Genomic DNA, 72089 nt, shown 5'->3' with positions numbered 1-72089 from the left:
CAAGAAGAAAAATTGGACGAGTATCTGGACGATGCTTGGAGTCTCATCTCGGACGAAGACGTGTTGCACCAGTGGTATAAAGACTTGCGTGAACATTCTTGTCCACCATTAACCACTCAAGAGATCGATCGCATCGAAGCTCTCCTGAATCAAAGTGAGGAGACCGAACGAAGAAATGGTTATTTGTCAGACATTTTCAAGCAAAAAGTCAGGATCGAATTGATGACTTATTATTACCTGTGAAGAAGAAAAAAAAAACAAAACATGGATACCTGGGAACTTTATTACCTTTTGAACCACAGTTCGTATACGTCTTCTTGGAATCCTGTCGTCTGTGCTAAAGATGAACTCCCTCATCGCAAACCTCAAGACCATCTAGCTTACGTGATCAACACGGATGACAGTCATCTCCCAGGAACCCACTTGGTAGCCGTTTACTTTCCTCAAGAAGGATGTGTGGAATATTTCGATTCGTACGGATTGCCCCCTTTGGAAGACGATATCATTGACTTTATGAGAAGAAATGCTCAAACCACCCGATTCAATAATGTGAAATTACAAGGCACAGATTCCTTGGTGTGTGGACAATATTGTGTGTATTTTCTGCATCATCGCAGCCTGGGCTATTCCTTAGAACATTTAGTGACTCATTTTGATCCTCGTTCTTCTTCAAGAAACGATGTGAAAGTAGATCGATGGTTTTGTGACCATTATGTTTATCTTTTGTCTCAAGCTAGGAAACGTAGTGTCCATCAATGGCCTAATGACTTCCAACAATAGAAATCACAATTTCATTCACAACGTTGCCAACCCTGTCCAAAATAAAATTGAAAAAAATGTTTGTGATTTGAAAAAAATGTTTGATGTTATATTGTTGGATTATTGTTAAAAATGTTAGAGTTGTTGCTTAGTGTTAAGTGATTTTGAATAAAAAATGATGTGTTTTGAAAAAAATGCCTTTGTCTTTTGTTTGGCTATAAGAATGTTGATTCATGCTCTTTGATTTCTTACTATCCCTCTCATGACACTCATTGAACGTTCCGGCTCGAAAACCGTGGAGGGATGTTTTCCTTCACGTCCGCGCTTTGACTTTAAGAACCGGGGGAGTTTCCAGTCTAACCATCCATTGTCGACTCATCCTCCTACGAAGATGTGCTCCAAACTAGCTAAGCTAAACGAAGCCTACGTGAATTTGCATAGGGTCAGACACAGTCTGATACCGAAGCCAGAAGAGATAGAGAATGTGAGAATGTTAAAAGTCACTGAAGACCTAATAGAAGAGCTCTTCAGAGAAGAAGTGAACAGGGAGAAAGAAGAATGGACAGAGAAGTACAGACTTCAGAGACAGCAGCAACAGCAACAACAACAACAACAACAACAACAGCAGCAGCAGGAACCTGAACCTGACAGAGGCTTTGTCGATTGTCGAATCGACACCAAAGAGTTCTTCTTCTCTTTCCGAAGAAGCAGACATATCGTCAGAAAGTCTATCCTCAGAGGACGACACATTCTTAGAAACTAAAAAATTGCCATAGCAAACAAAAAAAAAAAAAAACAGCCCTTTTCAGGGCTACCCAATACTCTAGAAAAGAAATAACAATCGATTTGCCAATGTGTGTAGGTAGAGTAGTGTGAATATAAACACTGACTCTTTTGTGATGTGAGTGTATGTGTTTGTGTATAGGATTGTGTGTTTGTAAGTGCTCACGTACGTTTGTGTGAATAGTAGATTAAAATCATGTTTTTTTTTATGTTTGACGTGTGGGAAGAGATGATTTGGGGTTTGATTGCTTTGCGTATGTGGATAGTATATTGAAGTGATTAATGAAAATTTTTAGAATAGTAATGGGTAGTATAAAAAAGTGAGTGAGTGTTTCTTTTAGGTCCGCGCGTTGTTTGGTCATGATCTAGGTAAGATCAATTTTGTTTTAGGGGGATGTTTTCCATCACGTCCGCGCTTCAGTATAAATTGAAACTCGCTGGGCAGTCTAGCTACCCTGTTCATTCGTTGACAAGACAATGAATATCAGAATTGTGAAACTGCTAGAACTCCAGATGCACCTGGAATATGCCAGGCGCATACTAAATGAACTGGCCGCGGAGGCCATTGTCGAAGAGGCAAGGATGAAAGAGGAGGAGGAAAAAAGAAGAGGAGGAAAAGGAGAGAGGAAATTTCAGAAACCCAGAGACAGAAAATTGGGATTCTGAAGTCACTTATCTCGCCTCTGCACTCCCAAGAAGAAAGGTAAAAGGAGACTGGGGAAGAAGATGTGTGTGTGGTGCCAGGCCTGGAAGGTGCCATCATTAGATAGGTGCATCTGGAGTTAAAAAACAAACAGCCCTTTTCAGGGCTACCCAATACTCTAGAAAAGAAATAACAATCGATTTGCCAATGTGTGTATGTAGAGTAGTGTGAATATAAACACTATTTTTTCCTGTTGTGAGGGTATGTGTTTGTGTTTGTGTTTGTAAGCGCTCACGTAGGTTTGTGTGAATAGTAGATTATGGGTTTGTTTATTGTTTCTTAGCGTATGTGGAGAGTATAGTTAGGGTTTTGTAACAGCTCACGTAGGATTGTGTGGATAGTAGATTGTGGATTTTGTTTTAATGATTTGCGTGTGTAAATAGTAGATTTGGGGTTTGTTTATTGCTGGTTCACGTATGTGGATAGTAGATCATATGAAATGAGAAAAGTAGGGGATGTTTTCCATCACGTCCGCGCTTTCACTATAAGAACCCACAACGTTCAAACCATTCTACAGAGAAGATGGCTTCAAACCACCTCGATAAAATGCAAACATTGCAAGACGTCCTGGACAATTTGGGCAAGATGGAACAAATGCTAGTGAGGCTAAATGAAGATCACTATTCTTATAGCCCCCATCGAGTGAAGATGGAGATTAACAACTTAAGAAAAGTAAAGGAAATGATAAGTGCTGTGATGAAAGAAATAAAGGAGGAGAAGGAGGATGAAGAGGAAAGGATAAGGATAAGAACATGGAATGAAAAAATTGATAAAGAAGAAAATGAGAAGAGGAAGAAAGAAGAGGAGGAGAAGAAGAAAGAAGAGAAAAAAAGGAAGAAAAGAAGAGAAAGAGTGTAGGAGAGAAAATAAGAAGTTGGTGGAGAAATAGAAAAAATTAGAAGCAGAAGAAACCCAAAGGCCCTTTTCAGGGCCACTCATAGGTCTCGAAAAGAGATTGACTTTCGATTGCCTACCCTTTTTCTATTTTTTATTTTTTAATTTTTTTTTAAAAAAAAAATCCCATGTTAAATTCCCCTTGTCCCTAGACAAGCCCAAACTCTATTCCCATGTTCAATTCCCTTGTCCCTAGACAAGCCCAAACTCTATTCCCATGTTCAATTCCCTTGTCCCTAGACAAGCCCAAACTCTATTCCCCATGTTCAATTCCCATTGTTCCTAGACAAGCCCAAACTCTATTCCCCATGTTCAATTCCCATTGTCCCTAGAGTGACCCAGGGTTTTTCTCCATGTTAAATTTCCATTGTCCCTAGAGTGGCCCGGGGGGTGGTGGTCTGTAATGCTAATTCCCATTGTCCCTAGGGTGGCCCCCTTAACTACTGTCGCCCTCTTCCCGTCGCTGTTGTATCAACATCAAATTGAACTGTGAGACCATCTTGTTGTAATTATTCAATCTCAGAAATAATCTTTTCAATATTTTCTTGGTTCATTATACAATAAATACATTTATTTAATAGTGTTGTGGCGAAAAATAGACAGTATTTATGCCGTTCCATGGGATCCTTTCATAGTGTTTTATGCTAATGTTCTTGGGGCACACTACAATGAGGCTTTTCTATTTTTGGCTTCTAATTGCTCATTACCCTTACTGTCTATTGTTACTATGAGTAGTGGAGGAGGAGGGGGTTTTCCTCCTTATGATAGTAGACATACATTCCCGAACTCCTAGATTTCGAAACGAAATTCTAGAAGTTCAGCAGATTTTCCAAGTAATTCTTTCCGCGAGCTCCATAGTCAGCAGGATATGTACGGATCATTTACATTATTTTGCACGCCCCCCCCCCCCTTCCGGGGCAAATGCAGTCTGATGCAAAGTCAAGCACCCTGCAGGGCTCAAAGTGTGTGTGTGTGGGGGGGGAGCGAATTATCAATGATCAGTACATATTCCTGATGACGTTAGACCCGGCGGGAACCCCACGTATATTAGATTTGTTACAAACGCCGAAAATTACGTCCGCAGCGTGGTGGATTCCAATCGGAACGAACTTTCTCAAGGCGATCATCGAGCAAACGCGTGGACCGTATTACTATCGCTACTCGCAAGAAATATACTGTTGGAAGATGTATATAACAGATGACAGAATATTTATAATTATGTTATATTCTGCAATATAACAAAATTTTAACCTGTGTTATAATTAAAATTATGTCATCGCAAGATACAGGGAATTATAATTTGATCAGTATAAGTGCACCTCTGAAGTCATGCGATCAGTTATAAATAAGTGAACCTGTGAGTCTATGTGATCAGTTATAAGCACGCCCGGCCATTTTTCAGATACAGATAGACACTATTTATAATTCCTCACACATAGAGAATTTATGATTTCTCACAGACAGTTAGACAGACAGTAGAAGTTATATCCTCACACGTAGAGAATTTCTCACTCGGATAATTCATAATTATATCAGTATTAGCGCAAGCAGACTCTGTATTATACATGGAGATATGTAACAGGCCGTTTTAATGTAAGTACTATAAGCCTGCCCAGCCAATAATGTTGTTATTTATTGATTTAAAACAGGTGGCCTGTTTAAATAGCGTGTTACGGTGTTATACATGCAGTTAGTCGGTCTCTGTAAACCAGGTAAAATTTGCATGATAGGTCATTGACACAGAGATTATGTTGGTAACTGAAAGCAAAGCATGTTACCGAAACCCGTTATTCATCAAGAAAACTCCATTATTTATTTGTAGTATGGAGTCAACCAAATATTTTATCTAGACAAATTTGATATCGTGTTGCCGGATCGTGTAAGCTGAGTGTAATAAATTCATGTAAGGGATTTTGAGCATATGAATAAAAAGGTTTTACATTTATTTATGCCCATGTTGCCGGGGCCCCAAGGTCTGATGAATATTTTGCAATGTATATTTGTCAACACCGTTAAAGATAACCCACAAATTACAGTTATCTCGAATCACTTTGGGTGTCTGAGTGTACTGCTGTGTAACGTAAATGACATCTATATTTTGTTTGCCTACCTCGTGAAAATATTCTGGCTGGGTTGGTGTACAAGAAGATTATTAATATGAACATCAAGATGGTGCATCATAGATGTCAGTGATAAATTCAATACGAGTATTATCATCATGCAAGACGGTCAAGGATACAGTTGGGCTGAGAGCAACGACGACGAAAAGAACAGGCCAGCACTTACAGGTAAGAGTGTAAAATGAGGCTTAAAACTATAAGTTTGTGGCGTCGGATCGCTCTGCGATCCATGCTGGTGATATAGACGTGACACTTAAAAAATTACCAGGAACGCCATGGGCTAAGTACTCAGAGTAAAAATCATTCAGTATATAATTATTATGGTCATGGAGCCCGACTTGATATTAGGTTTGACAACACAAAAAAAAAAAAAAACAACCAAAACCAGGCAAATTTTCAGTAAATGCGATTGATCAAGCGTGCCATACTCATAACATCGAGTATAAAACTAAAGATCTGCACCAGTGACATATCGGGGATGTCAAGTTGATCCACAATCTGAAATCTATCAAAACTATACGAGAATCACTTGCTAACTGGTTGATACGATCGACCATGAGTGGTAAGTTAGCCGTTGGTGCAATTAATTAATTTTCAAATTACTAATAATAATAGAATCGATTTATTATAGTTCAAGAGGACACTAAATGGATACAGCAGCGAAGTTCATCAGGCAGATATATTGTTTTTACCACATAACGTCATTGGCACATCACGTAAAGGGCGCTCGTAGCAATACGCGTTGATGGTCATCAAAGTTGCAAGTAGATACAAAGAAGCTGAAACGCTATCAGCTAAAAGAGCAACTGAAGCCGTTGCCGCGTTTAAACGAATTTATTCACGTAGTTGCCTGTGATCGCCACAGGTGCTGCAAATTGATCATAGCAAAGAATTTCCCGGTGTAGTAACATCGCTGGTGCAACATGATAACATTAAAATCAGACGAGGACACGTCGTGTTACATCGTGATCAGGAAATCTTTGATCGATTTAATCGAATATTTGCTGAGCGACTGTTTGGACATCAGTGCACCCAAGAATTACTGAGGAAGGGCAGATCTCATGAATGATTCGTGAGACTAACTTGTGTGATAGCCGAGTAGTTAAACAACGAAGTCACGCGTAAAATTGCTATGAAACCCATCGATGAAACCGTGAAGAAACATATCTCGCGCCGGCACGACACACATCTGAGTCACTCACAGAATCCAGTTTTGGGCAGCAACATAACAGTCAGGTATTTATATGAACCTGGTGAACGTGAGGGCGGTAAAGCAAGAGCAACCGATCCCGTCTGGAGTGAAACCACACAGACAATTTTCAGCGTGATAAAATTTACTGGCGAGCCTGAAATCTACAGACTAAATTAAACAGCTCCTCAACGTAGACTTATCCGTGAACAATTGCAAGTAATTCCTGAAAATACGCAATTATCACCATATTGGAATCGCAGTAGCAAAATACACCAGGGTGGAGGAGCCTGATAGAGGGAACTTGCTTCTCGACGTCTGTTATATTCAAGAAATGTTAGTATGACATTTTTGCGCATGTGGCTGCGACTACTATCGATTCAGTCCACAGTACATTGTAGTACGTCATTACAAAAATATTGTCACAATATTATTGTGTTACAGCAAGCACCATTGGTTATTTTGTCATTGTTTCAATGTCACGATAAATTCAAAATGAATATCAAACTGGCGCTGTTTTTCTTTTGTCTTCTCGCGCATAGCCAGCTAATGTTTTCTTGATGGTGCCGCGGGTGGGTTGCTCCAGTTGTTGGAGTGTCGCAGACAGTCCTGGAATTGTCTATGATAATTTGAAGCAGTTGAAATATTTTTGTAACTCTTGATATTGCCAAATATACCTAATTTGATCATTCGAGGCGATAATCGACAATTCAGATATTGGTATCTGAGATTGTTATCCTCTACGACGAATGAATTATTACTGCGTATACTAGAGCCCAGGACGATAGCTACGGCCTTGTCGATGCTAGAGCTTGCTGTACAACCTCTGCGGAAATTTAAACGATATCATTAAAAAAGGCGCTTTTGCTGTGTATCCGTTTCTGTGATCGTGACTGAAACATTCTGTCTACATGTATCCGCTGGACGATAAACAGTGGAAGCAGCAGCGTTGGAACTCTTTCCCGTTGAATCTTATATAGTCTACGTTGAAGTGAATCACTGACTTGTTTTTATCAGATCATTAGGGCGCCATAAGTTCCAAAACTTTAGCATGGGCGTTTCGGAAATTACACTGCGTATCATCTCACACTGAACCTTGTCGGTCTGAGGTCTAATTAACGGTTTCAGCTCATGTAATGATTCATCGCTGGATCAGTGGTCGTACAACATTTTTCCATTAGCGTAGACGTAATTTGTTAGCCTGGTGTGTGACGATTCTCTTGTAAACGGAGGAGGTTGTCCTAAATCTCCGCACATGATAATTGCCGTGATTTTCTTTCAGCCAGCCAGTCGAGAAACACTTTTAACGTGTATTTTGAAACCTTGCATATTTCGCCACAACTGATGATTTTAGAAATATATGTCTCACCCTTCCATGTGGTTGTCCACGCACCATGATGACATAGAAAACAACTGTGATCAGTGCATGACTTAACTCCTTGCAGTTTCATCTCTCTGGCAGTCCTGTAAGTTGGCGCTAGTGCAATATTACCTGAACTTCTAAATACGTCTATCACACGTATTGTTTTACCAGCACGACATGGACCATTAAGATAAATTGTTTCATGCCTTACGATTTGATCATTCACTGACGGACTCCGCAACGGTTGTGATAATTTATTGTTGCAGTAATAAACCGCAGTGGGTTTAACATCAGCTGATTCAGAACAATTACGTAGAATCTGTTGATGGACTAGCATCACTCTCGATAGATTGTTTCACAAGATCTACTTATACAAAGATAATCAGAAGCGACTGTAACAGCATTTTTTTTGTTGTTGAAAATCTGTCAATCTTTGATAACACGGTTATTAACGAATATGTAAGCATCGAAGATCACAAATGAGTAAGCTATGGCGAATCGCCATCGTAGTAACTAACAATTGTGCCAATATCTGTACCTTCGTGTAAATGTGTACTTCCACGTGACAATATTCTTTTTGACACTGTATCTGTTATCATAAAATCAAGTTCTGTCGGGTCCACAATAATTCTTTTACAGCTGCGTTTACTAATAGATGACGAACCAGATGTAAAATTTCCGATAATATTTCTACACATATCTTTATCATCGCGCGGTAGCCAAACTGTTTTCAGTGATTTTCATGATATTATCGTCGAAGTTACAGTCAGCGATGTAAGATCTTAGCTTCAAGAATGTATCGTAATAGCACTACTGGAGCCTAATCTCGTTGATGTGTTTACATATAAATCAATAAATTATAAAAAATGAAGACCAAACCAGATCGGTGTAACCGGATGAGTATTTGCTGAAAACTGAAATGATTATATCTCACAAATCCAGACAGATGGTAGTCAACAGGCAGCCAACCGTTTATTGCTATTCTGGTCATTTCGTGTGTTGGATGACCAAATAGATGAAAACTGCTGTTTGCATTCGCCGTATCCAAGAAAACTAGCAGGGTAATAAGCAACATTATCAACATAGATCTTGTCTGTGCTTTCATATGTTGTGTTCAAGGGACCGCCGTGTCCAAACTCGACACAAGATCGTGATGTATCGTCGATAAAATCTATTGGAATTGGATTCCATAATTGTTTTGTTCAGCTATATGAACCACATTAGATGATATTGCAAAATAGTTATTGAGAAATACATTTATGCTGGTGTCTAATCCTATTGATCTGTCGCAAATGTATTGTAACTCCATTCTTTCATCGCGCTTGGAAAGATTCTTTCCGATAAAGTTTATTCGACGATAACACAAACTGATCAAATGATGATTAACCGTCTAATCCGCCACTGTGAAATAGCCAGACCGAAACAGGGTCACGTTTATTAATACTGTTAATCTCCTCAAAAATATAACCGGTTTTTCTCGTGAAAGTTTTTTTTACTGTTTCAGTCCACACGTGACTGTTATGATATATAATCACTATTGGAACACCCTTACTACGATAATGACCTTAACTGTACAAAACATAATCGGTTATGTGCTACCACGATCGGAAATTTTAATCGCCTTTCTAATATGGCTGTTACTTATTTTAGCTCCGTTGATACGACACTCGCCCCATTCATTTTTTTTTTTACATATTCGTGACTCTAAGTCCATTTTCTCGTCTCGAGTTCATAAAATGTTCTCTGACACGCTGCGCCACACAATTTAACGTGCCTGTTCTCATGAGGCAAGATAACTAACATCAGGATCGTTTAAACGGTAGAGCCCATACACTATTGGGAACATTGGATAGGAACCAGTATAATACGGTCGATCAATACCAGTCAGCGAACCTTATTTTGATTTTTTATCACTGTGACGACGCTGTTATGTCGTCGTAATGCTTTAACAGGGTCTAGTTTATCATAAATAAATACCAAGTATCATTCACAAGATTTCGATCTAACAAAAAAGGGTCGGCGACCCCTCTTGCTGCTCGAGCGAATATTCGTTACGCTCGTATTGTCGTGTATTTATTTCCAGTATCTTGCCACGATGGATGGATGGAGGGAGGGAGGGAGGGAGGGATGATGATAATATTCTTTTAGCATCGTTAAACTCGTACACGATCTAAGGGTTTTCTAAGTCTCAGCCATGCACCGAATAAGGTCCGATGGTCTTTTCGCCTCTTCTGTTTCGGGCATGTTGAATCCATTTGTCTTCCTTGTCGCACAAGTAATGTAGACAACGTCTGCATTTCAGGAACGCCACAGGGTGTGTATTTGGACAGGTCAGCTTGCTGTAACAGGAGTTCTGCTTCTCTTCGTTGTTTGGCTCGGTCCGATTGTTGAAATGTAATCAAGGCTCTTTTCCATTCTAACCTCTAACGTTGGTGTACGTTCGTTCCACTACGATGGCACAGGCTAAACACATCTGGTCTTGCGGATTGTTAATTTGAGCAAGGCTACGCTTGATGGTACGAAGGTTGTCGACCAGTAACACATATTTGCGTTGTCCGGTCCTTTGGGGAATAGAAACGTGGGTCATGAACAATGTGACCTTTCCATCAGTGATGTGAAACTTGTCATTGGATTGTTGCACGTGTTGAATCTTGTCGACGACTTTGGAAAGTGACATCTCTGACGGATTGCTAAACTCTATCCAAGCTGGGGACTTCAAACTGTCACGATGAATGAAAAGTTTCAAACTATCGTCTTCTTTGGCTTGACATTGCTGTTTCAGTGTGATTAACAAAGAATCCCACACATCGCTGATGAACCCTTCTGCTTTCTCAAGCGGTACGTGGGATTTGAAATCTTTAAACTTCACTGTTTACGTGTAAGCCGCGGTTCTAAATTTTCTAGAGGACCACTTTTCCGTCACTCGAATGTGGTAAGTACTTTTCAGGGTTTACTAACAGTGGTGAACTATGGCTGGGTGTAGGATCTCTGGGTCTGGATTCTGGCTCACTCATATTATCTTCAAAATAACTGGCATGAATTTGTGCCAAAACTCCACCTAGTGTACGAGGCGACAAATCACGTTTCTGTCTCCTACTTTCTACTCCTTTCTCTATGACATGAGGCGATCGTTTCATCTTGACTGAAAAAGTCAAATGACTACATTTTAAACGCCATGGGTTCCTTTATATCATGTCAAACCAGTATATATACAAAGGTTTAGTATCTTCCCTTCCAGTATTCATTTCACTCTCAAACTGACCATAACAATGGAAGAGCCCACACAGATCGAACTTCTGATCAGAGCTTTGCGAGGTGTCATACGAAAGTTTTCTTCGGACAAACCGAGGAATAATCCCCGTCCTTTCGAGATAAAAGTCAAAATACTTGCAATATCTGTAAGAAGACATTGGTCTTCAGAGTTTCCAGACCGTCAAAAAAGCACAGCAGGTGTCAGAAGAGACAAAGTCAAAATACCTGTTATTATTGTCAAGAGAAAGGATATTGGTCTTCATAATGCCCTAAGAAACAACTGGAGCAAGAGGAAGAGAGAGGTTCCTTATAGGAAGAAGAAGAGGTACCCTCGCCAAAGAAAAAACCCAGACACATACAAAAAGAAAGAAAAGAAGGCGAGAAGAAAGTGAGGAAGAAGAGGAAAAAACACTTGTGAAAGTGAACAAATTCAAAAAAAAACAGAGACAGTGAACAAAAGACTCAGAAGAAGTCTATGAACTTTTTAAAGTGTTGTGTTGTGATATTGAATTGTGTGTGTATGTGATTTAGATTTTTAACGTAGCTTTAACAATTTTTCAGTCATATCGCTACGATGTCTGCAGTGTGACAGTTTATAGTGATGTCTAGCACTGGGGCAGCATGGCGCAGACATGTAGCATGATGTCCCAACTAGTCACATTATCCTGACATCAGGCCAACCAGTCCTAACAATAACCTTTTAATCCTGAAAGCCAAGTGAGACAGCTGTTAGTACCATTTTTGTAAGTCTTTGGTATGACTCAGACGGGGATCGATACCCACGACCTTCCACATCCACGGGGGACGCTCTAACTATTAGGCCACCGGATATTGAATTGTAAAAATAGTACCAAAATAGACCAGACAGAAAACGTAAGTGTCTCATGGTTTTGATTTTTTAGAGTAAGAACCTACACTCACGCACTCACGCGTACACACACAAACACGCGCGCATGCATCATGGGTAAAAATGGATTTTGAGTTTTAATTGCCAAACAAATGAAATAATATCTCTTTTTCGAGAGAAGTGGGTGGCCCTGCAAGGACCGTTGGGTTATTTTTTGTTTTATTACAAAAACTAAGGAACGTGACGTAATCAGTTTTAACCGCCTTAAGCCCTTGCCACGGCCAAGGCCTACTTCTGGGCTGGCTCCTGTCCATGATGATTTGGTATAAATCAATAGGGGTGGTATAGCAGTCCGTAGTAACAGGGTTGGTTTGCTTAGCTCGGTAAGGTCGTTTTCTCTTGGGTGGCGTTAAAGAAGTCTGATAAATTTGTTTCAGACTCCTTAACTCTGCCCAAATGTCTGAGTGCCCTCACCGTTTGATTTTCACTGTCCTCCTTCTCTCATAGACCTTGTTTCTTCTCTGCTGCTTATTCTTTTTGTCGTTTTCTTCTTCTTGCTGTTGCTGGTGAAGGAGAAAAGCTTGTTCTTCTTTCTGTTGTTGTAAAAATTTCTCCATTTCTTCTTTCTGTCTCTGTTTAATGTCCTTGACGTGTGGTAAAGAAGGAGACGGTGGCGAAGGTACAAGTACCGGAATAACTTCTTGCGAATAAGAAAGAAAATCTGCTAAATCCCAATTCAAATCGACTTCTTCTGAAAGTATGCCTGTGTTGACTTTGGTAGACGCTGATATGTCATAGCTTCACGTGCCCACGGCTTTTGCACCCCAATTAATCGTCTTAGTTTCCGTCATGTTTGATAACTCTGTCGCATGAGGGAATGTGACGTCACAGTCCGCTCTGTTCGGATCGGAAGGCAGACTCCACTCTGTGACTGAATTTTGTAACAAGTGTTAGGATTGGTGAATAAACTCAATCCGTATCGATCCACTCTTCCACTATAAATAACCCCGATCAGTTCATTCCCTTCACCTGTTCTCCTCACAAGATGTGGACAAAAGTAGGATCATCTACTGTCGTATCGTCAGTGCTGTACTGTACGGACTTATTCATGTACGTCAAATCATCATGAACAATTATCCGGATCACCGATACCAGAGTTAGGAAACAGAAGAATGTATGTGGAGAGACAAGGTTGTCTGAAGGGAGTCCTCGTCTAAGGACCAGACGTCAGGAGAGATTTGAGAACAAGAAGACCTATGCAATGCCATCCATGTTAATGAAATGATGTTAACATAAATCCTAAGACCCTTTTCAGGGCCACTCATTTGCCTCGAAAATATTTGCTTTTTTAACCCATAAATATTTTTAGTCAGTCATATAGTTTTTGTGTTTGTCTGTTGTCTGTTGTATGTGTTATCTCTGTCTCTGTCCCGCCAAAAAGTTCTAGGTTTCTACCGCTCTTTGGTCACGATTGAGGTCAGCCCCTTGTTACATTGTTATCAATCTTCAGTCATCTGACGTCACCTTACCTGTAATGTATTTTCCCATTGTCGCTTTACATCTTATTTGCTATACAGTCACAAGGGGGGTGGGGTCTATAATGATAATTCCCACTAACCTATAAATATTAACTCTATACAGTCCCAAGGGGGTCTGTATTGTATTTTCCCTTTGACGCTATATCGTCCCCCTTCACTACCCACATTTATTTACATAAGAACACCCATTAATTTTAAAAAATTAAATTGTATTATCGTTTTATGCTAGGTAAATGTATGACAGTGGGGATTTTGTGCAAAATCAAAGTAAAATTTTCAGAGTTCTGTCTACTGCAAATTACTTTCTATTTCCGATATTGTAGTTCAGTTTGTGGGAACCATTCTCACATGTCCCGCATCATGTAGCGTTAGCATCATTTCAGTTCATTTTGTGGGAATTTTTTCCGCGTTTTTTCCCACATCATACAAAATTATGTAACTACTCAGTAATTACACCGGGCTTCTCTCCAGTTTGCAATAGCCAATGAGATCACGAGCTATTCAGCAAGATTGATTGCCATGTCGGAAAGGTCTATAATTAATCAATAGACATTTTTCGTGTTTTAAACACCTATTGCGAATCTCTCTCTCTCTCTCTCTCTCTCTCTCTCTCTCTCACACACACACACACACACACACAACAATCACAAACACACAATCACACACACACACACACACACACACACAATCACACACAATTAACCTGATTAGAGTGACTGCTGCTAGGAGAGACCGCCTGTCATTTACGACCAAAGCTGTCTGAAATAGATTGATTTATTATGTACAGATTATACCGTACATTGATTTAATAAATACAGATTATACTGTGTCATAATTATTTTGTAAAAATATTTGTGTAAACACTACTATAAATTACCGTATAATAAAACCGGACATAAATATATCTGGCATTAGTTTAATTATAGTAACCACAATAGGTAAGGACTGCTCTGCGAGCGACGTACATATTGTAAGCCAAAATACCAAAATAAAATGTAGTTTAGTCTTTGGCTACTAGTTACCCTTGATCAACTTGCATTCTGATTCAAACATAGATCTACTCCTAACAATCCGTAATAAGAGATATCTCATAACAATCCGTTGTAAGGGATATCTCATAACAATCCGTTGTTAGGGATATCGCGATACTCTGATTAAAATCATCACGAATTTAATATCCCGTTTTATGTCCATTTAAATCAGATTGCTCTACATAAAACGTCATAGGATATAGACGAGAAAACAAATTCAACTACTTTTCTCAAACCGCTTTTGTATCGTTGAAGTCATGCAAATCACCATTAAAATTGAAAATTATTTCTTTAAAGGAACCTTCCAAGGAGGTAGGTAATAATTTCGTAGGTTCATATCATTTTTTCATCAGATATAAAAACTCGCACAACAGCGATAATGCCATAATCCTGTATGTGTGGGCCACTTTTAGTCCGTTCCAATATATATAGCTGGTTAGAACTTTAGAGATGACCCCTCAGTACGCTCAAAGTGCCAGAAGGCGTTATTGCATTATTATAAAGAAAAATTAATTTCGTTTGAGGTTCTTCTGTCATAATTTTTTATGTTTCAAATGGGTTTCAGGTTTGTACTCCCCTCTCTTCAGGCATTTGCCTGTTGGTCGGGTTTCCTTCTCTTACTTCTCCCAAGTCATTTTTTGAAAACGTTTGTGACCTTTTCCCGATGATCTATCAAGATTGGTTGTAAGTAAGGATGAAAACGAGTTTATATTTGTTTGTAGCTAATTTGTGTGGGGATTGTTCCAAATTGTTTCATAGTTATCTTTTCCTTATCATTGTGTGGTGTATGTATGAGTGCCGTCTCTTTCTCTTTCCTTCTCTTCCTTTTCTGCATCGGTTTTTGTCCTTTGTGTCATTTATATTTTTATGGTATTACATTCTCAATAGAAATATCACTGCATTCGTAGCAGGCATCCTATACTTATTCATCAAAATTTAGCTTGTAGTAATTCTGTATTGGAAATTCTATTACTTCCTTATTTCGTTTTGTTTTCTTCAATTCCTTTTCCTTTATTTTCTGTTTCGGCAAACTAGGTTTCATCTTGGGTTTTCTTGTTTTCTTCCGTTCTTTTCTCTCTTTCCCTGCTACCTAGGTTAGTAGTTCTTTTTCTGTCTAGGTCTCGTCCTAGCTTTTGTTTTGATCATTCTGCTTTTACCGTTTCCTGTACGTTCTGTTTCGGATAGATCACTAACTCTCTTACAGAGATTTAAAGGGTTTCTCTCTTTTTTGTTTTTCCTCTCTTTTCCTGCATCTGACAGTTGTTAGGTGCATGCCCTATGTTTCCAGTGTTTGCATTTTCTACCGCAAATGCATCCCTTGTTACACGTTCTTACTAGGACGTAGTGTAGAAAAAAAGCAGGTTTCAATCGCCTTATCTCCTCTTTTTCTATTTTTAATATTATCAGCCGTTCTGTATTTGATATCCTCTATGGATCCCCATTCTAGCGTTGACAACTTTGATCTTGAATTTCTGTTCAAATGGTTTTTCCGTAGCTGGCAGTGGGATCTCGTATGACAATCTCAGATATGTAGCTGTTCTGTCTTGTTCTTTATTTTTCTTCATTATTGGCGATGGTTCTGTGATGTTTAGTGATTATTCTCTTATCTACATGCGTCCATACGATATTACTGATTTTGTTCATCAAGAGTGAGGATTTCACAGATGGTTCTGTGTCTCTCATCTCCATCAAGGGTAAGGATTTCACAGATGGCGCTGTGCCTTTCAACCCCATCAAGGGTGAGGATTTCACAGATGGCGCTGTGCCTTTAAACCCCTTCAAGGGTGAGGATTTCACAGATGGCGCTGTGCCTTTCAACCCCATCAAGGATGAGGATTTCACAGATAACGCTGTGCCTTTCATCCCCATCAAGTGTGAGGATTTCACAAAAGGAACCCTGCCTTTCAACCCCATCAAGGGTGAGGATTTCACATATGTATCTGAACAAAATATTTTGCCATAAGGTATATAATACAACTGATAGACTAATTTAAATACCATGCAATTTGGCGGCAAATGACAGTACTGTGACCAGAATGAGAGAGGTACTACTAACACGAGAGAGGGAGAGCTTTTGTTTACCCCTAGCAGCGAGTTTTTTTGTATTGTTATTGCTTTTTGTTGTTTATTTTATTTAAGCATTACGTAAGAATGCATATTTTTTTATAATCTAGACTTTTAATTCATAGGTGCCAAGTAAAAAATGTGTATCGATAACTAGTACAATAATGATGTCGCAAAAAAAAAATCAATTTCATTTACTGTCACTTTCAAGTTTATTTGTACAGATAAAGTGTTAGATTGGTAAAACTACCCCCCTCATCGCCCACAGCGGCCATGAACGAATCAAACTGTCATGCATAAGTTGATTCATGCCTAATGCTTGCCACTTTGGCAACTTTGCAGACCAAAAGCATCTACAAATATTTAGCTTTCTGTACTTGACGTGGAATAATTTCGTCCATAGTTATAGAAGAAATGATGTTCTCTTTAAACAAACACATCTTTAAAATGTCACATTTTCTACCCTATATCTCTGACTGTGACAACTTATTATTCGTATATATGAACATACGATGGACAAGAAGCAGTACATAATGTGTTAACCTCAAATAGATGTATTTGACATTATGCCAGAAAATATCGCACATATGTAGGTCTACGTTGAGATTTGCGACGCTTTTTAAACTCTAAAAGTGATAAATGATATGCTAACTAAGCAATCAAAGTCGTAATTGATCTTCACATAAATTTACCTAACTCACGTCATTATAGCTCTATTACATTAACATTGCCGAGTCATAGGACCTGTAAAGGTGTATAAATGGTGCGTTCTTTTTACAGGTATATACTGTATCTGAGAACAGGTTGTAAAAAGCGTGTCTTGTTTGATTTATGTGAATATGTCTCGACATTCCACAACAACACTTCAAATAAAGATTGTTAATATCCGTGTCATTCGGGTACAGTCACCTTCTACTCGTCTTTCCCATCTGTCCATATCTATCATCCATAATCAGAACATATTTTTGTTTTCATGTTAAGCGATCAAGACGAATAGAGTTCACCTGACGCCGCTGTCATATTTATTGCATCTTGGTACTTGTCTTAATTTTTGCATATTAGTAATAAAAAGAATCATTGTCTTGAATGACAGAAATTAGATTTAAATAAACCCAAAACAACAAACGTACGTTTTGTTTAATTCTAGAAGATTGTGACCTCGATGATTATGTAGAAATTTTCAAAATATATAATGCTTATTTCCAAGATTTTATTTTGGCCAATGTCCCGTTATATTGTTAAAGATCATTATTTGCGAATGAGATATGTACGATATAAGAAACATACTATAATGTAAATAAGTATAGGATGAAAAATCGCACAGCAAAAATGTAAACAGCTACGTTAATGTTAGGTGTGACGCATGGTACCAGTCAAGTTGAACGACTATATTATAAGTGTTGAAAAGCACATCAGGACATGACTGATTATTTAGTGCCGGGCAACACGAGTTAAAAAATTTCCCAGAGACACAACACGACAACCTAGGATTGGTCAGGGCTGGAATCGAACCCGCAACTTAATTCACTGTGAATCTGATTCTGCTTTTCGTTGAGCCATCGCAGCTCCCTCGTGATAATTGTAGAGTTTAAATTTAATTTACACTGATTGTACAGCCAGATTTTACATTCTATATTAAGTATTTTCGCTAAGCAGATGGAGGCAAAATAGATAAAGAAACCCGGTAAAGTTCTTTGGATAGGCAGCAACCTTTGCTAGGGACGGCAGCGTAGATCGACCTCGGGATCACAGCTGAGGTGTAAAATGAGTGTAAAAGCTGTGCTAAGCAGATTTGCTGAACTTATTATGTAGTTCGAGGGTTAACAACAAGAAACGCGAAAGGTTTCAAAACACCTTTGCTTTGCTTTTCTATGTATTCTAAAGCAAACTTGACCTCAGCTGTATGTGTAAACGTTTGATCGTTAACACGTGTGGTATTGTAGATAATCTAGTATAAAATTACATGGCTAAAGACCAATATATTATCCAGAAATGTTTTGCACATTTCGACTGAACAAATACACCGCACTTTCCCAGGTTCAACGGCTGTTTAATGAAAAGCCCCTGCAACCTTTGATACGTATAATTCTCATCCAGTTGTCAGGCTACAAAATGGAAATGCACTACGTTTGGAAGCTCAAGAATACTACTTTTAAATACATAGACAAAATAAATAGAAAACTCTGAACAAGGAAATGGCAAGGACAATCAGTTTGAGAAAGAAAAACATAACTGTCACCATCTTTGACGTCAACCTCAGTTCAGCATAACCATTGTTTTTGTGATACGCTTTCACAGAATAATAATAATGTTGTAAAATTACTGGCAAAATGCAAATGTGTATCAAAACTGCAAGAAATTATACATAGTACACTTGATTTTTATAAAGAAATTGAGCAGCAGATTAATGTTACATTAGTACGCTTTCCTATGCATGTATATGTCCGTATATCTCAACCCTATTATATAGTTGCTATGCATTTGTATGTGTTAGTTATAAGCAAAACGCCTTTTCATTCTTAGCGACGTAACTACTGCATATTAAAGAAGGGGGCCAAAACTTCCAAGTTTGTTTTTTCTTTTGGGGGATTGGGTATTTCTGACCTTGTTAAGAGGGAGGGTTTCCAAAATGTGTGGATATGCTTCGGTTTAGATGAATCACTTTTCTAAATCTCTTTACATTAATTTTGTAACTGTGCTAGTAGAACTCGAAGTCACGCAGAATAGTATAGTATCTATGCAGGAGTATGTACTAGAAAGGAAGATGAGATGCGATAAGAGAATCCACCAATAAAAAGAATAAAGGATATAGCCTGTGTCATCATAAAACAACAAGGATATTGAATGTGTCTCAAATGTCACACATGAAACTTCAAACTTGTTCATTGAAACTTATTCGGTCAGCATTAACAGTATTAATTTAAAATAATAAATGACTACATGTACGTATCTATTCTGATACAGAGGCCGCAGAGGTTGACATGATGATAACAATGAGAGAGAGAGAGAGAGAGAGAGAGAGAGAGAGAGAGAGAGAGAGAGAGAGATTGGAGTTGGGGTTGGGATTGGGATTGGGGGCACTCATCATAAAGGCATTCTTTTATTGTCCATTCTTACGTTTATATGATGGTGGATTAGTCTACTTCCTGACCAAACAACACTGTGAGAGTGGTGGGGGTAGAGTAGAACGGCCTTTGGGCATTTTAATATTAAATAATCTGTTTTTAGAACCTTCTTATAGGTTTTATATAATAAAAAAATAAAACTAGAACAAACAAAGCAATAAACAGATTACAATATGTGTGTGCCTCCTAACCATGAAATGTACAGTTAAGGGCTCGACAGGCTATTGCAACTTTGTTTAATTGGTACTGTGAACATTGAATTAAATCAGAGAGAGAGAGAGATTTCCATGAAATTGTGTACCATGTTTAATTCGTTTCGAAAACGTGGATTTTTTCCGCTAATTAATTAGCAGAAATTCCTCAATAATCTAGATAATAAAGAAACGATAAAATGCTGTTGAAACGATAGCTAACCGATGAAATAATGTTTATACTTGCGCACTGTTGAACGGAGCACAGTGTGATATACCAACATTATTAATATATGAAATTGCTTTATACTAACACCCAGTGTGTGTGTGTGTGTGTGTGTGTGTGTGTGTGTGTGTGTGTGTTTCTGTCAAACAGAACGGCACATTTGATGAGTTTAAAATAAGGTGGGGGGGGGGGGAATACCGTCTGTAGCGCAAAAAGCCTACGGACATTTCATGGTATATACTGCCAGAATTTAGTGTTAGTTGAAGTTGACAACACTATTTTAGACAGTATATTTAACGACGAATTCTCCGATGAAGTTGATTTGCAGAGTGACACCAAACCTGACAGAGATGGGATACCAATTACTTTGCTGATATTATCTTGCATCGAAAGTCTGAAACATACTCCAGAAACACAAGAACGACTCGGGGAATCATGGCAACAATCAAGCCATTGTTAGAAACACCCCATCCATCCGCCCCATGCGGAGAAAACTATACCCTTGTTTAATTATAACTTAATTTGGCGCCTGCCTGGTTACGTTCATGAAACCGGATGGTTTGTAAAAATAACCCGCAACATTTAATAGTTACACCACAGCTATAGCCCAGTTCGGTAAGTGCATCTTGAAATTACGTCCCTTGACGTGCTCTCCATTGCCGACGGTACGAAACGTATAAACCGCCACTTCCGGGGAGCAATTTCCAACCAATGGCTAGGATACTTATTGAATAGATTGCCATTTCTTTTATGTGCTCTGTGGATAGACTGACACACAGGAACACATAGCATCCATCACTATTTAAAGCGGGGGGAAGCAATATGAGTTGCATGCTTTCTCAGCCGCAACCATGGGTAATAATTATCAATCTCCTGAGCAAAGAACTCCAAATCAAGACTAAAACGTTTCAGATTGTATAAATTTTATATAAATGGATGCTTACATAAAATATTTGTACTGGTATAAACTTTATGTCAGGTTATTGTGGAAATAATCGTGAATAATTAGAAAAGATACGCACATAACTTTGATTTGATTTGTACGTAAAATGTAGTATTATGAATATCCCTCTTTAAATTTACCTCAAAAAGATGTATTGAAGTAATACTGTTCATGCGACTTGACAGTAACCACATCTCACAACAGGTCCTTGTTCTTAATGGTTTTTAATACAGTGCACACATACATTTATTCAAGAAATCACAATTTAAGGGAACATAAACTGAACAGCATACAAATCTGAAAATACTATTTCAATTCTTTTCTTTTCTTTTCCACTAACACAGGCACTCATTGTTTTGACAATACTGAATTATGCATCACGTAATAGTTTCAAGTCTTTCCCACGTTTAATATGTCGTTCTCAACTCAATAGCTTTGCAATCATCTCCAATTACAGAAAGTTTTTCAAGGTAACTTTGAAATGCAACTGTTGGTTCATGACTTTTTAAGTTAATACCATCATGGTACATGCACTCTGGTTCCCGTAACCCGATTTTTACTTGTGGCAAGTACTTACTGGTTTAGCTCTGTACAAGATTCATAAAAAAACATTGTTTTGTTAAGAAAAAGGAAAGGTATAATTAATATATTCACTTGCATAACTTCTCAAAGTGAAAATATTACAGTCGTTATCTCATTTACCTGTATCTAACTGACCGTGCGCAATTTCATTTATATAGTTTCGCCGAGATGGCAAAAACAAGTCAAAGTTTGGTATTTCCCCAACAGGTTCATAAATATTTTATTTCAGTCTTAATATATATTAGTTTTCTTCGATGTACTCACATATATTCGAACCCCATTCTTCTTCACAAACTTGCCTTGTTATTGTTGTTGTTGTTATGGGTAATTTGTATTTTCAAGATTTAGTTTTAAAAAGGAAGGATAAGTGCTTTGGCAAATTTATAAATAGCATTTATTTCTCTATTTTTCCCCCATATTTAAAATGTACGGCCCCTCAAGTTTATGCAAACGTTCCATCATTTGAAACGAAACTTGGGTAAACATTTATGTAAGCAAACAAACTACACGTACAATTCTACTAAAATACAATTTAAATCTAGTTCTAAGACTGATGTTATTAAGCGTGAAGTCCAAATTGTTTGAACGTGAACCAATTTGACAGCAATAAATTATTATGTTTCACTGCAAATGACTCACTTATTAATCTTAAAGTAAGAGCAAATGAAACATTTACAATTTATTTCCTGCTGAAAGACGATTTCAAATGCATCAGAGGTTTCAAATCAGTCGACGTTTTACGATTCAAGTAAAGAATGATATTTCTCAGAGCGTTTATGTTACGTACTTCTAACGTTTCAATTTGACGGATCGCCTTTTCCTTTGTTTAAATCTATTGTTACAATGCTCCCCGAAAGTAACTAATGTACGCTTATTGCGAGAATGATAATGCTGCAGTTATTCTTTAAATAATGTTATCGAACTGGGCTATAGACAGGTAATTAAGGGACAGTAACTCTGGCTACAGCATTTGATTTTCAAATGAGTTTGCTAATTGCCGCAAAGTGTTGCATGCTAGCAACGACCTTTGACAAAATGGTCTACGAAATCGAAGAACAAAAACTTCTGAAAGTTGCACCCGTTTATCTCTTTCCCAGTTACAACACTGACGATACAGAAAATAGACAATCCACAATGTACAACACTGACGATAAAGAGAATAGACAATCCGCAATGTACAACACTGACGATACAGAGAATAGACAATTTACAATGTACAACACTGACGATACAGAAAATCCACAATGTATTTTCATCTAACATACCAAAAACACTCAAAGTGCATTTCAGCGTCAAAGTTTCAAAAATATGGTCTGTGGACTTTTCAAAAGAGCAGTTTTAAGTGTAGAAAAATTAAATTTATCTATTAATGTTACTGAGAAATCAATTTCGTCTAGTAAATCTGAGGATAAAACTGACTAATATTTGTAACATAAAGGTGGACACAGAGCCGTTGTTTTTTTGACTATTATTGAAGAAATGTTGTTGAAACTTATTCATCACCAGGGCAAAAACAGGAAACTGTATGTTTCTTGACATTTTTTATTCTTGCGACTACTCAGGTAGAAAATAAAAGATAAGAAAACTCAACAATACTGACTAGAAATTTCTTCTTAAAATATCTAACTTATTATTAAAACATGACAATGTTATTGCGAATTTTCTTCTCAGACAATAACCAAATGATTATTAAAACTCTGGTGCGCGTGTTAAAAAGAGACCGAATCTTCGTTTTCTTTAAAATATGTACTTAAATTGTCGCCTTTAAATTCAGTGCATCGACGATTTCTGAAAAATAAGAGAGTTTGAAAATCATGTGTGTATATGAGCTTTCTGTATAAAATTTAATATATTTATCTACCGTTATTTAATTTTTTTTTTGCTTTTTCCCCAACAATTTGCTTGGAACTAGAGTACGTGTATTCAGTAAGGAGGATGTAAGAAAAGAGGTCATTTACTGGTCCGAAATATATGTTCCATTTGTGAATTAGGAAATCCACTTGCTTGTGACTGCAGTTTCAATCCATTTTTATATACCATACAAAATGTCTCAAAAATTCAAAGCTACATTAACCAAATTGAAAAGAATAAACAGGGAATATGTAATAGACACAAAACCACGAGTCGGGGGTGGGTGAACGTCGTTTGATACTGCGTAGGAACATACGTCTTGGCCTGGAGGCCTTCACATATTCCTACGTTGTAGCAACTTCTTCTTTCGACGCACTCGGAACAAAACACATATGTAATTTGTCTATTCACCTTCTTTTAACACCACATTTGTTCTGTTCTTATGACCACTGTATGTTTTTTTAAATAATAATTTCTACCTCCAACAAATTCTCACATAATTTTCAATGAAAAATGAACATCATTTAATCCCTTGATTTTAAATCGTTTAAAGCGTCTGATACGTTGTTATAAAATAGCAAATATCATCTAAATAATGGGCAACTGTTATTTGCATATTTAATTCAGTCCATGCAGTATATAATCAACATATTTAATTCAGTCTGTGGAATCTATTATCAGTCAATCTATACTAGTTTATGTTCTGCTGACCTTTGGAATTCCATCATTTTAGTAACCTGTTGGAGAGTTACATTTGGTGATAAGGAGAGTTATCGTTAGCAAGCATTTGTTCCAAATGATATTTAGCAGCATGAAGGCTGTACTTCCATTGGAAAATTAAAGAACATCTTATCGATTTAGTGACATTCATCAATTTTGATCATATCGATTTTATTAACATGATGTTGATTAGAAATGAAGACTGTCACGTGCTGTTTATGACGAAGCAACTGACCAATGTCAAATGACACGTTCTATCCTTGTTCCAGTTTAACTAACATAATAAATCAAAGAAACATCACAATAATAGTATTTGCATATTTTCCATGTAAAAATAGAATCATATATTATATATTACCAAAAACCGTTTTAAATCGCATGTAAGATTCGGACTGAGAAACGTGGAACTTTTGTATGGATTTTATATAAATTATGAGTGAAGAAGAAATGATTTATCACTTATAAAAATGGAGTGTGATTGTATGTGATTAGGATTTTTAAGAAAGCTTTAACATTTTAAGTCATATCGCTACGTTATCTGCAGTGTGGCAGTTAACAGCGATCTCTAGCACTGGGGATTATTGCCGCAGACATGTAGCATCATGTCCTACCCAGTTACATTATCTTGATACCAGGCCGACTAGTTCTAATACCAACATCTTATTGCTGAGCGCCAAGTGAGGCATTTGCTAGTACCATTTTTATAAGTCTTTGGTATTACTCGGTTCGAACCCGCGACCTACCGCATCCGAGGCGGACGCTCTAACCACTTAGACCTCCGGAGCGGTCAAAATAGAGAATATATGTGTGAACCATATTGAATCATTTAATATCCATCTTAATAAACATAACGTGTCAAACAGTCAATAAATAAAAAATATAAAAGCATCCTGAGGAATTTATACTGAAATATAAACCTTAGGTCCCAACCATTTTCACAGCAGGTGTGACAGTGTTACGTTACCGCAAGAGAGATGTGGTTCGTCTACGACTCACTGGGAAAATCTAATATAGCACTGCCCTGTGATAATTAAATTTGCCATTTATCTTAGTAACCACTTTCAAAATTGATAATAGCAGCCGATTTCCATTTAATTTACCAACAACGAAAGGCAAGCTCTCGGTTCATAGCTCATTTGGTTTGGTGTGTTGTCTCTAACAACTGTAACACCAATAAAGCAACAAACATTATGAATATCTGCAATGGGTATAACATTAACCAATCCGGAAAATAATTGTAATTAACCAATCCGGAAAATAATTGTAATTAACCAGTCCGGATAATGCTTGTAATATAAAAAGAACAAAGACCCCATTCAACCCAGGCAACTGAGTATTAACCTTACTAGACAACTTAGTATGAACTCCATTAAACAAACAATCTACTCTACGCATTTCAGCAAGACCGGGTGAAACTATCACGCATATGACATTATCGGTCACACTCGAGAAGGATAGTTGTTGTCGAGGCGAACAAATAATGTGAAATACATCGATGACCCGCACAAAGCAAACCAACCCTATATAAAATTTCAAGTTTTATTGTTAATAATATTAAAAAGTGTGGCCCAATTAAATTTTAACTTAGGAAATACCTCAAGAGGGAAAGTACAGATAATGATGCCATGGGGCTATGTCACATGGCGCTACGCGAAGTGAACAGGCCCATGGCAGAATCTGGAAAGGAACCCCTCTTGAAAATAATTTTAAACTGAATATCTATCCTTTCTATCACTAACTTCAACAAATATTCTTGTGAATTGAAATTGGAATTTAAATTTAAATTTATTTTAAACTTTAAAAAAAAAAGGTATGCAATCAGAATTTCGAATTGCAACTCAAATCAAATTAAATTTAAATTTAAAAAAAAAGTTTTTTTTTTTTTTTCACTATTGGACCAATTTAGAAATATTTATAATTAAAAGATAGACCAGCTCCATGGGGGAGAAGCATAATAATTAAAAAAAATGTGAACCCTTCCTGGAGCTCAGTCTAATCTTATTAAGAAAGGTGATTTAACACATTCATAAGAATCAATAAGATTCAAAAATTAAGGGGACATCACCGTTCTTCCAAATTCATAAAAGTATAAAAAAGAACTTCCGTTGTATATGAACACGGAATATAATAGGAAAACTTATACACTACAAGAATTTGATCCAACAAGCTATCCCAACAAAAACATAATATAGCATACATAACCCATAACACAAACATATAACAAACATGGGATGTAGGAAACCCTAGCAAGGTCACAGGAGAAACAAACTAGGGGAAGTTAAACCGAGAGGATAAGCGAGATCACTCTCGGAGACACTCCCCTATAGATATACTAGGGATTGGAAAAATACCCGAACTCCTAATTCACGTTATAAAAACGATGAAATAATACATTACAACAAATCTGGGGGAACACAAAAACACATAAATAATTAATATAATTAGGATGGGGGGGGGAGGCATCTGTCTGGTGCCCCCCCCCCCCCCAAAAAAAAGGCACAAAGCAAACTGCCCTCCACCCCTGCCAAGTCGGAAAAGAAATTCAACACGTTTCAAAGGAAACAGTCAGTGTGCTTTAGGATATTGGAAAAAATCGAAGAGTATATAATATAAAAAGAAAATTAAAAAGGAGACTGTGAGTATCTTTCAAATCCGTGCAACTCGTGCAAATAGAATTAGTTAACAAAAGCCATGGCAGTAACAAGTAGCAGTAAAAACAAAAGTCTGAATTACAGTAAAAAGTAGCAGTAAGAGAACGTCTGAATTAGAGAAATATTTCAAACTGCGGGGGATAGAGGCGAAATATGGACCTTTTCTGGAATGCTCTTACTCAGAAGGTCTCAAAAATTTACATGACATATTCCACAGGAGCGGATACCATCAATGGCGGAGGAAGACTGTGGTGGCCCAAGAATTGAGAAATCACTACTTCTTAAATCTAGCAGACGCGCTGAAAAAGAACGAAAACAAGGGATGTATTTTAAGACACTAGGGAACAATACCAATAATAACATACGGACGTTTGAAGATAAGAAGAGAATCAGTAAACATCACAGAACCATCGCCAATAATGAAGAAGAAATAAGAACAGACAAAACAGCTACATATCTGAGATTTGACATACGAGATCCCACTGCCAGCTACGGAAAACCGTATTGAACAGAAATTCAGGATCAAAGTTGTCAACGCTAGAATGGGGATCTATAGAGGATATAAAGTAAAGGACTTGGTGAGAATATTGGAAATAGAAATAGAGGAGATATGGTGAGTGAAACCTATCTTTCTTTCTAAACGACTTCCTAGTAAGAACGTGGAACAAGGGATGCATTTTGTTGTAGAAAATACAAAAACTGGAAACATAGGGCATGCCCCTAACAACTGTCAAATGTAGAGAGAGAGAGAGAGAGAGAGAGAGAGAGAGTGAGAGGGGAAAAAACAGAAAAGAGAGACACACAAAAACCCAAATCAATATAAGAGATTTAGAATGTACAGGAAACGGTAAAATCAGAAGGATCTAAACAAAACCCATGACGATCCCCAGACAGAAAAAGAACTCTGTGTGTGTGTGTGTGTGTGTGTTTTGGATTTATAATGCAGCTTTAACAATTTTTCAGTCATATCGCCACCATGTCTGCAGTGTGGCAGTTTAAAGTGATGTCTAGCCCTGGGGCATCATGTAGCATGATGTCCCACCCAGTCACATTATCCTGACCCCAGGCCGACCAGACCTAACACTGACCTCTTAATGCTGAGCGCCAAGCGAGGCAGCTGTTTGTACCATTCTTATAAATGTTTGGTATGATTCGGAAGCGGTTTAAACCCGCGACCTATGCAAGTTGTAAACGATCTTCCCGGCTGAGTGTGCGATACAGAAAGTTAGGGGTATCGAGACTGGGACGATGCAGAATAAATAAAACAACAACATCTAATTAGGAAGGGACCATTAAATCTGGTACGCAAAAGGATTTCATCACTTATCATCCAATTCAGCAGAAAGAGTTACAATCAAATGTCATTCATTTAATATTTTACAGTTGGAAGCGTTTGTCTTTCTCACGATAAACTGATCTAGTAGATAACCATGTTACAAGAATCAGTGACGTTAACAGTTTCTTAAGAAACTTGTGTATGTTTTCCAGCTTTTAATTTTATTTTTATTCTTAATTGAGATGAAGAATTCGTCACGTTTAACTTACCCATTTATTGCGCATTGTTATATATAAACAAGGTGCGTACATGTATATGAATTCAGTGACCGATATATTGCCCTATTTTTGCCCGCACCTTTTACACCACCATAAGTTTGATTTCCGGTGTCAGTAGGTGAAAGGCTTGGAAACTACCTGCACTTGCTGCTGTCCTCGTGTACCAGTAAGTTAAGCCTTCGGACGAATGTACACCAACCATTTACCACGTGGTATATTACAGCGTTTTCTCTAAGTGAAAAAATTCCACAACTAAGTAACTTTTGTGTCTAATCTAGACTGATATAAATCTGGCAGCTTCCTGTTAGCCTATTGCGTACAATAATCACCATGCTCTGCTATCAACTCCCAGTCTTGCACGTGCCTACTGGTAACTTTGTTTTACAAATTCTAACTTTCTTGTTAATAATATATACAGATTACATTGCTTGGTGGGTGATTATGGAAGGTGGGTGATTATGTTAGAGTGACGATAACACGCTTGATGAAGGTGGAACTCATGTTGAAATATCCCGAAATAATTTTGAACCCCATGATTCCCTTTTGTGTTAATTTAGGAAAGCAAATAAAGTCTACCCAAGTCTCAGAAGAAGTGTCCATCATAATATAAAGAAGTACATTGTAAACATAACATCTGGTTTGACAAACAAAAGGTAACTTTGTTGTTGCGAATTTAACAATTAGGCACTGTGTTTAAAGTAGTGAATAATTTGTTCAAGTCAAGACATCGAGTATAAATTTGTTTAAACCCAAATGATATTATGAAAATCACCCGTCTAACAATCCATTATAATATACTGATCACACAGGATATTGAACAAAATAAATACATTCCCTGTACACGCTGAATTTCTTATTGTATCTTCAAATTACATAATGTTCATGAAATAGTTTTCGAAAGACATTAAATAAATGGCATAAGCATTACAAAATATCATATGTGGTCCTGCCCAACGAGCGAGCCACGCAGTGCTCAAGTGATATAACTCTTGCAGCGTTGATTACGGTAACTGCAAAGCGTCGTAAGGGATAACGGATATGCAAAACGGAAATATCTTCCACATAACCTCGAATGGAACGAGCACAACATGTACATTAAGTGCATTACTCAGGTAACCGCATTTCCAATTTGTTTTCTCTGCTGCATTACACTTTTAGTTATTTTCCTCTCTGGTTTACTTCCAGCAGAAACAAAAAGAAATAAACATTTTTGTTTTTGTTCCAGTTTGGACAAAAAAATTAAAATTTGTTTTCTTTTACTAGTATTAACATTCCATCTTTGTACATGGCTATCGTGTAATTGATTCTGAAGTTATAAATTATTCTCTGTTAAACGTTCGCCACGATCAGAAGTGTACTAAAATAAGAAATCGAATCTGTAACATTTTTTTAATCGGGTAGGGGTTTGTAATAATGACGAAATTATACACAACAGAACATGATTTGAGCACAAGTTGTTGTTTGGTAGATTGATATATTTAAATACATGGATTAAACATTGTTTTCTCTTATACAGTTGTCAGGCTACAAACTGGAAATTCACTACGTTTGGAAGTTCAAGAATACTCCTTTTAAATGCATAAACAATAACAAATAGAAAACTATGGACAAGAAAATGGCAACGACAATCAGTTTGAGAAAGAAAAGAAAAAAAAATTGACGCCATCTTTGACGTCAACCTCGGATCAGCATAAACCTTGTTGTTGTGATATGCTTTCACAGAATAATAACAATATTGTAAAACTATTGACAAAATGCAAATGTGTATCAAAACTGCAAGAAATTATACATAGTACACTTGATTTTTATAAAGAAATTGAGCAGCAGACTAAATGTTACATTAGTCGTTGTTGTTGTTGTTGTAGGGTTTAACGCCATTTTTCAGCACAAGATAGGCTATACATGGCAGCCAGTATAATTGGTGGAGGAAGAACCCTGAAAAACCCCGGGAAGAACCACCGACCCACGAGAAGCTACTGGCAGGCTGTCTCACGTATCAACGTTAGCCGAGCCTGAGACTCGAACTCACGCAGACAGAGGTGAGATGGCAGTGATCCGTAACGGTGAGCGCTTTAGACCACTCGGCCACTTGGGGCCCCCTGTTACATTAGTACGCTTTCCTATGTATGTATATGTCTGTATATCTCAACCCTATTATATAGTTGCGTGTTAGTTATAAGCAACACGCTATTTCATTTTTAGCGACGTAACTACTGCATATTAAAGAAGGGGGCCCAAACTTTCAAGTTTGATTTTTCTTTTGGGGGAGGGGGTATTTCTGACCTTTTTTAAGATGGAGGGTTTCCAAAATTTGTAGATATGCCTCGGTTTAGATGAATCACTTTTCTAAATCTCTTTACATTTGTAGCTGTGTTTGTGGAATTCAAAGTCACGCAGAATAGTATAGTATCTAGGCATGAGTATGTACAAGAAACGGAGATGAGATGCGATAAGAGAATGCACCAGTAAAAATAATAAAGGATATAGCATGTGTCTTCATGAAACAACAAGGATGTTGAATGTGTCTCAAATGTCACACCTGAAGTTTGAAACTTATTCGGTCAGCATTAACAGTATTAATTTAAAATAATAAATGATTACATGTACATATATATTCTGATACAGAGGCCGCAGAGGTTGACATGATGATAACAATGAGAGAGAGAGAGAGAGAGAGAGAGAGAGAGATTGGAGTTGGGGTTGGGATTGGGATTGGGGGCACTCACCATAAGGGCATTATTTTATTGTCCATTCCTACGTTTATATGATGGTGGATTAGTCTACTTCTGACCAAACAACACTGTGAGAGTGGTGGGGGTAGAGTAGAACGGCCTTTGGGCATTTTAATATTAAATAATCTGAGCACAGTGTGATATACCAACAGTATTAATATCTGAAATTGCTTTATGCTAACACCCAGTGTGTGTGTGTGTGTGTGTGTGCGCGTGTGTGTGTGTGTGTGTGGCAAACAGAACGGCACATTTGATGGGTAAATAATTTAAAAACTTTTTTTAACGACAAAAAACACGGGCATTTTTAAGCCCAGTTTACCCTTATATACAGCTTTGTGCAGGAAAAACGTGAAACAAACCAACATACCTTTGTATGATATTTTTTATCTTATAAAGCATTATTATTATTATTATTATTATTATTTGATAACCTCCAGAAATGTTACATTTTAATAATATTTATACTGTAAAGTAGTTTAAAGCATGATTTTCAAATATTACGAGACCGGATGATAATCTCATTTACAGTCATTTGCTTGTTTCAATTTGTTTTTAATGATATATTTGCTTTTAAGTATTGTGTTATTATCTTTGATGTGTACATCTTTATTATTATTATTATTATTGCTGATACATCAGCTGTTTGCTGCTGTCGCTTTGATTTTGATATATTTCTATCTGATATCTATAATGATTCGTTAAATTTCTGTCTGAAAGCAATAATGATTGATTGATTTTTATATGATGTCTATACTACTATCGATAATGCTAAGTCTCCAAAGACACGTATTCGTACCTTATTTCCTCTGATACGAAAATGATAGGCAAATCATTTCTGTGCTGCATGTTAACTTATGTAATGCAGTTAGACATGTAACATTATCGCTTTTGACCAAATCAAAGATATTCCTGCACTCCTATAACCCATCCTCCCCGTCTATATTTTCTTCTTTTTCAATTCAGGATGAAAGCCTAAAATTGACCTTTTATTTATCCCCTATTCTGCTAGATCACCACGAGAAAGTAATCTAAGAAAGGGTCGCTCGACGCCCTGTCTTTAATCTCTCTCTCTCTCTCTCACACACGCACACACACTTGACCTGATTAAAGTGACTTCTGCTAGGAGAGACCGCCTGTCATTTACGACCAACGTTGTCGTATACAGATTATACGTGTCATGATTAGTTTGAAACAATATTTGTCTGAACTATAAATGACCGCATAATAGAGGCGGGCATAAATACATCTGGGATGGTCCAGGTTTTGTTTAGATCCTTCTGATTTTTACGTTCTAAATCTCTTATATTAATTTGGGTTTTTGTGTCTCTCTTTTCTGTTTTTATTCTCTATTTTTGCATCTGACAGTTGTTAGGGGCATACCCTATGTTTCCAGTTTTTGTATTTTCTACAACAAAATGCATCCCTTGTTCCACGTTCTTACTAGAAAGTCGTTTAGAAAAAAACAGACAGGTTTCAATCGCCATATCTCTTCTATTTCTTTTTCCAATATTCTCACCCCGTTCTTTTTTATACCCTCTATAGATCCCCATTCTAGCGTTGACAACTTTGATCCTGAATTTTTGTTCAATACGTTTTTCCGTAGCTGGCAGTGGGATCTCGTATGACAATCTCAGATATGTAGCTGTTCTGTCTTGTTCTTTATTTTTCTTCATTATTGGCGATGGTTCTGTGATGTTTACTGATTCTCTTCCTATCTTCATACGTCCGTATGGAATTGTTGGTATTGTTCACTTGTGTCTTAAAATGCATCCCTTGTTTTCGTTCTTTTTCAGCGCGTCTGCTAGATTTAAGAAGTAGTGATTTCTCAATTCTTGGGCCACCACAGTCTTCCTCCGCCATTGATGGTATCCGCTCCTGTGGAATATGTCATGTAAATTTTTGAGACCTTCTGAGTAAGAGTATTCCAGAAAAGGTCCATATTTCTCCTATATCCCCCGCAGTTTGAAATATTTCTCTAATTCAGACGTTCTCTTACTGCTACTTTTTACTGTAATTCAGACTTTTGTTTTTACTGCTACTTGTTACTGCCATGGCTTTTGTTAACTGGTTCCATTTGCACGAGTTTCACGGATTTGAAAGATACTCACAGTCTTCTTCTTAATTTCCTTTTTATGTTATATACTCTTCAAATTTTTCCAATATCCTAAAGCACACTGACTGTTTCCTTTGAAACGTTTGAATTTCATTTCCGACTTGGCAGGGATGGGGGGCAGTTTGCTTTGTGCGGGCCATCGATGTATTTCACATTATTTGTTCGTCTCGACAACATGGTCGTTCCGTACTCAAGTCGTTTCATACCCAAGTCGATTCGTACCCAAATGAGTTGTTTCGTACCCAAAACAATGGTCGTTTCGTACCCATGGTACTGGTCGTTTCGTACCCAAATGAGTCGTTTCGTACCCAAGGTGCTGATCGTTTCGTACCCAGTGATATAGTTATTTCAAATGCAACCACAAATATCATAAAAAGATATTTCATACGTATTTTCTATGTTGCTTTTTTCCCTTGTGATAGATATACATATAAATAATAATAATAATAATAATAATAATAATATGACTTTGCATACTTTAACGGGAATCATAATTGAAATGTTATCAAATGCTAAAATCCACGGATATCTAGTAAGTTTAAGCTTTCAAGCTTAATTCAATTTCACACGTGTTTGATTATTTTTTTGTTTTTGTTTTATTTTGAAATAATTTCAATAGGTCTATAATTTTCAGCAGTATTTAGATTCAGAGAATTTTTACTAAATTCCCTGTCAATAATTCTTTAACAATAATACTATATTTACCTCACTTGTTTACTGGGATTAACTTTATCTTCGGAATTTAAAATTGGTTTACTCAGGCACTTATATTTTAGTATAAAGAGCATATGGCAAACTTGGAGTTATATACAATGAATTTAATTTATCATTAATCCAAAATGAATCAATTATCAAATATCAACAAATGCAGGCGAGAATATTCTCGGTGTGGGAAGAGTATCAGAACGGCGTCATCTCCTCCTCAAAATTACTGAAACGTTGCAGCAGTATATACGGCCCGACAACTGAATGACAAGGCAATTAAATTGCATTATTATACCATGCATATTGTAATTGTATTTTCTTCATGTATGCATGTAATAAAACTCTAGAATGTACATTTCGGAATAATGTTGTTAGTCTTTTGTAATTTAAGAAACCTTTTCGAGCTATTCTTTCGTCTTACTGAGACATCTTCAGTCATTCTTTGGATGGTAATTTTGACTGTTCTAATCTGGGAAAAATATATGCCGTATTACATAGGGTGCTGTATTGAATACGTTTCAATACTGGCTCAATCAAAGCATGCATACATATTTTCGATTATTTAAATAATTAAATCTGTTTTAAAACAACAAAGTAAATATATGTAAAATGCAGTGCCAAATTAAATCTCCCTCTCTCTCTCTCTCTCTCATTTATGTGGAGGATAACAAAAGTGAGCAAAAATGTGCACAAGTATGCCAATGCGATCGGCTGTCTCCCCCTCCCCCAAAAATGGCTTGGTTGCTCGTATAATATACCACGTTCAACACCTTTAAAAGCAGGCGACAAAAATTGAAATTAACACCAGTATTGGGTCTTGGAGAAAAGAAACCTATACAAACGACACTATTGTATCTGCATTCAGCCCCATTATCAAAAGATCGCAAAATGTATAGTTGTTTTGAGGAGATAACCATTTGTAATTTATCGGACACGTTAGTCATTACTAATAATACCAAGAAATATGACAAGCAATTGTTAATTGGAACTATACAAAAATAATGGACTTATTCAGTTATTTAAACCTGGCCAACGTTTTTTTTTCTTCTTACTGGCAATTAGAATATGTTTTTAATTCCGTTTTGTACATAGATGCTATTATACAGTGAAAACAATACAATTACTGTAATTATCTGTGTTTGGTGAATTTTTTGCCCGGATATGCTTTGTTTAAGTTAGGAAAGGGGATTAATTAATTGGTGCGAAACGACAAGCACCTTGGATGCGAAACGACCACCACCTTGGGTAGGAAACGACCAATTTCCACTGGGTACGAAACGACTTGGATACGGAACGACCAGGTACCATCCTTCTCGAGTGTGAGCGATAATGCCATATGGTTTGATAGTTTCACCCGGTCTTGCTGAAATGCGTAGAGTAGATTGTTTAATGGAGTTCATACTAAACTGAGTGGGGTGTTTGTCTAATAAGGTTAATACTCAGTTGCCTGGGTTGAATGGGGTCTTTGTTCTTTTTATATTACAAACATTTTCCGGATTGGTTAATTACAAGCATTTTCCGGATTGGTTAATTTTATAGCCATTGCATATATTCATATTGTTTGTTGCTTTATTGGTGTTACAGTTGTTAGAGACAACACACCAAACCAAATGAGCTATGAACCGTGACCTTACCATTCGTTGTCGGTAAATTAAAGGTAAATCGGCTTCTATTATCAATTTTGAAAGTGGTTACTAAGATAAATGGCAAATTTAATTATCACAGGGCAGTGCTATGTTAGATTTCCCCAGTGAATCCTAGACGAACCACCTCTCTCTTGCGGTAACGTAACACTGTCACACCTGCTGTGAAAATGGTTGGGACCTAAAGGTTTATATTTCAGTATAAATTCTTCAGGATGATTTTATATTTTTGTTTATTACTGTTATACACGCTATGTTATTAAAAGGGATATTAAATGATTCAATATGGTTCACACATATATTCTCTATTTTTGACCGCTCCGGAGGCCTAAGCGGTTAGAGCGTCCGCCTCGGATGCGGTAGGTCGCGGGTTCGAACCGAGTCCTACCAAAGACTTATAAAAATGGTACTAGCAGATGCCTCGCTTGGCGCTCAGCAATAAGAGGTTGGTGTTAGAACTAGTCGGCCTGGTATCAGGATAATGTGACTGGGTAGGACATGATGCTACATGTCTGCGGCAATAAGCCCCAGTGCTAGAGATCACTGTTAACTGCCACATTGCAGATAATGTAGCGATATGACTTAAAATGTTAAAGCTACGTTAAAAATCCTAATCACATACAATCACACTCCATTTTTATAAGTAATAAATACTTTCTTCTTCACTCATAATTTATATAAAATCCATACAAGTTCCACTTTTCTCGGTCCAAATCTCACAAATGCATGCGATTTGAAACGGTTTTTGGTAATATATAATATATAATTTTATTTTTACATGGAAAATATGCAAATACTATTATTGTGATATTTCTTTGATTTATTATGTTAGTTAAGCTGGAACAAGGATAGAACGTGTCATTTGACATTGGTCAGTTGCTTCGTCATAAACACAGCACGTGATAGTGTTCATTTCTAATCATCATAAGTATCATGGGTTTGCACCCATAATAAAATCAATCTCATTAAAATCGATAAAATGTCAATAAAGTAGAGGTCATTAAATTCGATAAGATGTCAATAAAATCGATATCATTAAAATTGATGAATGTCACTAAGTCGATAAGATGTTCTTTAATTTTACCAATGAAAGTACAGCCTTCATGCTGCTAAACATCATTTGGAACAAATGCTTGCTAACGATAACTCTCTTTATCACCAAATGTAAGTCTCCAACAGGTTACTAAAATGATGGAATTCCAAAGGTCAGCAGAACATAAACTAGTAACGATTGACTGATAATAGATTCCACAGACTGAATTAAATATGTTTATTATATACTGCATGGACTGAATTAAATATGCAAATAACAGTTGCCCATTGTTTAGATGATATTTGCTATTTCATAACAACGTATCAGACGCTTTAAACGCTTTGAAATCAAGGGATTAAATGATGTTCATTTTTCATTAAAAATTATGTGAGAATTTGTTGGAGGTATAAATTATTATTTTAAAAAAAACATACAGTGGACATAAGAACAGAACAAATGTGGTGTTAAAAGAAGGCGAATAGACAAAACTACATATATTTGTTTTGTTCCGAGTGCGTCGAAAGAAAGAAGTTGCTACAAGGTAGGAATATGTGAAGGCCGCCAGGCCAAGACGTATGTTCCTACGCAGTATCAAACGACGTTCACCCACCCCGACTCGTGGTTTTGTGTCTATTACATATTCCCTGTTTATTCTTTTCAATTTGGTTAATGTAGCTTTGAATTTTCGAGACATTTTGTATGGTATATAAAAATGGATTGAAACTGCAGTCACAAGCAAGTGGATTTCCTAACTCACAAATGGAACATATATTTCGGACCAGTAAATGACCTCTTTTCTTACACCCTTCTTACTGAATACACGTACTCTAGTTCCAAGCAAATTGCAGGGCAAAAAGCAAAAAAATAACGGTAGTTAAACACATTCAATTTTATACAGAAGCTCATATACACACGTGATTTTCAAACTCTCTTATTTTTATGCTTTCATTATAAGAAATCATTGATGCATTGAATTTAAAGGCGACAATTTAAGTACACATTTTAAAGAAAACGAAGATTCGGTCTCTTTTTAACATGCGGACCAGATTTTTGATAATCATTTGGATATTGTCTGAGAAGAAAATTCGCAACAATATTGTCATGTTTTAATAATAAGTTAGATATTTTAAGAAGAAATTTCTAAACAGTATTGTTAAGTTTGCTTATCTTTTATTTTCTACTTGAGCAGTCGCAAGAATAAAAAATGTCAAGAAACATACAGTTCCATGTTTTTGCCCTGGTGATGAATAAGTTTCAACAACATTTCTTCAATAATAGTCAAAACAACAACTGCTCACTGTGTCCACCTTTATGTTACAAATATTAGTCAGTTTTATCCTCAGATTTACTAAATGAAATTGATTTCTCAGTAACATTAATAGATAAATTTAATTTTTCTTCACTTAAAACTGCTCTTTTGAAAAGTACACAGACCATAGGTTTGAAACTTTGACGCTGAAATGATTTTGGGTGTTTTTGGTATGTTAGATGATGTACACTGTGGATTCTCTGTATCGTCAGTGTTGTGCATTGTGGATCGTCTATTCTCTGTATCGTCAGTGTTGTACATTGTGGATTGTCTATTCTCTGTATCGTCAGTGTTGTTCATTGTGGATTGTCTATTCTCTGTATCGTCAGTGTTGTACATTGTGGATTGTCTATTCTCTGTATCGTCAGTGTTGTAACTGGGAAAGAGATAAACAGGTGCACCTTTCAGAAGCTTTTGTTCTTCGATTTCGTAGACCATTTTGTTAAAGGTCGTTGCCAGCATTCAACACTTTGTGGCAATTAGCAAACTCATTTAAAAATCAAATTCTGTAGCCACAGAGTTACTGTCCCTTAATTACCTGTCTACAGCCCAGTTCGATAACATTTTATTTAGCTCCCTTAAAGAATAACTGATGAGTTATCATTCTCGCAATGAGCGTACATTAGACATTAGTTACTTCCGGGGAGCATTATAACAATAGATTTAAACAAAGGAAAAGGTGATCCATCAAATTTAAACGTTACAAGTACGTTGCATAAACGCTCTGAAAAATACCATTCTTTACTTGAATCGTAAAACGTCGACTGATTTAAAACCTCTGATGCTTTTGAAATCGTCTTTCAGCAGGAAATAAATTGCAAAATGTTTCATTTGCTCTTACTTTAAGATTTATGAGTCAGTTGCAATGAGACATAATAATTTATTGCTATCAAAATGGATCATGTTCAAATAATTTGGACTTGACGCTTAATAACATGAGTCTTTGAACTAGATTTAAAGTGTATTTTAGTAGAATGGTATGTGTAGTCTGTTTACTTACATAAATGTTTACCCTAGTTTTTGTTTCAAATGATGGAAAGTTTGCATAAACTTGAGGGGCCGTAAATTTATTGGGGAGAAATAGAGAAACAAATGTCATTTATAAATCTAACAAAAGCAATTATCCTTCCTTTATGGTAATGAGTAACTAAATCTTGAAAATACAAATTACGCATAACAACAACAACAATAACATAGCAAGCTTGTGAAGAAATATGGGGTTCAAATTTATGTGAGTACATCGAAGAAAGCTAGTATACATTAAGATTGAAATAAAATATATATGAACCTGTTGGGGAAATACCAAACTTTGACTGGTTTTTGCCATCTCGGCGGCAACTATATAGATGAAATTGCGCACGGTCAATTAGATACAGGCAAATGAGATAACGACTTTAGTATTTGCACTTTGAGAAGTTATGCAACTGAATATGTTAATTATACCTTTCCTTTTTCTTAACATAAAAATATTTTTGAATGAATCTTGTACAGAGCTATAAACCACTAAGTACTCGCCACAAGTACAAATCGGGTTAACAGAACCAGAACGCATGTACCATGATGGTGTTATTTTAAAAAGTCATGAACCAACAGTTGCATTTCAAAGTTACCTTGAAAAACTTTCTGTAAGTGCAGATGACTGCAAAGCTGTTGATTTGAGAATGACATATTAAACGTGGGAAAAACTTAAAACCATTAGGTGATGCATGATTCAGTATTGTCAAAATAATCAATGTCTGTGTTAGTTGGATACTTTTAAGAGAAAAGAAGAATTGAAATAGTATTTTCAGATTTTTTATGCTGTTCAATTTATGTTTCCTTAAATTGTGATTTCTTGAATAAATGTATGTGTGCATTGTATTAAAAACCATTAAGAACAAGGACCTGTTGTGAGATGTAGTTACTGTCAAGTTGCATGAACAGTACTACTTCAATACATCGGGGGGGGGGGGGGGTAAATTTAAAGAGGGCTATTCATAATACTACATTTACGTACAAATGAAATCAAAGTTATGTGCATATCTTTTCTAATTTTTCATGATTATTTCCACAATAACATGACATAACGTTCATGCCAGTATTGATATATTTTATGTAATCATCCATTTATATAAAATTATACAATCTGAAAAGTTCAGTCTTGATTTGGAGTTTTGTGCTCAGGAGATTGATAATTATTATCCATGGCTGCTCCTGAGAAAGCATGCAACTCATATTGCTTGCCCCCCCCCCTTTAAATAGCGATGTATGCCATGTATTCCTATGTGTCCATCTATCCACAGAGCACATAAAAGAAATGGCAGTCTATTCAGTAAGTATCATAGCCATTGTTGGAAATTGCTTCCCGGAAGTGGCGGTTTATACTTTTCTTATCGTCGGCAATGGAGAGCGTGTCAAGGGTCGTAATTTCAAGATGCACTTACCGAACTGGGCTATAGCTGTGGTGTAACTATTAAATGTTGCTGGTTATTTTACAAACCATCCGGTTTCATGAACGTAACCGGGTAGGTGCCAAATTAAGTTATAATTAAACAAGGGTAGAGTTTTCTCCGCATGGGGCAGATGGGTGGGGTGTTTCTAACAATGGCTTGATTGTTGCCATGACTGCACAGGCCTTTCCGGTTAGGCTGACTAGGTGAGCCTTTGGTGCCTTGATCTCTTTAGAGAATCAAAATGATGTGTTGCTGAACAAATAAGGCACATATTAAAAGCAGCAATTTCCGCTGAGATATATGATTGTAATAAATTTCAAAGTATTTATAGAGAAAAGCGATATAAAATGTCTCATGAAAGAATTCATTCTTCAGTGTACCGGAAATAAAACAACGCATGCCATAAAAGCGCCTTTACTAATGAGAAACTTACTAACAGGGAAAGTTATCGGCATTGACGTAGGCACTTTTACAGAAGAACAGCAGACAAAGAAAGAAAGAAAGAAACAAAGAAACAAATAAAGAAACAAAGAAAGTTTGTGATTTTGATTTTTAACGTAGCTTTAACAATTGTTCAGTCATATCGCTACGATGTCTGCAGTGTGGCAGTTTATAGTGATGTCTAGCACTGGGGCATCATGGCGCAGACATGTAGCATGATGTCCCACCCAGTCACATTATCCTGACACCAGGCCAACAGTCCTAACACTAACCTCTTAATGCTGAGCGCCAAGTGAGGCAGCTGTTAGTACCATTTTTGTAAGTCTTTGGTATGACTCGGCCGGGGATCGAACCCACGACCTTCCGCATCCGAGGGGAACGCTCTAACCACTAGGCCACAAAGAAAAAAAAAAAAAAAGAAAGAAAGAACTAAAGAAAGAAAGAAATAAACACAAGAAAAGAAAAGAAAAAAGAAAAAACAAAGAAAGAAAGTGTGTGTGTGATTTGGATTTTTAACGTAGCTTTAACCCACGACCTCCCGCATCCGAGGCGGTCGCTCTAACCACTAGGCCACAAAAAAAGAAAAGAAGAAAAAAACAAAAAAAAAAGAAAAAAGAAAGAAAAAAGAAGACAAAAATGACAAAAAAGAAGAAAACAAAATTTTTATCAAAAATAAATATAAAAAGAGAAAAAAATGAAAATAAGAACAAATACAGAACGAAAAAATAAAAAAATAAAACAAAATGAAAGAAAGAAATAAAGAACGAAAGAAAGAAAAATAAAAAAGATAGAAAGAAAGAAAGAATGCAAGAATGAATGAATGAAAGAAAGAAAGAAAGAAAGAAAGAAAGAAAGAAAAAATGAAGAACAAGTATAGACAGATGAAAGCAAAATATAAAGAAAGAAAGAAAAGAACAGAACAGAAAAGAACAGAAAAGAAAGAAAGAAAGAAGGAAAGAAAGAAAATATAAGAAAAGAAAAGAAAAAATATAAGAAAATATAAGAAAGAAAGAAAGAAAGAAGCAATGAACAGAAAAATAAAATGAATGAGGCAAAGTAAAACACCACCTGACGAAATGATGAAAGAAAGCCAATGAATGCATGAATGGATAACTTATAATCATTTTGTCTATCGGCAGTTTGTACGGGTGGACGGTATGAAGACAATAGTGGCCATTCGAGTTTGTCAGAGACTCGGCTTGGTTTTAAATTTCCTTCAAAGTTACTCATGTCTAACACTCTGGAGATTATGGAGTCGGTTATTTGTATCAATATTTGCTTGTTCTGCACTATATTCTCACATTCCAAGCTTTTGAAGCAAGTGATTATGGAGTCAGTTATTTGTATCAAAATATGCACTATATTCTCACATTCCATGCAAGTGATTATTGACGTATTATCATCAGTACGTTTCAAGAGTCCACACTCCGCGTCTTCATTTTGGAGCACAGATACGTGTATCATCGCACGTACACAACAAACTGTCATTTAAATGCAAGTTTGTATTTGAGAAACTCTATCCATGAGATCTGATTTTAGTCTTTTTGACAATAGAAAACTAGAAGTAATTAGTTTTAAAATTAACTGTTTCTTATAGATTTTATCTTGGCACGGATTCCATTACAACTCTGAAACCCAAATCCAAGATCGAGACTTGTCATATGTACTTCGTCAAACGATATATATATTTATAGTATTTTTTGTATAGTAACCAGAGACACGCGTTATCTAACACATCGGAGTCGTTTTGACATGACCTGTTGGTAAACTGAACCAAATACGATTCAGGAAGTCAGATAAAGTCAAACGATCTACGTGAACGGGTACACCCATGTTGCCCATTATTCCGGATGGCAGATATTTTTATCGTTAGTCATGCATTCAGTCCGAAAGTGTATAAATAAGTGGGTATCGATCACTTTACACTTAGAAGCCTGCCTTGTAGGTTCTGAACAGACGTTAACAGGATAGAATTTTAAACTCTACTATCAATCTAGGCCAGACTAATTATATTTAAATAAGAACAGGGGGAATTAACTTTCTCTGGCTACGGAAAGATCACAACACAGACCTAAAATGACGGCAAAAGTTATTGTAAATTTAATACTATGCATATTCGTCCGTCTGTCTCACCAACATGGTTATATGATAGATCCTCCACAGCGCTCAAGCATATGGAGAGAGGGACATCCGAATGCAACAGATATTAACTACACGGACAACCAGCTATTCTGCGGTGGATTTTCGGTAAATAACAGACTATTCATTTGTCAGTTTCACAATATGTAATAGGTTTTATTAAAGAAACCAGACGATTATTCTGAATATCTAGATTTACTTCATATTTTTGCATATGAATACCTGGGTTTATATTATTATGCGTATGACGCATATTTCTATATTTCTATCACCCCAGATCTCCTAATTGTATGAAGTACTAAACAGTTATAGTCATTTTTAACTTGTTGCAACAATATTGTTTCCTTAAGTGTTCGTATTTTCTTTTTTTCCCTGTTGTTCTCACTAACCTTTTCAAATTATCGAATAACAGCGACAATGGAATGTTAACGATGGGAAATGTGGCACATGTGGCGACCCATATGACGGACCACAGGAGAATGAAGCTGGTGGTCGTTACGCAAAGGGCATAATTGTTCGTACTTACGAAAAGGAAGCAGTGATTGACGTAAAAGTACAAATGACTGCAGTTCACTTGGGCTGGTTTGAATTCAGGTATCTATATTGTTTCATAAAGTTTTATTTCCTTATAATGTGATTTTATTAAAACATAGTTTACAGGTAAAAATACAGAAAAAATCATTGTTCAGCGTTTATTCAAACGTTTTTGTTATAGATCTCGTGTGGCTAATATTCTTCTATTTCTTTCACTTAAAATATTTCACATTTCATTTTATCCTAGAAATGGATATTTTAAGTCGCAAAAAACGAGTCTCATCTTAGTAACGAAGTAAAATAAAACGAATTTAATGAATTCAAAACGTTATACTTCTGTGTGCTTCTCACCAAGTGTTTAGTTGCATACTAGACGCACGCTGTTAACATTTAACATTTTTAACTTTCGACTAGACGGGCTTTGCACGCTTTTAAATGTCTAACGTGTTAACTTCATACTAGAGGGACTGTGCACGCTGTTAATGTCTAACATGTTTAACTTCATACTGGAGGGACTGTGCACGCTGTTAATGTTTAACATGCTTAACTTCATACTAGACGGACTGTGCACGCTGTTAATGTCAAACATGTTTAGCTTCATACTAGAGGGACTGCACGCTGTTAATGTCTAACATGTTTAACTTCATACTAGAGGGACTGTGCAAACTGTTAATGTCTAACATGTTTAACTTCATACTAGAGGGACTGTGCAAGCTGTTAATGTCTAACATTTTTAACTTCATACTAGAGGGATTGTGCACGCTGTTAATGTTTAACATGTTTAACTTCATACTAGATGGGCTGCACCATCTATGAATATTAAAGCAGTAACGTATTTCCGAATTAAGCGCTATAACAGTTTTGAGATAATAACGTTGAGTCAAAATTAGTAATATTAGAAAGTGTTTCAAAGTCCCAGAGTAGAAATATTGAATACGTGCTAAAGAGTTGGATCAAATAAACAAACCTATAGAGGACAAAATGATAATTATTATTGGTACTGTTTTAGTGATAAAAAGTAGGCCGACATTAAGTTAGTTGATTTTATGCATCCGTTTAAGGACACATCTTCCAGTTTGAATCATTCATCTCCGTTCTGTCTGTCTGTTTTTCTTACTTTTATTGACTCCGTCTTTCACCTTTTATTTTTACACTAAGTAGGCAATATAGTTTTTATTACTGTAGTTATTTATAATGTTAAGGTTAAAGCAAATGTTTACAGAACGTATGATTAAACAACAAATAAAATAATTATAGCTTTGTGGGACTTTTTTGGCATTTATGCCATGTTATGTTTTTCAAGAACTTCATTGAACACGCATATCATTTCATTAATAATAATAATAATAATAATAATAATGATAATAATAATAATAACATTATTATAATTATTATCATTATTATTATTATTATTATTATTATCTTCTTTTTCAAAATATCTTTTCGTGTTTTCAATCTAGGGTATGTCCACATAATGATGTGAAGACACCCGTGAGTCAGGCCTGTTTAAATCGAACACTCCTCTATTTGCCGAGTGAAAAAGGTACTAGATACAGTGTGAACAACAACAACTTTGTTGGCTTGCACACAATAAAAATTCAACTACCAGCGAACATGACGTGTTCCCAGTGTATTATTCAATGGCATTACAATACTGGTAAGTTTTTATGAAGTTCAATTTTCTCCTTTTTTCTTTTACATCTTTTCTTGTGAAGTTTCACTAAAAGAAGTAAAAAATTAAATAGCAAGAATTAGGACTGTCTGGCATGGCTCGTGAAAATATACAGTTCCTGAATCGTCTGTATTATTCTCTCTCTCTGTCTCTGTCTCTCTCTCTCTCTCTCTCTGTCTCTCTCTCTCTCTCTGTGTCTCTGTCTCTCTCTCTCTCTCTCTCTGTACAGGAATGAACGAATAAATGTAACAGGATTTCTAGCACTCATCGGCTTAAATGCATGCATAACGTTGAAAAAAACATATGGATTTTACCTCTCTTTGTTAAAATTCTTAAAACTTCATTTTCCAAGGTATAAATAATGAAGATTTTGATAAATCACCACACCTCTACAGTATTCTGATGCCAAGAGCGTACTCATTTTCCAGCAAACTAATATATAATTCGCGTATAGAAAACAGCTCCTACGCAATTCCTATTTCCAAAATTATTTGTACTTAAAATGTAGAAACGACATGTCTTTTACGTATTACTTCTATATTTAATAATCGCACATTTTACTAAAGAAAGTCTTCCATAACGAGTGAAAAATATATAGTGTTATCACCCATTAATGGCCGCATCTTTATGGTTGTCACTCGTTTACAAGGGTCAGGGAGGTATACGGTCTTTTCTGTATGAGGTGACTTATTTGTTCCTACATACAAAAGCAACCTGTCCCTGTATCTGCATGTATAACTCGGTCATATTTTGTAATATTCATCCTTTGTGTTTTGCTTTTAGTTTCTTCCTTTACCTCATCTTCCCATTTTTTATCAGTTCTGGTTGAGTTATTTTTTATTCATTTTAGGTAACTCATGGGGCTGTGAGAACGATATGTGCGGTTTGGGACTTGGAAAACAGGAAACGTTTGTCAACTGTGCTGATGTTGCCATCGTCGATACGTCATTAGTTAGGATATCAGCTACACCCTCCTCTATGCCAAATTCAGTTACGTCAACTGAAATATCATCAACAGTGTCATCGACAATCTCTACCAGATTTTTGCCAACAATAAATTCCTCGATCTCAACAGACAAAATGATGTATTCGGCATCTTCGGTTACCTCAATAAACATTTCTACAAATACAACAACAGCCACAACAACAGCTTCTGGAAACAAGGTTTGTACACCGGATAACATCATCATTTGTTCCGGAGCTGGACTGTATAAAAGCATATCTAGCATGGACACATGGTGTCTAGCAAACTGTAGAGCAGGTTTTTGTCCTTCCACTCACTGTCAGTGTCAATGTTAACTCACGAATGACTAAGGTACAAGTCTATCGGCCAAATGTATCTTGGGGATATAGTGCGAAATATATACACCGCTGTCGAATTATACACTGTTGGAAGAACCTTTGTCGAATCTAGACACCTTACTATCCTTTCGTTTTGTTTTTTACTTTGGTGATATGCTATTTCATTTTTGCTAAGACAAATACTTGGTTTCTTGAAAGGAAAAATAGAATTCCCGATAAAATGACTTTCTTTGGGTCATGAAATCCTTGAAAGAAACAACTAAACGGACGATTATTCTTTTCCGAGTGAAACCACGCAAAAGTAAAGAAGACAATGCACTGCTATGGCTATTATTCAATATTATAGACAGGTAACAAATGTATACTTGAGGCAGGAAATCTGAAAAGACCTAGTGAAATATATATGGTTTAATTTTTAAGTTTGTTAATTTTGACATTGATATATTTTATTTTATTTTACATACCAAAATTCTTACCGTTCATCTTAAATTGCAAGAATATGACAGCCATTAAATTTATAGACATTTTGTTGACTCAGTTTGAAGAGAATGGGTGACATATTTGAGAATTCAGGTATACACGTTCGGTACACTACTTGGGACTTCAAACACACACACACACACACACACACACACACACACACAGATGCACGCCACAATGTTTCTGTCGAGGAGGATTTGCGAAAAAAGATTCGTCTGAAACATAGAATTCGTATATATTAATTTTCTAGTGCAAATAACACTCATTTCGGCATATAATAATAATAATAATAATAATAATAATAATAATTTTATTTTTATCCTTATAAACTTCGTCGTCGTCATCATCACTTTTATCATCAAATATCAGTTGCTGAGATAAATAATATTATTTCTCTGTTAAAATGTTTAAAATATACCTGTGTATATCATCATAGCAATCGTCGTCATCGTCATCGTTGTCGTTAAACATCAGTTGTTTAGATATATCATTTCTCATTTTAAAATACGTTAAATATCACAGTATTTTCTGTTTAATTTATATGTTCAATAAATTTAAATATATTTGGTCTTTCGAGTATTTCTTATCCATGTGCTTAATCCTAATCTCTGCATAACTGAATTTCTATAATGTTATTCATCCGTCAGTGTATTGCATAACTTGATTTCTATAATGTTATTCATCCGTCAGTGTATTGCATAACTTGATTTCTATAATGTTATTCATCCGTCAGTGTATTGCATAATTTGATTTCTATGATGTTATTCATCTGTCAGTGTATTGCATAACTTGATTTCTATAATGTTATTCATCCGTCAGTGTATTGCATAACTTGATTTCTATAATGTTATTCATCCGTCAGTGCATTGTTATTCATCCGTCAGTGTATTGCATACGGAATATAATCTTTCGTCAGTTGGTTTGTGCGGTTTTGCCGTAACCATACATAAAATATAGATCGAATTGTATGCGCGTTCTTCCTGTTTAGTATAAGATATCAATTTATAGATACATGCTTTCACGTTTATACTTTTCATATGGGACTGAAATTTTAGTGGGCTGTGCAAATGGCGGAGTATTAGGTCCTGCTTGCTTACTGAGTGAACTCAGGTGTATCTCAGAGCCGGATCAGATCAACGTGTTGGACGTGGGTATTTCCTCCAAAATTTCAAAAGGCCCCTGACTTTCCTCGAAAGGGCACCAAAGCAAAAGTCTCTGTGTCTACTTTCTCAAAGTGTGTGTGTGTGTGTGTGTGTGTGTGATTTGGATTTTTAACGTAGTTTTAAAAATCTGTCAGTCTGTCTATCATATTCAAAATGTGCATAATACCCAATAAACATTCGCAATAATGTGTGTATGTATGTGTGATTTATATTTTTAACGTAGCTTTAACACATTTTAGTCTTATCGCTACGATGTCCGCAGTGTGGTAGTTTATAGTGATGTCTAGCATTGTGGCCATCTTGCCGCGGACATTTATCATCATGCCCCACCAGTCACATTATATTGACACCAGGCCGACCAATCCTCACACTAACCTCTTAATGCTGAACGCCAAGCGAGGCAGTACCATTTTCGTAAGTTTTTGGTATGACTCAGCAGGGGTTAGAGCCCGCGATCTCCCGCATCTGAAGCGTACGATCTAACCACTTAGGCCACCGGAGCGGTCACATTCGCAATAATAAAACTGATTAAATTTCAAGTGACTGTAATTTTGTGTGTTTATGTTGTGTGCGTGTTTGTGTGTGTGCGTTTTTTATCCCGGGGTGAAGGTCGGTCTAGACCCTCCCCCCAATTCAATGATCCGGCCTTGTATCTAAAGAAATCTTTACATTTGACCTTGAGATGAGCGCATACTGAATGTTATGAAAAGTGGTTTAAACTGGTACTTGATGAAAGCTAGGCTATATATATATATGCAGGTACTCATGAGTTAGATTTCTGCTGGGAACGACTTGGGTGGCGTGGACAGCTCTTGTAGGTAGGTACTTTTGTCTGTGTTTCTTGATAGCGAATACAATTTCACAGCATTCAGCGATAGAGACATTTCTTAAGTACCTGACATCGATTACTTTTCAAGAAATACATACTGTTGATGTCAAAAGTTGTTCCGCTTGTTTCACGGACACTATCACTTAGCAACCACATTATATCCCCTATCATCCAACTTATCAAGTAGCTCATTTCTCTCTCTCTCTCTCTCTCGTAATGCTATGATTAAACCTGTTTAATTTGATCCTTTTTGCCTCTTTAATATCTACATTTGTATTGAATAAATAAATGGAAATGGAACAGTATTATTGTTTTTGCTTTCAATGCAATGCGTTATTTTTGCTTACGGGAAATGCCTTCTCCTCACGAATTGCTTGAACTTCAATTTTGTGGAGACAAAACAAACAAAAATCACTCCCATTATTACGTAACACTGCATAATATTTATAACCCGATTATCATCATTCTCGCAGCTCTGGTGGACATATAAAAGCGGTACTAGCAGCTGCATCGCTTGGCGCTCGGCATTGATAGGTTAGTGTTAGGACTGGTCGGCCTGTTGTCAGGACAAAGTGTCTGGGTGGGAGATGGTACTATATGTCTGCAGCATGATGCCCCAGTATTAGAAATCACTATTAACTGCCAAGCTGCAGACATCGTAGATATATGACTAAAAATGTTAAAGTTACGCTAAAAATCTAAAGCACACACACACACACATACACACAATTCCCGTACGCAACAACAGCAATAACTACTACTGCCGTTACCACATCAACTTTACTGCTGCTATAATGACAACACCAACAATTACTATAACAATTACTATTTCTACTACTACTATTTCATCAATCCATCATACGTCTTTCAATACTTTCTCAATTTCATACTCTTCCTTTGGTGAATACTTTAATATAAAACTACTGATGACATGAGAATAATACAGGTGGTAGTCCTGATATGGGTATAACACGGTGGTAGTCCTGATGACATGTGCATAGCAAGGAGGGTATTGATAAGGACATGGGAAAAGCAAGTCGGGTGGTTGTTGTGGTTGTTGTTCTAGGGTTTAACGCCATTTTTCAGCACAAGATAGGCTATACATATATACTGGCAGGCTTTCCCACGTACCCACGCTAGCCGAGCCTGAAACTCGAACCCACGCAGATAGACGTGAGATGGCGCTTTAGACCACTCGGCCACTAGGGGCCCCAAAGTCGGGTGGTAATGATGAAATGGGAATAGCAAGACAGGTAGTCATAAGGACATAAGATTAACAAGACATGTAGTCATGATGACATGGGAATAACAAGACGGGTTGTCATGATAATATGGGAATAACAAGACGGGTAGTCATGAAGACATGGAAATAACGATTCCAGTAATCATGATGAAATGGGAATAACTCGGCGGGTAGTCACGATGACACAGGCATACCAAGACAGGTAGTCATGATGACATGGAAATAACAAGACGGATAGTCATGATGACAAAGGATTAACAAGATGGGTAGTCATGATGATACAGGAATAAAAATACGGGCAGTCTTGATGATATGGGATTAGTAAGGATGGTAGTCATAATAACATACGAATTAAACGGCGGGTAGTCATGAAGAAATGGGAATAACACAGCGGGTAGTCATTATGACATGTAAACTACACGGCGGGTAGTCATGATAACATAGGAATAGATAGTCATGATCACATGGGAATAACTAGACGGGTAGACATCATGACATAAGAATATCCAGCCGGACAGTCATGATGACATGGAAATAACAAGACGTGTTGTCATGATAATACAAGAACAACAAGACGAGTAGTCATGATGACATATGTAAAACAAGGCGGGTAGTCATGATGACATATGAACAAGAAGACGGGTAGTCATGATGACATAGAAAAAATAAGACGGGTTGTCGTGATGACTTGGGAATAGCAAGACGCATATTCATGACGATATCGGGAAAGCCAGGCGGGTAGTCTTGATGACATCCGTGAAAGCAAGGCGGGTAGTCCTAATGACATGGGAATAACAAGACTGGTAGTCATGATTACATAGAAATAACAAGACGGGTAGTCATGATGACATGGAAATAACAAGGGGGGGGGTAGTCGTGATTACATGAGAATATCAAGGTTTATAGTCACGATGATATCCAAAAAAACATGGCGGGTTGTCATGATAACACCGGGAAAGCAATGCGGGTAGTCATAATGCCATGGGATTAACAAGACGGGTAGACATGATGAAATGGGAATAACAAGGCGGGTAGTCATTATGACATGGGAATAACATTGTGGGTGGTAATGATGATATATGAATAACAAGCCAGCTAGTCATGATGGTATGGGAATAAAAGGACGGATAGTTATGATGACACAGGAATAACAAGACAGGTAGTCATGATGACATGGTTATAACAAGACGGGTAGTCATGATGACATGGTTATAACAAGATGGGTAGTCATGATGACAAAGGAATAATACGGTGGGTAGTCATGATGACAAAGGAATAATACGGTGGGTAGTCATGATGACAAAGGAATAATACGGTGGGTAGTCATGATGACAAAGGAATAATACGGTGGGTAGTCATGATGACAAAGGAATAATACGGTGGGTAGTCATGATGACATGGTCATAACAAGACGGGTAGTCATGATGACATGGGAATAATACGGTGGGTAGTCATGATGACATTGGAATAATACGGTGGGTAGTCATGATGACAAAGGAATAATACGGTGGGTAGTCATGATTGCATGTGAATAATACGGTGGGTAGTCATGGTAACATGGGAATAACAAGACGGATAGTCGTGATGACATGGGAATAACACAGCGGGTAGTCATTATGACATGGGAATAACACAGCCGGTAGTCATTATGACATGGGAATAACACAGCGGGTAGTCATTATGACATGGGAATAACACAGCGGGTAGTCATTATGACATGGGAATAACAAGACGGGTAGTCATGATGACATAGGACAGCAAGGCGGGTAGTCATGATGACATAGGACAGCAAGGCGGGTAGTCATGATGACATAGGACAGCAAGGCGGGTAGTCATGATGACATAGGACAGCAAGGCGGGTAGTCATGATGACATATGAATAATAAAACTGTTAGTAATGATAAAATGGGAATAACAAGACGGGTAGTCATGATGACATAGGGAAAGCAAGGGGATTTGTCCGCATCAAAATATATGACGACATGTCTTTTCGTTCCTAGCATGCGTTCTTTATCCTTGCTTATATAAACTTATTTCGGACGTATTTAAAGAAAAACAACAATTCAGTATTCTATTACCATTAGTCATATTATTAAAAAATATATATTTTAACGAAATACTCCGTAGACTCATTGTGAAAGGTTAGATTTAGGATTATCGCGTATCAGATTTGGATTTATGCAGTTTGTTCGGACTGATCTTCAAAGCATACAACATACACCCTGATCTGCCGGCGTAATGCACAATGACATATTATAACATGTGTTGTTTGCAGTTGGAACCAAGTTGTAATCGAGTATATGCGAGACATATTCTTGTTCTTTGTTAATAATTAAACGGGGGCAAAGTTTCTCCAAACACAGTGTCATTTCTAACCATACGTTAAATACAGACATGCCTTTCGGAGTCTTTCTCAGTTTTCTGGAATTTTTTAATTGTCAATACATGATTTCAGCGGTAAAGTGCTTGGTCTCTCCTTCTCTGTTATGTCTCGTGTTACTTTGTACACCATTTCATCTGAGAACTCATTGTCAAACATTATATCCTATATATTTTTGTCAGACTCAGTTGATTCTAATTTCCCGGCAATAGATACAATGAAATACCCATAACTCCTTGTCGCTACTTTACGGTACTCCCCCATTAGCCCCAGTGGCAAAAACAGCCGTTTTTGCTCAATATGACTGCATTTGTTTTTAAGTTACAAATGGGTGATGACAGATTTAGATAGCTTAAAATCAATAGCAATATATCATTCCTATATGTTATATGTGGACTATTATTGAATATTCTAAGTTATGAAAGTAGCTCAAGGCTGGGTGTGCGATGTGGAAATTTTGTAGGTGCGATAATGAATTACTGACTGTACTGCTGTATCGAACGCCGCCAGATCAATCATGTCAAATTAAGAGGGTATGTAATGGAAGTCAGTTCTTTTCTTTCATTATTTAGTGTTCAGTTATACTGAATGTTTAAATTTTTTAAACCTTTTTATAGTCAAGTTTAAGTGCATTCTGTTTGGGAATTACTCTCTATGTTTTTAGTAGATAATTAACATCTTGGTATTTTGCACAACGGCCATTTCTACGCAACTGTCACTTTGTCCAAATATATGCATTAACAATGTTGCTACGAGAGACGTCTCATTCGTAATTAAATCGTTGTACTAATTGGTACTGAAGTATTTCAAAGTGAACATAAAGCAATCCGATCATTCTTTGCAGATGTCGGTGTCTTCCTTTAACAAAATCAAGACCTTTTAAACTGACCTTTAATAAGTCTCCGTCCCATTGTCAGTACGTTTTCATGAATAAAATCTATAATTCAAAGTAATAGTCAGTACGTTTTCATGAATAATATCAATATTAAAAGTAATAGTACGTTTTCATAAATAACATCAATATTAACAGTAATGGTCGACATAAGTACGTCTTCATGAATAATATCTATATTAAAAGTAATTGTCAGTACGTTTTCATGAATAATATCTATATGAAAAGTAATAGTACGTTTTCACGAAAAACATCTATATTAAAAGTAATAGTCAGTACGTTTTCATGAATAAAATCTATATTAAAGTAATAGTCAGTACGTTTTCATGAATAAAATCTATATTAAAAGTAACAGTCAGTACGTTTTCATGAATAATATATATATATATATATATATATATATATATATATATATATATATATATATATATATATATATATATATATATATATATTAAAAGTAATAGTCAGTATGTTTTCATGAATAAAATCTATATTAAAAGTAAAAGTCAGTACGTTTTCATGAATAATATATATATATATATATATATATATATATATATATATATATATATATATATATATATATTAAAAGTAATAGTCAGTATGTTTTCATGAATAAAATCTATATTAAAAGTAATAGTCAGTACATTTTCATGAATTAAATCTGTATTAAAAGTAACAGTCATTACCTTTTCACGAATAATATCTATATTAAAAGTAATAGTACGTTTTCATGAATAAAATCTATATTAAAAGTAATATTCAGTACGTTTTCATGGATAATATATATATATATATATATATATATATATATATATATATATATATATATATATATATATATATATATATATATATATATACATATATATACATATATATATATATATATATATATATATATATATATATATATATATATATATATATATATATATATATATATATATATATATATATATATATATATATATATATATATATATATATATATATATATATATATATTAAAAGTAATAGCATGTTTTCATGAATAAAATCTATATTAAAAGTAATAGTACGTTTTCATGAACTAAATCTATATTAAAAGTAACAGTCATTGCCTTTTCACGAATAATATCTGTATTAAAAGTAATAGTCAGTACGTTTTCATGAATAAAATCTATAACTCAAAGTAATAGTCAGTACGTTTTCATGAATAAAATCTATATTAAAAGTAATAGTATGTTTTGATGAATAAAATCTATATTAAAAGTAATAGTACGTTTTCATGAACTAAATCTATATTAAAAGTAATAGTCACTACTTTTTCATTAATAAAATCTATATTACAAGTAATAGTCAATACATTTTCATGAATAAAATCTATATTAAAAGCAATAGTACGTTTCCATGAATTAAATCTATATTAAAAGTAATAGTCACTACTTTTTCATTAATATAATCTATATTACAAGTAATAGTCAGTACGTTTTCATGAATAAAATCTATATTAAAAGTAATATTCATTATGTTTTCATGAATAAAATCTATATTAAAAGTAATAGCCAGTACGTTTTCACGAATAATATCTATATTACAAGTAATAGTCAGTACGTTTTCATGAATAAAATCGATATTAAAAGCAATATTCATTATGTTTTCATGAATAAAATCTATATTAAAAGTAATAGTCAGTACGTTTTCACGAATAATATCTATATTAAAAGTAACAGTCAGTACGTTTTCATGAATAAAATCTATATTAAAGTAATAGTACGTTTTCATGAATAAAATCTATATTAAAAGTAATAGTACGTTGTCATGAATAAAATCTATATTAAAAGTAATATTCAGTACGTTTTCATGAATAAAATCTATATCGAAAGTAATAGTACGTTTTCACGAATAATATCTATATTAAAAACTAATAGTCAGTACGTTTTCATGAATAAAATCTATATTAAAAGTAATAGTACGTTTTCATGAAAAAAATCTATATTACAAGTAATAGTCAGTACGTTTTCATGAATAAAATCTATATTAAAAGTAATAGTCAGTACGTTTTCATGAATAAAATCTATATTAAAAGTAATATTCATTATGATTTCATGAATAAAATCTATATTAAAAGTAATAGTCAGTACGTTTTCATGAATAAAATCTATATTAAAAGTAATATTCAATATGTTTTCATGAATAAAATCTATATTAAAAGTAATACTACGTTGTCATGAATAAACTCTATATTAAAAGTAATATTCAGTACGTTTTCATGAATAAAATCTATATCGAAAGTAATAGTACGTTTTCACGAATAATATCTATATTAAAAACTAATAGTCAGTACGATTTCATGAATAAAATCTATATTACAAGTAATAGTCAGTACGTTTTCATGAATAAAATCTTTATTAAAAGTAATAGTCAGTACGTTTTCATGAAAATAATCTATGTTACAAGTAATAGTACGTTTTCACGAAAAATATCTATATTAAATGTAATAGTCAGTACGTTTTCATGAATACAATTTATATTAAAAGTCGGTACGTTTTCACGAATAATATCTATATTAAAGGTAATAGCCAGTACGTTTTCATGAATAAGATCTATAATTCGATGTAATAGTCAGTGCGTGTTCACGAATACTATCTATATTAAATGTAATAGTCAGTACGTTTTCATGAATAAAATCTATATTAAAAGCAAAAGTCGAAATTGCAACTTTTGTGAGACAAATCGGAGTCATCTTTCTCGAACATTTATTACCGGTTGTTTGTTTAGTGTCTCTTGCAAATAACGACCCAGAGTTATTGTATGGGTAAGTCTGGCCAAAGTTTGAAGCCGAATAAGTTTCCATTCAGTTGCATTAATCTTCTGCAGACTGGAATTCTTTAGAATCAATCATGCAGGTAAATTATACTTTTGACACGGTTTTGTAACAGGTCTGCTGCTATCCAAGTTCGTATGAATTAAGGATTGAAAATCGCAGACAAATTTCTGCATTGCGGCATTTTCCGTTTGTATTCTTTATAATATTATCAGATTTCCAACCCCACCTCATCCAAGATGAAAGAAACCGGTGAGAATACCAGGGTTTTGTTTTTGAAGAACTTTTCTACTTTCTGTGTTCCAAATTTAGGAATTACAATGGTGATACAGCTTTACGTAATTTTACTAATGGTCTAAACATAAAATAAAGTCTTCCTTATTCGTCCAAACTCATGAAAACCTCAAACATTCTATTAACGTATAACTGCAATCATCGTCCCAACATGAATCTGATTCGTCTACTTCTCTGTGCACTCATTGCAAATGAAGTTAAATAAGGTTGATTTGAACCTCTTGGACGTGTTTGATTTTCTAGTGGTAGCGAACAGAAAAGGTCAAAACAAGCGAATGAAGCATTTTCACAATACTCGATTCAGGCATAAAACCTTGCATTATAATTCGCGACGTATTCCATTAATAAATTTTGGTTATTGATTAATTAATTTGATGTGAAACTGTTTTTACAAGGCAGCATGGCAAGTACATTTATTGACCTAATATGAATAGAAACACCGATATTAGCATTGTACTTGTGAAGGGGTTATACAGTATTATATATCCAACTTTTAAAAGTCACCAGGGCCTTCTTCGAGGTCCTTTCTATCACAATATATGCTGTTAATGGTGACAAAGGCCTTCTTTAAGGCTTACAATACATACTGTTAAAAGGGACACGGACCTTCTTTAAGGTATTTGCTGTTACAATATAAACTGTTAAAGTGACAAAGGCCTTCTTTAAGGCTTACAATATATACTGTTAAAGGTGACAAAAACCTTCTTTAAGGTATTTGCTGTTACAATATAAACTGTTAAACTGACAAAGGCCTTTAAGGCTTACAATATATACTATTAAAGGTGACAAAAACCTTCTTTAAAGTATTTGCTATTACAGTATACACTATTAAAGGTGATAAAGGCCTTCTTTAAGGTATTTGATGTTACAATATACACTGTTAAAGTGATTAAGGCATTTTTTAAAGCTTACAATATATACTGTTAAAGGTGACAAAGACCTTCTTTAAGGTATTTGCTGTTACAATATACACTATTAATGATGATAAAGGCCTTATTTAAGGTATTTGCTATTACAGTATACACTATTAAAGGTGACAAAACCCTTCATTAAGGTATTTGCTGTTACAATATGCACTATAAAAGCTGACAAATGCCTTCTTTAAGGCTTACACTATACATTATAAAAGTTGACAAAGACCTTTAAGGCTTACACTATACACTAGTAAAGGTGACAAAGACCTTCTTTACGGCTTACACTATACACTATTAAAGGTGACAAAGACCTTCTTTAAGGCTTACACTATACACTATTAAAGGTGACAAAGACCTTCTTTAAGGCTTATACTATACACTATTAAAGGTGACAAAGACCTTCTTTACGGCTTACACTATACACTATTAAAGGTGACAAAGACCTTCTTTAAGGCTTACACTATACAGTATTAAAGGTGACAAAGACCTTCTTTAAGGCTTACACTATACACTATTAAAGGTGACAAAGACCTTCTTTAAGGTTTACACTATACAGTATTAAAGGTGACAAAGACCTTCTTTAAGGCTTACACTATACACTATAAAAGGTGACAAAGACCTTCTTTAAGGCTTACACTATACACTATTAAAGGCGACAAAGACCTTCTTTGAAGTATTTTCCGCATCAATATATGATATAAAGAAGAGATTTCAGGATAATCTCATCTTATTTATGTGAAACTGTGAAAGGCAAATTTTTGCAAGGAAATCTATTCGTTCCCTCTACAAACGTGCATCTTTTGACGAGAAATGTCTTCCACAAAAAGTACCGGCGCAGAAGGTAAGACACACTTGTATATTATTTTAGTGTGCGGGCCATATTACGTATGGATTATTGCAAATATAGTTTCTGTATCTAAGAAATAACTATGAGAACTTATGATTAACTCTCTCTGCGGGGAATGCCAAAAGTATCATCACAGGGTACTGTGATAGAAACCAATACTAAAAGACGAAATTCCTAAAGAGTTAAGACGCTGGTGAATGTTAGCAAGGCGACAGCTGATATTGCTTCTTAAACGTGTTTAATTCTTCCTTGTTGTAACTAAAACTCTCTGAATTTTTATTTTGGACTATTAGCAAACAACCTCGATAATTATGTAGCCGATATTGAAATACTTGAACATTACTACCATTATCATTGCATGGAAAACAGACAACGTTGGAAGTGAAAACCATAAAAGTATCAAAGCAATGAAAATCATTCATAGACAATAGTCACTCACCCACCCACCCTCTCTTAAGTGCTTTTCTCTGTGTGTGTTTGTTATTTGACTTGGATTTTTTAACGTGGCTTTAACAATTTTTCAGTCATATCACTACGATGTCTGCAGTGTGACAGTTTATTGTCATGTCTAGCACTGGAGCATCATGACGCAGACATGTAGCATGATGTCCCACACAGTCACATTATCCTGACACTAGACCGACCAGTCCTAACACTAACCTCTTAATGCTGAGCGCCAAGCGAGGCAGCTGTTAGTACCACTTTTCTAAGTCGTTGGTATGACTCGGCCGGGGATCGAACCCACGACCTACCGCATCCGAGGCGGATGCCCTAACCACTATTCCACGTGCCCTTCTGTAAATACAGATGAATATGCACGCACTCATTCTTCTATCGAAAATGATTTGTGGGAGAGATTGATCTGAAAATCAGCAAGTCCGATGAATGCTATTAATCCTAAATCACACATATTTTGGCCATGAAACTACTACCAGTAACAACAACAACAACAATATTATTAAAAAAGCAATCATAGTCAACGTCGTCGTCCTCGCCAACATAAGTTCTTGAGATTTATTTTTCTTCTTCTTCAGTTCACAAGTTTAAAAAATGAGGGAGGGATGGTACCTACGAGTCTTGTAGATATGCACGTTTATGTGCATTGACCTAGTTTCTTGATAGCGAATACAATTTCACAGTGTTCAGCGACGCAGACATTTTTAAGTGTCTGGTATCGATTAATTTACGAGAAATAAATGCTACCCATGTCTTGAGTTATTTCCCTTGTTTCACAGCCATTTACTTTAGTAGTCTCAGTAATTTATCACCTAAAACCCACCAACCTATCAACCAACAAAAGACAACGATTTGAAGGAGTGACATTTAAACTCACTATTCCAGCTAAATACACCATTTTTTTCCTCAAAGAGTCAGTTCAGATGTAATATATGAAGATGAACAGAATTTTAAATTTATTGTTGAAAGGAATTTCTGTCTAGAATACAGTCAACCTTTTACAATCCAGATTTTTCTAATAGCGAAAAGTGGTGACAGGACAAATATATTTTTTAACAGAAAATATGCACGATGATAATATTTTCATCTTCAAAATTTTTTTAACAATATTACTTCCTATAAGATGATATCAACACCCGTTTAAATTCAATAATGATGAGTTTGATCAGATGCAAATTGACTACAATTAAATCTTTGTCAGCGTTATATTATTGACACACTAATACAATTAAATCTTTGTCAGCATAATATTATTGACACACTAATACAATGTGATCTTTGTCAGCATGATATTATTGACACACACACTAATACAATGAGATCTTTGTCAGCATGATATTATTGACACACACACTAATACAATGAGATCTTTATCAACATGATATTATTGACACACTAATACAATGAGATCTTTGTCAACATGATATTATTGACACACTAATACAATGGGATCTTTGCCAGCATGATATTATTGACACACATACTAATACAATGAGATCTTTGTCAGCATGATATTATTGACACACATACTAATACAATGAGATCTTTGTCAGCATGATATTATTGACACACACACTAATACAATGAGATCTTTATCAACATGATATTATTGACACACTAATACAATGGGATCTTTATCAACATGATATTATTGACACACTAATACAGTGGGATCTTTATCAGCATGATATTATTGGCACACTAATACAATGTGATCTTTGTCAGCATGATATTACTGACACACATACTAATACAATGTAATCTTTGTCAGCATGATATTGACACACACACTAATACAATGGGATCTTTATCAGCATGATATTATTGACACACATACTAATACAATGGGATCTTTATCAGCATGATATTATTGACACACATACTAATACAATGGGATATATATCAACATGATATTATTGGCACACATACTAATACAGTGGGATCTTTATCAGCATGATATTATTGACACACATACTAATACAGTGGGATCTGTATCAGCATGATATTATTGACACACATACTAATACAATGGGATCTTTATCAGCATGATATTATTGACACACATACTAATACAGTGGGATCTTTATCAGCATGATATTATTGACACACATACTAATACAATGGGATCTTTATCAGCATGATATTATTGACACACATACTAATACAATGGGATCTTTGTCAGCATGATATTATTGACACACATACTAATACAATGGGATCTTTATCAGCATGATATTATTGACACACATACTAATACAGTGGGATCTTTATCAGCATGATATTATTAGCACATACTAATACAATGGGATCTATATCAACATCATATTATTGACACACTAATACAATGAGATCTTCGTCAGCATGATATTATTGACACACTAATACAATGAGATCTTTGTCAGCATGATATTATTGACACACTAATACAATGAGATCTTTGTCAGCATGATATTATTGACACACTAATACAATGAGATCTTTGTCAGCATGATATTATTGACACACTAATACAATGAGATCTTTGTCAGCATGATATTATTATTATTATTATTATTGACACACTAATACAATGGGATCTTTCTCAGCATTATATTATTGACACACTAATACAATGGGATCTTTGTCAGCATGATATTACTGCCACACTAATACAATGGGATCTTTGTCAGCATTTTATTATTGACACATATACTTATAATGTGGAGGCAAAGCAAGTATCATTAGTATAATAATCATGATGATTTTTGAGATGTTGTTTGTAGTTTTAGTGAGGATTTTAGGTCTAGTAAGGACAGATATATGTACCATGTATATGGTAATTTTTTCTAGATATATCAAAATCACCCTGTATCTTGAGCTTTGTGGCCCCATTTCAGCTGATAAAGAAGAGAAGACACACATATATACTGTACTTGGCCTTGTCCAACATTAAGTTCACAGTTTATCTAATTAGGGACATTGATTTATAAACAACGTATATATATATAAATAAATATATATATATATATATATATATATATATATATATATATATATATATATATATATATATATATATATATATATATATATATATATATATATATATATATATATATATATATATATATATATATATATATATATATGTTTTTATTCCATTACATGTTAAAGTAATGTAATTTTGTTTACTGGAATTTGACACTTTCCAGAAATTAGTTTGACCTGACTGTTTTTCGTAAACACGTAGTATTAGATTTATGTATCTTAATGCTGACCTAGTTCCTGGCCTTGATTCAGAGTTGGAATAAACAATTTTTTTAATTTTATTTATAATTCAATCTTAGTGAGGGAATAATAAGAGTGATATCGAGGCTGACTGACTGAAAGCATTCGAACCTTTGATCTTGTTCTGGAAAGTGATCACGTGACTCTCATACGGGTAATAATTTTGCGTATTACTATTACTGTATAATCATTTCTTGAAAAGAACCAGCCAGTTGGGCTTTTAAACACTTATATATCAAGTTGTTTTTTTTTTCTGCTGTGACCAGTTGGAGTAACATTTGAATTTTTCTTCAAATTGTTTGGATTTTAGAAGATTAATTATTTTCCCTGGGAATATTTAAGTGCTTATATATAATAATCTGAGAAGCCATTTATTGAAATTTTATTCGGAATTCAAACATCAGATTTATTTCTGTGGTTCAACAAAGAACTGTTGACACTTCAGTACTATACTTGCTACAGTATACGTCATCGCCTTCCATTTTGGATTTTAGTTGGGACTCGAACTCAGATTCATTAGAACATTTTATTATTAGGACATCTAATTGTTTAGTTCATGGACTATTCTCGGATTATGTTTGGATTTGATTCTTAAAACCGTAAGTTCTTTCCCTCAAGTTTACATCGTTTTTCTAGAGAAATATATTATTTGTTAAATTGTATAAAGATTGTTGTGTTCACTCTTTTCTTGTTGTGTTTTTTAAGAGCCTAATCGTAGCAATATATATATATCTATATATATATATATATATATATATATATATATATATATATATATATATATATATATATATATATATATATATATATATATATATATATATATTCTATCGTTGTGGATTAAGTATTGAGATGATTATCAATGGGAGTAAACATGTATATTAGGATCTGCCGGTCTGGATCAAGGACGTTGGTATTCCCCATGGAAATACCTGGTCTACCTGATGTTTACCATGTCTGTATTCTAATTTTTGTGTCGTAGCTTTTTATAATGTTGTATATTTGAAAAATTACGCATTCTTGTATTTAACATCCGAGACAGATTCTGTCTTATTATTGTGTTCTGTTTCGCATGGATTGGAATTATTTTTTCAAATTATTATTTACTGAAAATACAGATGGCTATTTCTTGGATTGGAACAATAATTTGAAATTATTGCGAATTAAGACAGGAAATGTTTTGGATCATATTATTACAAATTTCTCCAAAGTATTTCAGAAAACTTTGGTTTTTAAATTTCAATTCAGTTTATTTTGGAATTTACCAAGCCACATTTATTATTTTACATATCTGAGAAATCAATAGTGAAACCATCAAGCTTTCATAGTGTCTAAAGTAGATAAATTTATTTTAGATCCTACCGAGGAAACGTTAGAGTCCTTGAAAAAGGATGTACTCCAGCTTGTCAAACAATACTATATGTCTGAGGCGAAGCTTATCTAACGAAACAAGAAATGAAAAAAAATTGTTCAAATATTTAGTGGAAAATAGTTTAGGGATAAACATGCTTTAGGTTCGATTAGCAAGTCTAGCAGCAGAGGGGCTGTACAGACCGAAACTTTTTGCACAATAAACCCCTCCAGGAAACTATTCCTCGATAGAGGGCTTATTTCGACGAAATAAACCCTTCTATTCAGAATACAGGACAAAAAAAAATGTCCCCCGAAAACTCGAAGAGTTTCCAGGGACAAACTCGTTGAGTTTGCACTGACAACTTGGGTTACTTCAATAAATCTGAAACAGTTTCCGTGGCGGGGTCGTTATTGAAAAATCCATGGGTCGGGTCCATCCCCTCTGCTGCTCTGGGAAATGAGTTTCCAAGGAAAAACATTTTTATGTTAGCGGAATTAAATCATTGACAAATAAATAATGGCAAATATTGGAGAAGCACATACGACTAGATTAGCTCGAGAACGTCTCGAAGCAATTCAGAAATTTCTTCCTGTCCGTGATAGTGTCAGACAAAAATTACAACTAAGACAGCAAGCACGGGAAGGCTTTGCAGAGACTACGGAGGAATTATTTAAACCCGTGACCAAAGCTACTGAAAAATCCGCAGCTGTTACCAAAGAGGCTTTAATAGAGCAAAGGAAAATTTTACAGGATATTTCAGCTGGACTTAAACCCCCGCCTCCACCCGATGAAGTTGTTGTGTCAGTACCTGCTGGTAAGCGAGTAACAGGGAGAATTACTGACCCCGCCAAAAGATTTACGCCGGATTATATTGAACTTCTTAAAAATGTACCAGAAGAGAAATTACCTGAGACAATACTGTTAGGATTGATTAGAAGAGATGTGTCTTTAAACCCAGAACACGGTTCTATGACAGATGATAATTTTATCAAATATTCGTATCGTATACGTGAAAATAAAAAACAAATCAGCAGGGACGATACAAAATACGATAGACTTGTAGATGCTATACGTAAACTTGAAATTCCACCATCGCAACCTCAAGAAGAAAAATCACCGTTGCAACACACAGAACGACAACAATATCCTTCACGGCGAAGAGCAATAGATCCTGACCTAACTCCGTTAAGTGAATACGAGGCTGCATCTGAAGGAAGTCCGCGGGGCCAAAAATTCAAACAAACTAGGTCGCCGATAATTAGCTTAACAACATCTTCTGAAAGTTTGCCTCAAGACATTTTATCCCCAAGAATTGTACCATCAACAGGGGAGGGTTTAGGATCCGGTTTTATTGCCTGCCCTAATAATATCATCGATGATGTATCACGGTTGGAAGTTCTCATCGGAGGAAGACGTGCCGGAAACAATTCTCCGGAAATTATAAATGAAGCCGCAGATATCTGTCAGAGACTATTTCAGCGTGGCATCATGGATATCAGCATCTACCGGGGGCTCATTGATGAACTCGCAGACGGTTACCACAGCGACTAATAATTAAATTTGCTAGCAAATTCAGTTAGATAAACAATAATTAAATAAAATGATACTACACGATTCTTTTCGCAGACCAAGAAGTGTCAGAGTAGTAAACTCACGATTACCAGTATACGAGGTTGTTTACGGAGATGGAGTCGGTGATGTTGTTAGGGATTTAGTCACAAGAATCGCTCCGAAAGCTGGACCGTTAGCAAAACAATTCGCGATGAAAGCCGCTGATGTTGTCAAGGATAAAGCCATTGGCACTGTTGGTAGTCTTGCCGGGAAAGCATTTCAATCAATCAAGGATCGACTAGCACAGCTGATACGAAAAAAAAACCCAGTCGAGAGGTTGGTGCCAGTAAAACTACCATCCACTGAAGCTATGCCGGCAAATGTTATTAGCGTAGTAAATAAGGCCGTAAATCAGAAATTAGCTGAGATCGCAACAGCAGGAATTACCTCCAAAGCGTTGCAAGATAGTGTAACTGCTAATTTGATAGCTGGTAGTGGTTTCCGGTGACGATAACATTTTAATTAGATCATCACAAATAATAATAATGTTTGCACGAAAATCCAATGACGCGTTTGATATGTCCAAACCAGTACTTAAAGATGATTCTGTACGTGATTTTCAATATTATTCTTATGAAGCACGTGATCCTAACCAACGCGGAAGAATTGAACTACAGGTCCAGGATACAAGTAGATACTTCTTGCCCGCTGAGGCCTTCATCGAAGTTGAAGGTAGGCTTTTAAAGAATGATAACACTAACTACGGAATCGGCGACCGAGTTGGATTTGTTAACAACGGCATCATGGCGTTATTTAAATCCGCTATTTACATGATAGATGGAAAAGAAATTGAAACAATTCATGATAACGTCGACGTTGCCACAACAATTCTCGGGTTGGCGAGATACTCGGATGATTACACCAGATCAGCCGGACCATCAATGATGTTTGCAAAGGATATAACCGACAGCCCCGAGAACAGGAATGTAACAATGAATAATGCCGGTGACGCAGTTGCATCGATGAACGAAAATTTTAATTTGGGTTTTGCAACACGTAGATCGATGTTAAGTGGAGATGAAGAGTTCTCAGGTGTGATTCCATTGTCTCACATCTTTGGATTCTGCAGAGATGTCCACAAGGTCATATTCGGTGCCAAACACACAGTTGTACTTGTGCGAAAACCTGATGATAATGACGCTATCTGGCGAGATGCTGCTGTTGCCCCTGGTCAGGTAATACTAACTAAACTGTGGTTGTGGATGCCAGTGTTGTCTCCGTCAATCACCGAAGAACAACGACTGTTGTCTTTCATGGACACGGGCGGTAAATCACTGCTATCCTGGAAAACAACAACCACAGACGTTATTCAGGGTGATAATGGTGGGTTGTTTACATGGCATATATCATCGCAACAAGGAGTATCAGCACCACGACATATTTTCATTGCATTTCAATACCGTGCTAGAACAGATAGCCAGGAAAGAAATCCAATGGTATTTGATACACTTGGAGTTTCTGAAGTTTCGTTGAGAATAAATGGGCATCAGGAGCCATCTGAGGATATATTAATAGATTTCGAACATCATCGTGTCGCACGCGCGTATCATCGTCTGATGTCATTTATGGGGCGCGACCTTAATGTAGACACTGGCCTGCAAATATCACAGCGAGACTTTATGAGTTTATATCCGATTTATTACTTTTCGCTGGAACATCTTGATCTGGTTAAACAATCTGTTGTCGACCTACATTTCCGAGCTCGTGTAGGTGTTCCTGCTGGTGGTTACAGAGCGATTGCTGTCATACTCTCCGATAAAGCAATGCTGCTTGAAGGTGTTGGCGGACGAATGAGGGTCATCGACGCTCCAATCGAGAATATGTAACGCAATTAAAATCAAACTTAGGATATAATGTCATACAGTCATGTTAATGTCACCTTGACTTCCGGTCAAACGAAGAAATTGCAATCAAAGAACGCAAGCACGTGCGGGACATCAATAACACTAAAACGAGATCAGATTACTGGTGGTCCAAACAAATTGTCGTTGACTAATACTCAGCTTAAACATTTTAATAAGGCACTAACAGCAAAAACCGGTGTCCGACTTGATTTCTCTGCTGCAGCTATCAAGGACATGACTAAAACCGGTGGAATATTTCCTCTTCTCGCAGCAATACCGGCGTTGATTGCCGCGGCAGCACCAGCCGTAGCAAAAGCCGCAGCACTCGGTGCAGTTGGAACTGCAGCTGGAATGGCACTAAAAAAGGCAACGGGAAAAGGATACAAGAAAAAAAAGGGACGCGGTCTAAGACTACCAGGAACTCCACCATCATGGTATCCAAAAAAATTCTAACGCCGTTGAGCAATTTTGATTTACTCGATGCTGTTAAAAAATTGCGTGTAAAACATTTCAGAGGCGTATTTATGCGAGATCAATTACCGCAACGACCGAATAATCCAGAAACTGGCATTATCAATCTCGACAACAAAGATGGTCCGGGAACTCACTGGGTTGCTTACGCGATCGATCCACGTGGAATTATCTATTTTGATTCGTACGGTTTAGCACCGCCAGTTGAGTTTCTCAAGTATGTCAGCAGATTTTCTAATGTTCCAGTGTGGCAGTCGACGTTACCAACACAAACATTAATTGATCCGCCCATTTGTGGGAGGGAGGTTTTAAATGTTCTTGATGCAATCTCAAGAAATCCAGCAACTCCTCCTCATAAAGTAGTATATGAATATACCGCATCGAGAAATGCTAGCATTTGAAAAACAGCAATAAGAATAATGGTGGATATTTACGGAAGACCTTTCACACGAGGAGGTAAACCAAGCACAGATGCTGATCTCTCAAAATATGCGACCAAAGATGAAGTCGATAATCTTTTGAATATAGCTGGAGTTGACCCAGATGAAGTTGCTATTTTCCAAGACAGGCAAGGAAAACTAAGAACGAGCAACATTAAGTGGAATGATATAATTCGCAGAGTTCTTGGAGCTACCAAGGATAACTTCGTTGCATTTAGTGATGGCGGCCGGATCAAGGACTCGAATATATCAATCGCAAGCATCAAAGACAGTATTGATAAAGGTGTTGATAAATGTGTGAAAAAAGCCGGTGACACGATGACAGACGAACTCAGCATGAGCGGCAACAAAATAACCGCGTTAGCGAATCCCGAATCAGACCAGGATGCGTCAAACAAACAATACGTGGACATCGTCAACGGTAAACTAAATACGCTGCGTGCAGAGCATGATGTTCACGTGGGCGCGTTTACAAGATTTCGAAGAAACTTCGTAAAAACTGATGAGGTCGTGGATAAGTTCTTTGGGACTCCTCCAGTCGTCGATGTAAAACTCGCTGATGTAAAGACCGACATTAACACGATCAAACAAACACAGCAGGATATCGTATCGGGTATTCCTGATATCGTTAACAAAACCAGTTTGATTAAAGTTCCCACTGGAGTTACTCCGGGGCATATCACCAACATCGTATTCACGGTATCATCGGGATTCGCAACATGGTCACGACAAAATAACACTATCAAATATACAGCAACAGCCACCGGTGTTTACAGGTTGTCTGTGTTTTCAGCCGCTAAATTTGAAATCTTCACAACATATCCTTGGAGACATTCCACCGATAAGTATTCCGGGGTTTGCACTGTAATACTAAACAGCGGAACCGAGGAAACATTTATGCTTGAAGCCGAGGACGATAGTTTAACAGCAACATCTTACTGGTTTTGTTTGGAATTCGTCGCTGCAACGCCTCAATTGGTTACCGCGTAATTGAATAATGTCAACGACGCCAGATGCTCAACAATATCGATACAATCAAGTCCGTGAGTGGCAATCTGAGTTAAAAACTGTCATCGAAGTAACTAGTCAAAAAGTAAAAAAATACAAGCGCCGCATAACAGTGCTGGATATTATGGTTTATTCAGTATCTGCCGTTGTTGCATCTGCCGGAGCAATACTATCAGCGGTCACTCCGGTAACTGCAGCAGTCGCCGCCACGATCTGTGTTTCCGCGGCCACAACAACAGCTGGAGTTTTCGGCATCATAGCAAAAAAAATATCATCATGTGCTAACACAAAATTACACGATTACACGACAAAATTAAATACAGCCACGACCGCATATCAGAAATTATCATCGCTGATATCATCATCGTTAGACGTGCAAAGTAGCGACGCTACGATATCAGATTCTGAATTCAAACTAATGTCAGATGCGTACAATGACTATTTGAAAACTAAACAAATAAATAATGTCAATAGAACTGCTTCAACAAATAGTCACAAACACAACACCGGTAAGGACCACAATGATCTCAGTGTCCTCGACGACACCAGAATTCGGTATTAATTTTCGAACTCCAATTCCAGTGAGTGAAATCGCGTTAGCAAAGCTCAGTGTGTATCACAGCTGGCCCAATGTTAGGTCGGCATCATTTGGTGGTCTGCAGCCAAATAATTCATTCGTGTTCGGGAAAAGCAAAGCCGACTCCGGCGAACAGGGTGAACTTGACTGGAATACAATTACACTTCCCACTGGGAGTTATCAGATCGAAGAAATCAATAATGAGATACAACGCCAAATAAAACGAATCACCGGCAAGGAAGCCAAAATATCTATAACAGCTCATGAACCAACGCTGTCTGCGGTCATTGAAATCTCAACGCCAGGATACGCCGTGGATATTTATAACAGCTCAATCCGAACATTATTAGGATGGCCAAAGGCCCCCGAGGTTAAACCTCGTCCACCAAAACCTGAAAAATCGGATTTTATGACCTATAAAGAAGCACTACACGACCTCGAGTACAATTATTATTTACTCCTTGCAGATCAATTACTAGCAAGAAAAAGTACTTTAATGCCCGATACTTGGAGTATAGAAGCTCCACGTGTTAAGGGGGGGCAGGAGCTCCGTGTTTACCGTCTAGATGATATAGAATCTGAATTATTTATTCCGATCAATCTAGTACATAAACAACAGCTACAACTCCTGCGAGTATATTTCCAAGATTATATTTCTGATTTAACAAGTCCGCGTGATAATATTATCACAACCATAGAAAAACTAAACAAACTCGCATCGGCCATGGAAACTATAAATCTAAGAATAATTCAGGCTTTACTGGATCTTAAAGACTATATCGATGATAATTATAGACAGATAGCCAGAGCAGATTTTGCAATTAAATATGGTATTCAAGTGAATGATATTTCAGATTTTAAATTTCCTGGATATAACGTGCCCGAGCTGAGAAAATCAGTCTCTGATCTCATCGATCAATCTTTCGAAGATATTCTTGCCGCGTACGAACGAATAAAACCACAACCTGTTATTCTCAAGCACGACAACAGTACAGCATCCGATGGCAGACACATCTCACCCGGGATCGTAAATATCACAGATGTTATTGCGGTCAATCTTGTATGTGACGTCATCGATGGCAGTTACAGCGCATCAGATACTACGACGGCACAACAGGGGTTTATCCTGTATACGTTCACACCAAGAGACCCCCCTGGTTTTCTGATTGTGCAAGAACCAATCAATCCGGTCTATCTACGGTGTCATAACCCGTGGTTGTCAACGATAAATTTCAAACTCACCGACCAGAGGGGGAATTTGTTGGACCTGCGTGACGAGACTGTTAGTATAAACTTACTGGTGAAGTCCTAAGTCAAGGGATCCATAATATTTATAATAGTTTTTTTTTCTGCACTGATCCATTTTCGTCATTTTATCGTGCAAATACCCTATCAAAACCAGCATAAGTTATCGTTGAAAGTGCTAGCACGCATTTAAAAAAAAACGGTTGTGTATAATGTATCAACCCGAGTACATTCATGCACGAGTTCATATTCATGATAAGCAAATTCTTTACGAGGCAATAAAAACCGCATTTCAAATACAGACATTCCCAGAACAGTATTTCCCCGTTAAAATAGTTATTGACGTGTATGGTGACGAAGACTTCTTGTTAACTCCGTCACAATTAACAGAGCTACAGCAAAATCATATGATCATAGTTTGGTGTCAACGAGAACAGATTATGAACTATTCTCATTCCTGTATTGATGTTGAAACGCTTAAGCAAATCCTGAAAATCTGAAAGCGCCCTTCACTTGAGAAACTCTTTGAGTTTCCAAGGGCAAAAAAAATAATACACTTTTTTTTTACCCGTGGAAATGTGCTTTACACTCCAAGCGGGGGGGGGGGGGGGGGGCGCTAGCGTTCTCAGGTTCTACTTTCACTTTGTGCTGTGAGTCACACGCTATGCGGTTTATACTTCCTTGTCGGCCTCGTAGTCAGAAACACTAGTATTTTTGTCAGAAATGCAAGGCATTTCCGTGTCTAGATTCTTTATATAACCTTTTAACCGTCTCACCCTGGTGCTAATTAATTTTCGAGTCTCATACTCTTGTGACAATCCAAGACGAATCTTCTCAACTGCACGGCACAGTGGAATAAATTCAGATACCTGATTTTCAGTTATCCCGGCAAGTGATCTGTAAATGCGATCTTGCAAACCCTTAATGAACCTATAACGAGCAGGGAGATTGTTCTTCCCCAACCGTGATAGCTCATTCAAGGATTCAAAATCTGACATAATTGTTTCAGTGTCTAGTAAAATATTAAAACCTCGCTGTTGTAATTCTTTAATTTCAACAAGTATGGTATTTATATTTTCGTGATTCATATTATTATATATTTTTATATTTTTAATAGAAACACTTTGCATGAGAAACGCTAGCTTTCCAAAACAAAACGAGACAGTCGGAAACATTTATCCCCTGCAAGGGCCTAGATCGTCAAATAACGTTCTAGAACCCCACGAGGACTGCTTCCGACATGACAATACAACATGTAACACGAAACACTTTATCCCCTGCAAGAGCCTCTAGATCGTCAAATAACGTTCTATAGGCTCAAGAAGACGTGTTTAGTGAATTGACAAGGACAAACATATAACACGTAACTTATCCTAAGGACGGACCCCTCTGACTGCCAAGTGACTCAGAGGCACATTTATTTACAAGACGAGACAGCCCTGGCTTCTAGGATCGAGTTCTCTAGCAGGCCCGGCAAACATTTATTTGACAACACAAACAACCTTTACCTCTGATTCGAGT

General features: G+C 36.1%; 1 protein-coding gene across 1 annotated transcript; it reads left to right on the top strand.

The window, feature by feature from the left end:
- Positions 1-42534: 42534 nt before the first annotated feature.
- Positions 42535-47484, top strand: LOC149778410 (uncharacterized). Its single transcript, XM_089939228.1, has 4 exons — positions 42535-43041; positions 43346-43527; positions 44928-45124; positions 45990-47484. Exons 1-4 carry the CDS (start codon positions 42871-42873, stop codon positions 46436-46438), a joined length of 999 nt encoding a protein of 332 aa, XP_089795354.1. The 5' UTR covers positions 42535-42870; the 3' UTR covers positions 46439-47484.
- The last annotated feature ends 24605 nt before the right edge of the window (positions 47485-72089 follow it).

The sequence above is a fragment of the Sinohyriopsis cumingii genome, chromosome 17, assembly GCF_028554795.1.
Source record: "Sinohyriopsis cumingii isolate HCF-2022 chromosome 17, ASM2855479v2, whole genome shotgun sequence".
NCBI lineage: Eukaryota > Metazoa > Mollusca > Bivalvia > Unionida > Unionidae > Sinohyriopsis > Sinohyriopsis cumingii.
This window is presented reverse-complemented; position numbering and strand designations above follow the sequence as displayed.

Bases quoted from the DNA above. Each gene is read 5' to 3' on its own strand.
- LOC149778410 (XM_089939228.1), top strand. From the start codon at position 42,871: ATGACGGCAAAAGTTATTGTAAATTTAATACTATGCATATTCGTCCGT. The intron at 43,042-43,345 runs GTAAATAACAGA...ATCGAATAACAG, and splicing joins TATTCTGCGGTGGATTTTCG to CGACAATGGAATGTTAACGA. The intron at 43,528-44,927 runs GTATCTATATTG...TTTTCAATCTAG, and splicing joins TTGGGCTGGTTTGAATTCAG to GGTATGTCCACATAATGATG.